Below are 70,224 nucleotides of genomic sequence, written 5' to 3' on the forward strand. Positions count from 1 at the left end.
TGGTACCCAGCACCCGGCACAGCACGCATCTAGGGCATTCAGTTCCTCCTGGGCTGGGTGCAGCAAGGCTGGGCGTGCTCTCTGCATTGGGAGGGCTGGCTGCTCCAGGCTTCTCCCTTTGGTATTGGGGAAGGGGCGGCCTCCTCTCGCTGGGAAACATGTTGCTACAGCACAGCCTCAAGGGCTGGGGGTGAGCTGTGGGGTGCGGAGGTGGAGGGGCCTGAGGAGCATGGATAGTCTGGGACCACTGGCCTGTGCCCCAGTGCTGCAGGGAAGGGAAAGGCTCTGTCATCACCTTGGTTCCTGTCACCCTCACTACAAAGCGAGGATGTGTATTTTTCTGTTGAGAAAACTGAGGATCAAAAAGGCAGTGGTCCTCGGAGCTTGGCTTGGCATTTACCAACCTGGGGGCGGGGGGTGGCACCAAGGCCTGAGGCCCGCATGCAGCCTGCGGAGCCAGGATGGAGCTGCAGGCAGCTGTTGGCAGACTCACAGCATCAGTATCTCCCAGCAACCATACATCTGCCTCTCGGTAAAGGCAGGAGGCTGGGGTTGTTTTTGGAGACCTTGAGTTGGAATTGTGATGATGGGCAGGGCTGAGGCCCCTCCCCAGGCATTAAATGAATAAGAGGCAGGCAGAATCTCTCCCTGCCCCTCCTGAAGAAGCTCCCCTCCTGGTGGAAGTCCTGCCTCTGTGGACCAGAGGAGTGTGCTCCCCCGAAGTGATGCTGCCGTCGGGGGCCGATTGCAGCCTCATCCCGGAATTACACCTTAAAGTTGTATTCAGTCAGGGCATCTATGTGAATGCTACAGGTGTTGGCCAGGGAGTGGGTTCTTCTCTGCCTGGGCTGCCCCTCAGAGGGCACTGAGATCATCCTCTGCCCTTCATGGACCCCAGTTTCCCCCTCCTGTAGAGGGACCCTGTTGGACTGAAGTCTCAGCAACCCCTGAATCTCCATTTGCTGATTCTGAGCCTCCTCCAGTCCTTGCCTCCTCAATTGCCATTTCGTTAAGTGATGCTGTCTTTGCATATGTGGGGAAGAGTGGCGTTCAGGAAGCTGGTGCTCCAGAGACCCTGCAAATGATTCCTAATTAGGTTAGTTCTCTAAACTTCATATTGGCTTATTGTTTTTAGACGAAGATTAAATGGAAGTGAGCTATTTTCCACTTCAGATGTCCCCATGAGACAGCCAGGCTAGACGCTGCCCCCTGTTGGCCTTCTGCACTAATTGCAGGCAAAGAAGCAACAGAGAGGACAAGCAGCCTTGCAGCTGCTTAATTTTTGCCGCTGCTGGACTTGAATACAGACCTGAAGTGGCAATAATAACGTCTTTGATGGATTCTAAAGGGGGTCAGGGACCCTTCTCCTTCCCTGCTGTGTAGAACCACAAAGCATGAGCCAGAAGGAGACTTGGGGCCCAAGCCCGCTCTTGCACTCTGCACTCCTCTGTCATTCATGTGTGATTGGACCCTAAAGAGTGCCTGGCCTGGCTTCCCATGTGGGCAAGGACAGGGCTGAGCTCCTTCTGGGATCTCTCTTGGGGCCAGAACAGGGCCGCCTGTTGACTGCATTACATCAGTAGTTGTCGGACAAATGACTAAGCAAATAAATGAGGTGACTTCATTCCTCCAGGCCTGAATTTGTAGTCTATGAAATGAGGATAGAAGAGGCAATGCTCCGGTGGGGATGAGACATTCCTGGCTGGGAGGACTATGTGAACAGCACAGGACCCTGAAGACAGCAGTATTGCCCGCCCCCCACCCCTGACCTCACCTGCTGGCCTGGCCTGCCAGGAGCCCTGGGTCATTGCTGTCAGATTTAGGTTGCATATTCGGTGGTGGGGAGGGGGGCGGCTGTGCATATAGGATTCCCCTTGAGATGGTCTGATTAGCATTTTTAGGTACAAGGAAGAGGCATTTTTTTTTTTTTTTTTTTTGAGATGGAGTCTTGCTCTGTCACCCAGGCTGGAGTGCAGTGGCACAGTCTCAGCTCACTGCAAGCTCCGCCTCCCACGTTCACGCCATTCTCTTGCCTCAGCCTCTCCGAGTAGCTGGGACTACAGGCACCCGCCACCACGCCCGGCTAATTTTTTGTATTTTTAGTAGAGACGGGGTCTCACTGTGGTCTCGATCTCCTGACCTCGTGATCCGCCCACCAGAAGAGGCATTTTTAAAGCTCACTTCAGTTCTTCTCCTTTGTAGGCCCAAAACTACACCGGAAACTTTAAGATATCATGTGAATCGTAGAAATGGTGTGGGTGTGGAGGTGCAGGGGAGTTTTTGTTTTGTTTTGTTTTTTTGAGACGGAGTCTTGCTCTGTCACCCAAGCTGGAATGCAATGGCGCCATCTCAGCTCACTGCACCCTCCGCCTCCCAGGTTCAAGTGATTCTCCTGCTTCAGCCTCCTAAGTAGCTGGGATTCCAGGCGCCTGCCACCACGCCCGGCTAATTTTTGTATTTTTAGTAGAGATGGGGTTTCACCATGTTGATCAGGCTGGTCTCGAACTCCTGACCTCGTGATCTACCCGCCTCGGCCTCCCAAAGTGCTGGGATTACAGGCACAGGGGAGTTTTAAGAGGGAAAATGCGCGTTTCCGAATCTCCGTGCAAGGAGGGTGTTGTTATTTCAAGTCAGTTCCACAAACTTCCTGGAGGTGGCGGCCTTGGGACAGGACGTTCATCCCAGCGCGGCTCTACTTTGCGTTTTTAAGCCTTCAGAATAAATTAACCTTAGATGAATACTTCCACTGTGCTAAAGAAGCGAGAGAATTCCAGCAAAATCTGGTTCATTGACAGACGGTTGGCCCGGACAATTCAGGTCCAAGGAGCTGTGCTGTTTTAGCACGTCCTCCCCTGGTCCTGAGAATGTAATGTAGGGTGATTTGGACACTAAGTGTTTGTGGGCAAATTTATTTGAGGTTATTTTAAAGCTGGTGTCTGTCCCCATCTTCATCTCGGTGCTGTGAGTCTGCCGGGGGCACCCTGGACTGAGAACCAGGCCCCACCTTGCAAATGTCCATGCACTGGTTGCCCCTCCCAGCCCCATCCAAATGATCCCTTTTAGGGTGCTCAGAATAGACTGGTGGGGACAAAATGAACTTCGTCAGTTGCTAAGAATCGTAAGCACAGGGCTTCACGCAGGCCGTGTGGAGCTGAGGGCAGTCACAGACCGCAGTGCAACAGACTCATTCCCCTAAAGGTGGTGCAGGTCTCCAGGCTTGTTGTAGGGGCTGCGTCTGTCTAGAGGCCTCTAATGGGGGTACCGGCTCGACTGGGGCCTGGCAGCCAGACTCCCACCCACCCACTCCTCAGGCCTGGGGCATTCAGAGAGCTGCTGCCACCCTGTCCTCTCTGGCAGCACGGGCTTTGGATCTTCTGTGGAGTTGGGTGATGAGTGTGTCAGATTTGATGGGAGCCCAGTCATCCATCCAGCTGTCACCCCCACTAAGGGGTCCCCCTTCCTGCCTGCCTCCTACCAATGTGAGCAGTTGTCCCCAAGGAGGGCTGTAGCCAGCCCCAAGTGGGCTTACCACCAAGAGGGGTCACAGTGAGAAGGGGCCAAGGGAGTCGAGATGTGGGAGATGTGATTATCCGCCACCCCAGATACCTCCACAGGGGCTCGGGCTAGGCCCCCAGCCTGCAGGGAGACTGAAGTTCAGGGTTAGACGACACTCAGACCACCTCCCTCCCATCCCTGGAGCCCACCCCTGTCGGCTTCTGAGAAACCCAGCCATGCTGCCACACTGTGGCTTCTCCGATGCACTGAAGATGGCGGGAGGACGTTGTCTTGTCAAAGGAAGGGATCTCAATGCACAGCTTGAGACCCCATTAGACACATCTCTTCCCAAGGCTCTCTGCTGGCCCTTGTCATGGAAGATCCCCACTCGCCTTCTGGTCCTTATAATTGGCCAGCCTGGTTCCAGCCGGCTTCAGCCTGAAGGGTGTGCACTAGCCTGGAACTTGCCTCTTCCTTACACCCAGCCAGCTCTCACGTTTTCTCAAACAGCTGGCCTCTGCACTCCTGAGATCCCTTTTCGGCATCTCAGAAGCACAGTCTTTCTGCACATCATTACAGGCTTAAGTCAGGGGGATAGTAGGAGCAAAAAGAAATGAGTAACCTTGTATAGTAGTGAGTTCCCTGTCAGGACAGGTATGTGAGCAGCAGCAAAATGATCCCTGTTAGGAGTTTTGTACACTGGGCCATTGCTTGGGATCCTCTCTTTGAACTAGTTTTCCAGGCTGACTCCTAGATGAGTCAACACTTCTGTTCTCTGGCTCAAAATCGCACTTTCTGCAGTCCCTGGGGTAGCCTCACCGAGGCCAAAGGAGCAAACAGCTGATATGCTACATAACTTTGGAGGGGCCCTAGCTCAAGCTACTGCACGGAGGCTAATGAGTATTTAGGGCTGAATACTGTCTGCTGCCATCCCTTTTTGCTTCTATAGCAAAATAGACTGGGTAATTGATAAAGAACAGAAATGTATTCCTCATCGTTTTGGAGGCTGGGAAATCCAAGATCAAGGTGCCAGCAAATCTGGTGTCTAAGGAGGACTTGCTCTCTGCTTCTAATATGGCATCTTATTGCAGCGTCCTCACACGGCAGAAGGACAAAAAAAGGTGAACTCGCCCCCTCAAGCCCTTTTATAAGGGCACTTCTTACCTCCCCAAGGCCCTGGCTCGCCATATCCTTGCACTAGGAATTAAGTTTCAACATGAATTTGGGAGGGACACAAACATTCAAACCACAGCACTATTTCCTGAAGACATCAGGTGCTAAACCTAGAACCTGTAAATGTTACCTTTTGCAGGAAAGGCTGTTTGATAATGAGATTAGGTAACGATTTTGAGATGAGCAGGGAGTATCCAGGTAGGCCCTAAATGCAATCACGTATATACTTATGAGTGGGAGGCAGGGAGGCCTGGCCACAGACACACAGGGGAGAAGGCCGCATGAAGGCACAGTTTGGAGCCATGTGGCCACATGCCAAGAAACGCCCAGAGCCACCAGGGGCTGGAAGGGGCAAAAAGGAGCCCCCCTGAGGGCCTCCCGTGGAGCGCGGCCCTGCTGACTCCTCATTTCAACCCGATATTACTGACTTCGGACTTGTGGCCTCCAGACTGGGAGAGAATACATTTCTGTTGTTTCATGCCACCAAAAGTTTGTGGAACTCTACGGGTACAGGTGGACTGAGGCCAGGTGTATGTGGATTGGTCTTTGGTGTTTCACAGACAAAACTCAGCGTCGTAGCTACCCCGGAGCCCAGACTGTGGCTACAGAGCCACCCAGCAGGACTTGCTGCCTGAGGTCTGGGGGCCTCCACTCTCCGCCTGAGGTCTGGGGGCCTCCACTCTCCGCCTGAGGTCTGGGGGCCTCCACTCTCCGTCTGAGGTCTGGGGGCCTCCACTCTCTGTCTGAGGTCTGGGGGCCTCCACTCTCCACCTGAGGTCTGGGGGCCTCCACTCTCTGCCTGAGGTCTCAGGGGCCTCCACTCTCTGCCTGAGGTCTGAGGGACCCTCCATCAGGAATGTTGGTGGGGAGGGTGCTTCTCCTCCACCCTGTCTACACACAGCCATAAGAGAGTTTGAGTGGGGCAGGGAGAGACAGTTTGATTCTTGCCTTGTCTCCTTCAAAATCCTTCTCCCACTTCAGTTATCAAACTTGTCCTGCAGACGCCAAAACAGATGAGCTCTGCAAGGCCCTGTAATGAGAAATGGTTCAGCGGGAGGGTGCCACAGCATGAAGAGGACTCCATTTCCAGTCTTCCCCAGGCCAAGCCTCTGCCTTCCAGCAGCTCTGGAGGAGCAAAGATTCCTGTAGATGATGATAGATGGGTGGGCGATGATGTGGCCTAAGTTCACCCTCCAGTCGGCAAATATTTCACCCATTCTGGGACCGGCTGGAAAGCTCACTGGTTTGGGACGACCAGCTCTTGGCAGTGAGGAGGTAACAGTCTCCACAGGCCACTGGCATGAGAGGGGGCTGGCTGCCTCTACCCACTCAAACGCCAGCACCTACTGTGCGCAGAGCCCTGAGCTGGGGTGCAGACAGATGTCATCTCTGTCCTCTGTCTGACGACAATCTCAGCAGCCAGCAGGGGGTGCGGCAGATGGTGTGGTGCTTAGAGGAGCCTGGGGGTTAGGGAGGAGGGGGTAGGCAGGAGGAGGAGTCCAGTTTGACTCTCAGCAGCGCCGTCCCGGCCCTCCCCGCCCTCCCACCTCCCCGCCTTCCCTGCCGCACCGGCTGCAGATGCAGGCTTCCCTTCCCATCCTGAGTTGCCCATCCACCGACACCGGGCTCCAGAAGGGTGGGTGCCAGTGATACATTCACTGCAACTCACCAGTCCCCTGACTTTGAGTAAAGACCAATTTACACCCCAGAGAGTAGCTACTACTTACACTCCTCAGTCTGGCAAAGCCTCAAGAAGGAGCTGTGCTACCTACAGGCAGAGGAGGGGGGAGAGGCGTCCTCTACCGTGCTGGTGGAAGGCCCTGGGGGGTCAGTCTTTTGGAAAAGCAATCTGGAAAATTGGAGTAACATCAGTGACTGCACACACCCAGCCCATTAGGCCCATCAGTAGTACACCCAGGTTTCTCTCCCGTAGAAATAGCCGCTCCAGCACCTAAGGAGGCAGCGGCAGTTTTCTTCGCAGGCCCACGTGGCTGCAGGGCTATCTGCCGTCACCAGCACTGGAGACAGAGTGAATCCTGTGAGTGGGGGGATGCAGAAATGTCCCCCCCCCACCCACCACCACGGAAATGAGTGCAGCCACTAAATGGGGAGTGGAGGCTGAATCAGAAGACAGAGACCGGTTTCCAGGGCCCACTGGGTGGGAAAGAAACAGGCAGAAGAACACGTGTCATGGATAGAACACAGAAAACAGTGAGTCCGAAACCCTACTGCTTGTACATTGCAGCCACACGTGCTTGCGTTGCTCTGCGGCTCTGCAGGATTCGCTGAGCATCGAGAGGAAGTGCGATGTGTAGACATCGGGCTGGCGATGCGGGATTTGGAGGGGGATGGGATGGGAGTGGGTGGGTTCCTGATGGGCCACACAGAGCCTGTGACCCCATGGGCGGGAGCGGGACCTGGTGTCCGTCTGGGTGGCATGGCAGGATGTGTGGCTGTGGGGGCATGTCAAGGGGGTAGGGCTGTGTGGGCGTCTATATGGACCTGTGGGGTGTGTGTGTGTGTGTGTGTGCATGTGTGTAGGGGGATGTGTGAGGGGTTTATGGGGTGAGGTGTGTATACAGGGGTGTGTGTCAGTGTAGATGGGGAACTGTGTGAGGAGTTTATGGGGAGAGGTGTGCATAAGGGGTCGTGTGGGTGTGGACAGGCGTGTGTTTTCATATGTGTGTGTTAAGGCAGGGGTGTGGGTCTGTGTGTATAGGTTTGTAGATTGTGTATGTGTGCATGGGCCTGTGTGGATGTGGGTGGGTGTGTGTGGGTGTGTTTATGTGTGGACGGGGGCGTGGGTGTGTGTGTGGGTGGGGCTGTGTTGGTGCAGGTGTGGATGGTGTGTGTTTATGTGACTGGGGGTGTGGAGGGATGGGTCTGTGGGTGTCGGTGAGTGTGGGGTGTGTGTGTGTGTTTAGGCCTTTGTCTGCCTAAAAAGACACCAGGAGAGACCATCCCAGAATGCTGACGGGGGTCTCAGAGCGGTGCGTTTACAGACGGCCTGTTATCTCTGCATCGTGGGGGATCTGTCCAGTTCTCTGTGTTGAGCCTGTATTTATATACTATAAAAAGCCATTTTTGTTGTGGAAAAAGAAGGTCGAGGTGAAGGCAGAGACACTGACGGCCCAAAGGGGCAGCCTGGGCACCGTGAGGCATGGGCCAGGTTCACACTCGTTGGGTTCAGGTGGGCTGCGCCAGCGACCTGTGCCCCACCTCGGCTTGTGGGGCCACGGGGGGTGCCCGAGTCCAGGTGCTGCATGAAGTGTGTATTTTGCTGGTGTGGGTACGTGTTCATTCCTTTATCAGATGAAGAAATTGAGGCTCAGAGAGGCCAAGTGGAGGCTCAGGGTGGCAGAGCAGACTTGGTGGGTCTGGTGGGCCTGGGCGCAGAGCCCACCCTTCCTGCCTCCTCCAGTGGGTAAGGGGACGACCCCGGGGCCTCCATGGCCATGCCCTGACTCTCCCTCAGTTTCACATCGGTGGGTCCATGGTATGTGAAACTACTGCTCTGCTCCGCCCCCACGCACCTGCACATGTGAACCTGGAGGGCCCTCCCAGTCTTTCAGGACCCCCACGCCTCATCCACATCCTCTACTCTCCTTCCACAGCTGGGCAGCCTCCTCGTACCCCAAGCTTCTGTCAGCTTCTACTAAAGGCCAGACACCCCTGACCACCTCCAAGTTATCTCTTTGGTGACTTTTTAGTGTTTCCATTCCATTTTGTTTTTCAAGAAGAGCAGCAGACATTTTAAAAAATTAATACTTGCGGCCGGGCGCGGTGGCTCATGCTTGTAATCCCAGCACTTTGGGAGGCCGAGGCGGGCGGATCACGAGGTCAGGAGATCGAGACTACGGTGAAACCCTGTCTCTACTAAAAATACAAAAAATTAGCCGGGCGTGGTGGTGGGCGCCTGTAGTCCCAGCTACTCAGAGAGGCTGAGGCAGGAGAACGGCGTGAACCCGGGAGGCAGAGCTTGCAGTGAGCTGAGATAGCGCCACTGCACTCCAGCCTGGGCGACAGAGCGAGACTCCGTCTCAAAAAAAAAAAAAAAAAAAAAAAAAAAAAAAATTAATACTTGCACTTGGTACAAAACTCAAACCTTGAAGTTCTGAACAGTGCGGAGAGGCAGAGGTCATCCCACCTCTGTTTCCAGCATCCGGTTCTGCTCTAGGGTGGTTCTCTCATCCCCGCCCACAGATAACCATGTCCGGGGGCTGCAGGAGCCGAGGAATGCCGGGTGCCTTAGAGCCACGGGACTGTGTTCTCTCATGGTTCTAGAAGCCAAAATCAAGCTGTGGGCAGAGCCAGGCTCTCTCTGAGGCTCTAGGGAAAGATGAGGCCCAGGCCTCTCTGCAGCCTCTGGTGGGTCCCTGGCTATGGCAGCACCGTCCCCACCTCCGCCTCCATCTTCCCACGGCATCTCCCTGGATGCATGCCTGTGTCCATGTTTTCTCTTGTTATAAGGACACCAGTCATATTGGATCAGAGCCCACCCATCTCCAGCATGACCTCATCTGAACTAATTACATCCGCAACCACCCTATTTCCAAATAAGATCACCTTCTGAGGTTCTGGGGGTTAGGGCTTCAACATGTGAATTTTAGGACACAATTCAACCCATGATAGATACACACATCATCAACCGTCAATGCATATGTCGGCACATGGTTCTTATGTTGATGTAGGTGCCAATGGATGTTAGCCCCCCACCCTTTACTCACTTCCTGTCCTCTACTTGTCTGATTACCTCAATGGGTCCTCGGGGCGGCCCCATAACAAGTGCACTCCATTCTTTCTCCCAGCTGCATAACACACCAGTGTGATGATGAACGCATGTGTGCATCACAGCTGCTGATCCGCGTGAAGGGTGTTTCCATTGTTTGAAATTACAAATCCTGCTGCAGGGAATAAGCTGGGGCGGGGGAGGGGGGTGAATGGGGGACATCATCAGGCCCCACAAGTCCTCGTGGGGTTTTGTGAGCATCTACGAGGAGCCCAGCACGGGGTCTACAGCCAGGCTCAGGTGGAAAGTGGCTGCCAAACCTGTTGAAGCTTCTGACTTCTGCCCGCCTCTGATGTGGGGGTAGGGGGCTTGTTCCCTGCCCACCTCCTGCAGCCCTCCCAAGACCCTCCTATGGAAAGGACTGCTAAGCCTGGAATTTCCCTCCAGACCTAACCAGGGATGCCTGTGCCAAACATTTCCCCAGCATGCCGAGCATGTGCTCCCCCGCTGCAAGGAAGTCCCATTGGGTCACGGCGTCCATTCCAAGACCAACAGGGCCGAGTGTCTAGACTGGTGGGGTTCCTGTGCTGGCCGGCTGTGGTTTCCAGAAACTTCCCTCTGGCTCCTTGGGAAAAGGCTCTCTGCACCGTGGCTGCCCCAGCCCTGTGTTCCAGCCTTGTTCCTCCAGCCCCAAGTCACTTCTAATCAAGGTCACGGGCAGCCTGAGACGGCTGCAGGTCCCCCATGATTTGGGGGAACTCAGAGCACATTTGTGCTCCATTGTGGAAACCAAAACCTACCCACCTCGAGGTGCTTTCGATATTAAAACCAGATATTCCCACACCCGGAGCCTTAAAGTGACCACAGATTCACGTATCTTCACGGAGGGAGAGGCTGGCTTCCAGCGGGCTGTGGCTGAGTGCAAGGCCGGTCCACCTCCAGTGCCTGATTTTGGCATCACACTTCTGAAAGTCATCACCAGAGCATTCATCCTCCAGGCGGTTTCCTGGGGACAGAGGTCCCGAGTTGGGTGTGCACTGTCACTGTCTCCCCCCAGCCACCACAGCCACTCCCACGGGGCCTCGTTATGTTGATTTCCAGAGGAAGAAGCGGTGCTCAGGACGGTGCATAGCGCTGTCTTCCTGCTGCTCCCATGGCAGAGCTGGGACCCAAACTCCCGAACTTCTGCCTTTGTATGGGGCTCTGAGAAGACAGGTTCTCCAAAGCCAGTCTACCTGCAGGTGTGCTGGGGCCTACCACACACTATGAAATCGGCGGGGGTGGGGGGACAATGGGGTCCTGGGTGAGGGGGGCAGGCGGTGTTCTCTGCCCAGTTCTTTTCATTGTTGCCTATGTTTGAAAGTTTTCAAAATGGAAAGAAAGTTAAGAGGGAAATCCTGCATTGAATAGAGGGCAAGGCAGCCCCGCTCGGTGGCCCTGGTGCAGGGCAGGTGCTGGGGCCAGGCCCCGGGGTTGGGGGAGGAGCAGCCCCATGGGCACAGCGTCCCCTCCCAGGGGTGGCTTTGTTGGAGCCGCTGTCCCTGCTGAGGGGCCAGACGTTGGCGCGTCTGCCTCCCAGGCTGGCTATGGGCAGGTGGAGGGGACCCTTCCCAGGGACTCCAGCGGTGGAGGCGGCTTCTCAGCTCGTCCGGGCAGTTTCAGGCTCCAGGGGAGTCTCCAGCCTGCAGGGAGCCAGGCTTGGGGGACGCGCACATGAGGCTGCATCCCGGGTGGGCCTTCCCTGGGAGAATGGCGCCCATGACTGCCGCAGCTCCCCAGGACAATGGGTGAACCCAGGCAGGGAGAGGGCTGAAGCCCGTCGCCGCAAGACCTGTGCAACCAGGAATGCGAGGCCAACATCTTTCCCCTCCGCCTCCTTCCATCCCTCCCCTCCGCCTCCTTCCATCCCTCCCCTCCGCCTCCTTCCATCCCTCCCCTCCGCCTCCTTCCATCCCTCCCCTCCGCCTCTCCATGCCTCCCCTCCCCTTCTCCCCATCCCTCCTGCACACTTCCCCTTCCCTTCCCTCTCTCCCTCCATCTTCCTCCCCTTCTTCCTACCTCCTTTTCTCCTTCTTCTTCCTCCTCTCTCCTTCCCCCTCCGCTTCTCCTCCCATTCCTTCTTCCCTTCCATCCCCTCTTCCTTCCTCCTCCCATCTCCTCCTCCTCAGGCCCAGTCCTTCCCTCTCTTTTCACCTCCTTCTCCCCCTTTCTTCTCCCTCTCCTCTTCCCTCTCCTCTCCCCTCTCTTCTCCTCTCCCCACTCCTCTCCTCTCTCCCCTCTGGTCCACCACCAGCCTTTGGGCGTGGTGCTTTATGAAAATTATCCTTCTCTTTCCAGTTTCTAAAGAGAGACTTTCACAAGGAAGGAATGGCTAGACCCCCAGAAGGCAGCCACAGTAGGTTTTGAACATTTTGATCTTTTTCAAAGCATTTGATCTCTTTCAGTGTATGCGGAAGGCTTGTATATGCGGTGATCTGCACTCCCCACATCCCAGCCCAGGTGTGGGCGTTCCTGCTGTTGCCCTCGACAGCGGGGTACACCAAGGTCCCTCAAGGGCAGTGACTTGCTCACACCTTAGTGGGCCGGCGGCTGAGCTGGAGTGAGGCGCCCTAGTTTCGATCCGCATCTCCACACCTGCAAGGATATTTCCTGCTGGCTGCGACGTGGGGATCAGACTAAGACAACGAGAATGTCTTGAGACTGTATTGCTCCCCAGGCCTGAGCGTGAGGGGCTAAAGGGAGAAAATAAGACACAGCCAGCTTCAACAGCCAACGGTTGCCTGGGGCCCCCTCCCTCCACACCCACCGACACTGGGTCTGGCCCCACAGACAGTGGAGATGGGCCTCCGCTTGCCCCTGCCTTCAAGGGGCGTTATTGCTCATCCCTGGACCATGTTGAGAACCTCCAGTTGCACCTCCTCATCTCCTGTCCACCCTGCATATGTATGGCATTCAGATGACTCTTCCTAGGGCCCAGCTTTAACCCTGTCCCCCCCCCCCAGCTCAACAACCTTCAGTGGCTCCCCATTGCTTCATAACCAGACCCCAATTCATCATTTTCCCTCCTTCCCAGCAGCTGTCTCATATAAACCCAACCCTCTAGCTTCCTAACATGCTCAGCTCTGCACCCTCTCAGCAAGCAGAGACCTATCACCCCAAATGCCAGGTTTCCCTTCATACCCGTCACAGCATCACATGTATAAAAGTCAGATGAGACTGAGTGCTGGCGAAGATGTGAGGAAGCAGAAATAGATACAGCTCTTGTGGAGGATGATTCTGAAGTGCTTCACGAAGGTGAGTCTGGATAGATCCATCGCCCCGGGATTTCCATTCTCGGGCATTCATCCCCAGAAAAACTCAGGCTCTTATAGGAAGACGCACCGGTCTGTTCATTCCAATGTTATTTGCAAAAGCGGAGAGTCGGAAGCAGCCTACAGATAGATCTCCCAACAGGGGAATAAGCTGCCCTGTGGCACCTGGGCTGAATGAATGACCGCAATGGTATTTCTCATTGTTCAATCTGACAACGTGACTTCCACATTCTTCCTACTGAGAGCTGGGTCCGTGTCCCTTCCCTTGAACCTTGATGGGAGCTGTGACTGCTCCAATCAATAAGTATAGCAGAGGGTTCTCTTCTCTTCTCTCTCTCTCTCTCTCTCTCCCTCGGTCTCTGGCCTCCTCCACTTGTCCTGGGAACCCATGCTGTGAGGAGGCCCAGGTCACATAGGGTGGCCCCAAGCAAGCGTCCGTGAGCGCACAGCCAGCATCAGCTTTTGGATAAATGATCAAATGGGCTTTGAGAAGAGTCCACCACCCCGGCCCCCGGCTTTGAGTCTTCCAGAGGAGACCCAGATTTCAGGAATTGGAGAGAAGCCATCCCTGACCCAGAGTGAGCATCCAATCCATGCCTGTTCCACACCACAAAGGTTTGAGGAAACACGTGATAGAAACGGAATCGTGGCACATGTGAGTGTTGGGCTGTGCGGAGACCATAAAGAGGAAATGAGCACTGCCGCATTGGCCGGCGTGCCACTGACCTCAAACATATACTTTCAAAAAGACAAGTAGTGGAGGTGTGAAATGTGACATTGTTTCTATAAATTAAGACACAAGAGCAGGTATGTGGGACGACACAGGTGAGGTCAGGACGGGTAAGACTGGGATGAGGGATGAAACAAGCAATAAAATAGGAGGAAACTTAAAATGGACATTCTTTAAAACTTCCACAAGAAAACAGTTGATTAACAGGAAACCAAACATGAGCCAGCCGCTGTGGTTTGCCTCCCCAGATCTATGCTCTGTGGATTATTCCCACTCACTCATCTGGCTGCTAGCCTCCAGCGAGGCACTGGGGACAACGGTGAGGAGAGCTTAGGCTCTGTCAGGCAGCTCCCTGTCCAGTTGAGAAGGGCACTGGGTTCCCTGGAGGGCGTTTGCTGGAAGTTCCAAGGTGGGTCAGGATACAAGGGAGAAGATGTACGGCAGGCGCAGGAGGGGAGGGAGGCCTGGGGACTAAAGTGGACAGGGAGGTGGTGGGCTTGGTGGCACACTACCTGCGTGGAAGGATGGCTGTGGGTTGGGGATGTGTGTGGGTGTGGGTGCCCTCACAGGGATGGGGAGACAGGAAGGTGACAACTCATTCACTTTGAGACGTTTTGCTTTTTCTGGATAGGGGAGTCCTTCGGTCCCAGAATTCGGACGCGTCCAACAGTGACCAGATATCTTGAACGGTGGTCTTGGGAGGGCCCGAAACCCCGACTGAAGGTGACGACTTTGCGGGGTCAGCCTCCAAGCGCGAGGAGCGCGCATCCCGACCTCCCCCTGCCCTGCCCGAGACTGTTCTTGGGCTGTGAACTGCGAGCCGCTCTGACCTGCGGCGCATCGAAATGCGCCAAGCCGCGAAGGTAGCGATTCCCGCTTGCGCCTCTGCCGGCAATTCTGTCTCCAAACTGGGCCTGTCTCCAAACTGGGCCTCGCCACTCACCTGGACGCAGGACTTCGCTCCTGGCTGGCTCCGCCACCAGCACCGAGCACAGAGGCAGTGGCCTGGGCGAGCACCAGTCCGGTCAGTTCGCGCGTCCCGGTCCGACCCTGCGCCTTAGCGTCAACGATCTGCCCAATTGCCCACACCCACGCCTCGCCGACCAGGCTTCGCCGCTGCAGTTGTCGCTGGAAAGTCTCTGGGACCCGGCGTGGGAGACTCAGAGTGTGGACGCGCCAGCCTCTGCCCGGCGCCCGCTCTCTCCGCAACCCCCAGACAGCGGGCGCCCAGAGGAAAAGGGTGCACGGTCCTCGCTTCGGATCCACCGCCCCTCTTCGCTCCCAGCCCAGGCCCCGCGCGGCACCGGGTGGAAGCGCCGCTCTCATGCGCGCCCCCCAGAGGCAGTGGGAAGACACCCGCGAGCGCTATGCGCTCAGGGCCACCACCCGCCTGGAGGTGCCCAGCCTCTACTCCCAACAACCTGGCACCGTCAGGGACGCGTATCGTCCGCAGTTATAGGATCAGAGACGCGAGGCGCCTCCTCCAGGGCCACACAGCCCTAGAGCGGAGGGAATTAGAACTCAGACTCGGAGAAAGACCACCAGGCCTGAGGGAGAGAAACGGAAACGCCACCAACCTGGGCAGGCGCGTGGCTGGACGGGGCAAGAGTGTCCAGGCGCCTCTCACAGACAGACCCAGGGGAGCCTGCGTGAACTGGACGGCTCCTCCCCACAGCCATTGTCTTTTTATCTGGCCCTGCTCTGGCCACAGTTTCCTTATCTGTCAAAAGGGCCCTAGTGTGGACCGTGTCTGCCCCAAGGCTAGCGCTCCAAACTAATCGAATCGGGCGCTCTGTCCCAATTTCCTTGGCCCAGCCCCCTCTGGCTGGAGTACCTCTGCTCCTTGGAGTCTCTCTGACCCTGGACATCCCAGGGAGCAGGGCTTGGGAGACCTCAGCTCCTCCCTAAAATCCCAACTCTCTCCACTTTGGCTTAGTGGCCTCATCAACAAAATGGAGGGAAGAGCCCCCACCTGTGTGGCTGCCTCCAGGCTACACAACCCGGGGAGTCCCTGTCATTGATTATTTTTGCCCCTCTTGGGCTAGGATGCCAGGGAAAAGGAGACGGGCTGAGCATCTTGTCCTAGACTCCCTGGAAGTGTCCTTCCACTCGAGATCGCGGCAGCCACTGAGCACTAGAGGTCCTTCCTGGCAGCCGCCAGAAAGCGCACCCAGGATACGCTCCCAAGAGGCGCACCATTTTGTCTCTGCGAACCCAGGCCGGGAGGGCCCAGCTGGCTAGGCCTCGGCCGCTCCTGGAGCCCCACCGCCCTGCCAACCAGCCGGACTCCGGGGCATCAGTGCGGGGCGGGCCGGGAACGAAGGAATTCCAGGCTTGCTGGAGCCACCTACCCTCTGGGGGAGTCTCTTCTCTCTTCTCCCATCAGTTTTCTCCGCTGAAAAATGGGGGCGATGCTCCCTCCACCGTGCTTATTTGGAAGAATTAAACAAAGCGGAAGCCCCAGGCCTGCGGTCACCTCCGGGAACGCGGGCGGTACTCGGGTGGACAGGGGCCCGGGGCTGGCCCTGGGAGGATGGATGTATCTCTCCGAAATAAGCCGCATCGGGTGAAGCCGGCTTAACCCGCGCGTCCGCGCAGCGACCTAATGTAGGTAAGTCTGAAGTTGACCCCGGAACGGAGACAGCTCCAGGGTGCGTTCTGTTCCCGAACTTCCCGCTGCAGAAATGAGAGGAACTCCCCACCCCTTTAGAGCGAAGAAAGGGAGGCACAACGAGGGATGGGGCCTGCCCCCAAAACCTCCGCCCAGGGCAGAGGCTGGGCCAGAAGCTCCCAACCCCTTCTAAGGCCCTGGCTTCCCCTGGAGCGGGCGGTGGGGGTGCTGGCGCGGTGAGGACCTGCGTAACATCGAGCAGGCTGCCAGCGGAGCCCTGTGGTTGCACTTCCTTACATACTGGTACTGAGCACGGGAACTGGAGAGTTCTACCGAACTACAGTTGGCATTGAAAGCATCTTTCCTTAAGTGCAAATATTAAGATATGCCACATTTCGCAGTCCTGTTTTGGCAGTGTTCCCATTTTTAAATTACACACAAGGTCTTTAATAAAAAAATGTGGCCCAGCCTCTTGCAGTTTCTTGGGAGCCCCGGGGTCTCCACGCCGCCCTCCACACACACACACACACACACACACACACACACACACACACACATACACACACACAGCCATTCAAACGCACACTCGTGCAAACACCACGCGCGCGCACACACAGTTACTCACGCTCGGTCCGACACCCTCCTCGCGGCGGGGTAATTACGGCTCTGGCCGGACGGTGATTGGCCAGCCCGTTCCTCATCGGGGCCCCACAGCCAATGGGTGGCCGCTCAGCCCAGGCCCCGCCCCCTCGGAGCGGGTGGCGCGGGACGGGGGAACGGATCACGCGGGATCGGACCCGGCGCGACCCCCCGCTTGCGCCCGGGGCCGCCCGCCCTCGGCTGCGCCGCTGCCCGCGCGCTCAGGTCTGGGCAGCGTCTCCCAGCAGCGGCCGCGCTCGGGGCCGGCGCAGCGTCCTCGGGGCTCAGCGGGCCGCCCTCCCGGCCCAGCCCGCGACCCCCCCCGCCCCTGCTGGCCCCTCCCCCTCCCCGCCCCCAGTGAGGCCGCCCCGGCGGCGACCAGGACGGCGACCTGAAAGGCGAGCCAGGCGGCTGCCCGATCGGCTGTCGGCGCGCACTCGCTCCCGGCCCAGCCCAGCCCGGCGCGGAGGCCGCCGCCTGCCCCGCGGGGCCCGACGCCAGCGCTCCGGGTAGCAGCTCCAGGGCCGGCCCGCGCGTGCGCCCGGGAGCCGCGCGCCACCATCCCCAGCGGGGACCGAGGAGCCCGGCCGAGCCCGAGAAGCTCGCGGCCGCGATGCCTGACGAGCTGACGGAGCCCGGGCGCGCCACGCCGGCCCGCGCCTCCTCCTTCCTCATCGAAAACCTGCTGGCTGCCGAGGCCAAGGGCGCAGGGCGCGCGACCCAGGGCGACGGCAGCCGGGAGGACGAGGAGGACGACGACGACGACCCCGAGGACGAGGACGCCGAGCAGGCGCGGCGGCGACGGCTACGGCGGCGGCGACAGTTGCTCGCGGTCACCGGGCCTGGCGGGGAGGCGCGGGCCCGGGCGCTGCTCGGGCCGGGCGCGCTGGGCCTCGGTCCTCGGCCGCCCCCCGGTCCCGGGCCGCCCTTCGCTCTGGGCTGCGGAGGGGCAGCGCGCTGGTACCCACGGGCGCACGGTGGCTACGGAGGCGGCCTCAGTCCTGACAGTGAGTGAGGGCGCGGGGAGGGGTGGGCCAGGCGGTGGGGCCCGACTTCCTCCCTGCGCATTTGCTGGGAGACTTCGGGCTCGTCGCCGCCCGTTCTGGGCCATCCTCTCCCTTCTGTGGAACCGCGTTTGGGCCGTGTGGGGCCCCCACGGAGCCCCTGGTTGGGCTGGTTTGGAGGCCCACCCTCTGGGGCAGGAGCTCCGCTAACGAGGTGGTTTTGCAGGCCATAGCTTCACCCATTGCCGGGCTCCTCAAATCCCAGGGAGGCTGGGGACAGGGGACAACAGGAGGCCAAAGAAAAGAGAAAGGAGAGTGAAAGAGGACAGGGAAAGATACAGGAGAAGGCGAAAGAGGCTGAGAAAGAAAATGGGAGGATGGAGGAAGAAAGGAATGTGCTGCGGGAGAGAGAATGGGGTGGGGGGAAGGGAAGATGCAGGAAAAAGAACCCCAAGAGTGATCCGAGAGAGAAAAGAGGAGGAAGAGATGGAGGGAAAAGGAGACAAAGTAGCGTCAGACGTGGAAAAATAAAAGGGGGCATTGAGCAGAGGGTGCAGTGTTGTGGGGGTGGGGCCGGGGAGGGGAGCCTTCTAACACAGCAGCTGTGCCCCCCCCAGAGTCCTGTTTCCTCTGTGCCTGCTGCAGACAGCCTGGGGCAGGGGCCTGGGCCTCCCTCTTGGTCCTTGAGGGGCAAGAAGGGAGCCTGGCAAGAAGGGAGCCTGTTCTGAGGCCCCGAGTCCAACCCCTCTCTCTTCTTTTTCCGCCCCTCCCCCTCCTTGCCTTTGTTCCCTGCTGAGGGCTTGAGACTGGGGCTGGGGGTTCTCAACTCCAGAACCCCTCTGCCCCCTTGCTTGGGTATCTGACCCCTTAGTTCTGATTCCCCTTCCCAGGTTTCCAGGGTCGCTGCCTCCCTTTTGGACGTGCCCTTTAGGAAGATCCCTGGGAGGAAGGCCAGGAAAGCCAGTCCAACCCCCCAAGCCCTGGCTTAGCCAGCCTCCACCCCCAACACAGCCTTTGGACCTTGAGGCCAGCTGAGGACGTGGTCCCTCTGCAGGCTCCTGCTCTGGGATCCATGCTGTCCTCTGTATGAATATCAGTGTGTGCTGGGGAGTAAGTGGCCTACGATGCCCACTCACTTGTTAGATAACCCTTTCCATGTCGTGGAGTGACCCCTTGCAAAAGACCCCACATCTCGGCACCCACACGTAGGAAGTCTAGGCCCCCACCCCCTACACGTAGACTTGAGCAGGGCCTCCGTGGTTTCCCAGAAATTGAGCAATTCTTTCTAGTGCCCTTCTGGGGGAGATTATGGAAAGAGTTTCTCAGGGTGAAATTTGTTCTCCGCTCATCCCTGGGGTGCATCCCCTCCTGCAGCCCAGGTGGCACCCCTGCACCCCTGCAGAGGCGGCTCCCCCTTATTTCGTGCCATGCGGGTTAGGGTCCCACTTCCTCACCAGAGCTGGCAAGTCAGCCTAGTGCCTTGTGGCAGCACATGGGCCTCTGTGAGTTTGGAGTATTGGGGAGAGGCAGGGACTCCCCAGATCTAGTAGCATGCACCACAACCTGCTGCCTGACTCCTCTGTGGGCGCTGTGAGGGCACACGCCATGGGGATTGGCCACGGGTGTGAGTGGGATGTGCACACTCCTTGGGCATGAGGCACAGAGCTGGAATCATGCACAGAAGCCCACCAGTGTGCGCACCCCTTGCATGAGCGTGCAAATGCTGCAAATACACTGCAGGCACACACCCAGCCGAGTGCACAGCCTTCCAGGGGCCCAGGGCCAGGCCAAACTCTGCCTCCACCTCTAACCTGTCAACCAGGGCCTGCCCTTTGCACGGGAGGCTCCAGACCAAGGCAGAAAAGCAGCGGGTCCGAGTTAGCCTCCGGAGCCCTGCAGTGGGAGGTGGCTGCCCTCTTCAATCTGGGCAAGTGCTTCTGGGTCCCGGCTGGCCTCTTTAACCTGACATCATCCCTTGCCAGCCTGTGGGCCTCTTCTTGTTTCTGGGAGATGAGTAGGGGAGCTTGGTACTTGGAACAGGAACTCAGACACCCCCTGTGAGCTTCTGTACCCCCAAACCCATGAGGCTGAACCTCCAGTCTTGAAGGTGTTTGGGGCAGGGCTCAGCTGCCGCATGTTGCTTGGCGTGGCATGTGCCCGTGTTCCCTTTGAGCATGATTGTGGCTGGTGTGGACTTGCCTTGTGGGCACTGGGTCAGGGCTACAGGAGTATGCGGTGTGGGGGTGACTCCCTCACCTGATGGGAGTTCTCTTTTGGGGATCCTTTGCATTGGTTTGTCCTCCTACTATGGAACGTTTCTGTGCAAGCGGGCAGAGGGTGCGGGAAGAGGCCTGCGAACTCTTCATTCCTCCGTCTGGGGAGCTTGGTGTGGGGCTGGGTGCCAGGTGGCAGGGGGTGTCCTGTGCTTGTTTTTCGATGTGTACATTTCTCGGAAGGACATCTTTCCTGTCGTCCCGGGGCTTCTGCGGGAGGTTTGTGTGTTTTTCTGGGCCCCTCCGTGGTGCAGCTGGGAGTGGGGAGTGCTCACTGGGGTCAGCCTGCTTTGCGCGTGTAGTATTTTTGTTTCTTTTCTTTGCTCTGCATCCCTTTGTTGTCCTCTGACATGGGTGTGCGTTTGTGTTTGTGTGTGTGTTGCGGGGTGTCGGTTTGGAGCTGCTCCCCGGTCTCTGGGCCGCCTCCCATGGTTCTGACAATGTGTGCATCCCCAGAGCTGCTGGGTGCCCAGCCCTGTGCTGGACGGTCTCCCTGCTTGTGGCTGTGAGCGACCTCAAGGTGGGGACGGCTGCCCTCAGTGATTGAGTCTGGTAATCAGTGCCCTAGAACCAACGGTGGTGCCCTCTCTCCCCTGCAGCCAGCGACCGGGACTCACCGGAGACGGGCGAGGAGATGGGCCGTGCTGAGGGCGCCTGGCCTCGAGGCCCCGGGCAGGGAGCGGTGCAGCGGGAGGCAGCGGAGCTGGCGGCGCGTGGCCCGGCGGCCGGCACGGAGGAGGCGTCAGAGCTGGCCGAGGTCCCTGCGGCGGCTGGGGAGACACGCGGCGGCGTTGGCGTGGGCGGCGGCCGAAAGAAGAAGACACGCACAGTCTTCTCCCGCAGCCAGGTCTTCCAGCTGGAATCCACCTTCGACCTGAAGCGCTACCTGAGCAGCGCCGAGCGCGCCGGCCTTGCCGCCTCCCTGCAGCTCACCGAGACGCAGGTTAAGATCTGGTTCCAGAACCGCCGCAACAAGTGGAAGCGGCAGCTGGCGGCCGAGCTGGAGGCGGCCAGCCTGTCCCCGCCGGGAGCGCAGCGCCTGGTCCGCGTGCCCGTGCTCTACCACGAAAGCCCCCCGGCCGCGGCCGCCGCCGGGCCCCCGGCCACCCTGCCCTTCCCGCTGGCGCCCGCCGCGCCCGCGCCGCCCCCACCGCTGCTGGGCTTCTCCGGGGCCCTCGCCTACCCGCTGGCCGCCTTCCCGGCCGCCGCCTCCGTGCCCTTTCTGCGGGCGCAGATGCCTGGCCTGGTGTGAGCCCCGCCCGCCGGGCCCTCTCCCCGCGACCCTGTGGACCTGTGTGGACGCGCGATCCAGCGGCAGGCGCAGGGCTCAGGGGGCGTTAGGGAAGGGATGGCCGCTCCTGCGGCCTCCTAGGCACCTCGGGAGCGCAGGCCGCGGCCGGGCGGGCCTCAGCTCCTGCGGGGAGCGCCTCTAGAATGTAATGGGACGCCCCACCCAGTTGCCAGGCTGGATCCCCACTCGAACAGGGGGGCCATACAGAGACTCTGGGCTGTGCAGCCCATGGCGCCACGGCCACCCCCGGCCTCAGCGAGGAGCGGTCGGCCACGGCCACCCGGGGCAGCTGCCCTCAGGCCAAGCCCAGTTCAACAAAGGAGAACTACGAACCGGCTGTCCAAGGCTGAGCGGTGACTGCCCCCACAGACTGCCCCCAACAGTAACGGTCCCTTTCCTGGGACCCAGACAGCAGGCCGGCCCGGAGGGCTGTGCTACCCCTCCCGCGGGTGCTGGTGGAGAAAGGACCCTGGACCTGTGAGTGCCGTCGTCCGTTCCAGGAGCAGGCAGGCGGGGCTCTCTGCAGACGTCGCAGCCTCCGGGTTGTTGTTTTTTTAAATGAATCTACTTATTTGCGTATGGAATAAAAAGGGACATTTTCTGGACAGTTTCACTGCTTTGTGATCACGAGGGCAGGGACAACTCAAGCTGCGGTGGGTGCCGTTCCTCCTGGGAGCACCTTTCAGTGCTGACTGGGGACACCTGGAGCCCAGGGCTGGGCCAGGTGCAGGTGGGCAGGGCAGACCCTAGTCGGAGGTGGTGAGCTCTGTGCGCCTCTTCTATGACACACTATAGGGAAGGGCCGGGAGCCGGGAGTAGGGAGGAGGAAGTGACGATGGTGTGTCCAAAGTTCTAGAGCCTTGACTGAAACCAAAAGGCAGGAGCAGGGGAAGGCAGAGGCCCACCGATGGCCGCTGGCATTTGTCACAGGGGTTCGGCTGTGTGGCGCCCCTTGTGCACAGCTGTTTCCTATCCGGTATGGAATTTTTCTTTGGGCCAAAACAAAGACGTGGCACTCAAAGTCAGGCCACTTTGCTCTTGCCTTGGGCTTTCCTCCCGGCCTGCAGTCTCTGGTCTCTGGTCAGCTGGAGGACTCCGGGGGTGGGCAAAGCTGTTCACAGCCGGTGATGATGGGCTCTGAAGGAGAGCTCGTTCCCCTGTTCTGGGCCACTGGGGCTACCCCACCTCCGTCAGCCCCAAGCTGGCTGCTTTTGGGTGGGGGAGGGACACTATTTGGTGTGTGTTTGAGCCTAGGAGAAATACATTGTTCGGGTTTGAAAAGTTCACTTCCATGGCAGAATTGAGCCCCTAAGAAAACCCGTCTCCCTCTCCTACTTCACTTGGGTGTAGACACTCCCGGGGTGAGATGGGCAGCAGCCGGGCCATACGCTGGGCCTGGGGCAGCCAAGGTAGTGCCAGACGGCCAAGGAGACGGTGCGGTGGGCCTGGGGGTCAGTGCATCTGTGTGTCTCTACCATCCAGCTCCTGACCCAGAATCATGTCCTCCAAGCCCCAGCCCATCAGTTGGTTCCTTACTGTGAGGCCAGGGTTCCGGCAAGCCCGGGGCCTCCTTCAGCCTCTGGGCCCGCAGGTCCACACCTCTGGGTTCCAGGCCCTTCGTCATGACGGCATGGGCATTTTGAGAGATTCTTAGAGGGGGTGGCCATCCTTGGCCTCGCAGCAGGCCCCCCCCAACCCAGTCCCCACCCTGCAGGCTTGTTGCTGCCTGGGCCCCCTCCAGCCCTTCCCAGGCTTGTGTCTGGGCTCCCTCGCTGCTTTGGGGCTGTGCCCCAACTGCTTTCCTGGCTAAACCAGGAAGTCTGTTCTCACTGGGTTTCATCTGGGAGGGACTCAGGTTAGGCCTCAATAAAACTAAATGAAAACTCCCGGTTGGCGGCCATGAGGGGCAAGGGGTGTCCCAGGAGGCTCCTCGTGGCCACTCAGGCAAAGTCCCAACCTCCCCCCGCCCCCGCCCCTCTCCCCACTGGGCCCTGTAGGCCTCCCGCCTCTGACTCAGGCTCCTGGGACCCTCGCCCTCTGGGCTTTTGTCGCTTTTGTGCTGGCCTCACCCAGTCACCGGACACATCACTGTGTGTCCAGGAAAGGGGCCAGGGCACAGCCGGCGACACCGTGGAGCCTACGAGCCCCACATAGGCCCAGCAAGCAGAAGCAGCAGCAGTAGCCTCTCCTTTTGAGGTCCAGGCACTGTGTGCCCGTGGCACTGCCTCGGCCTTCCCAACGGCAATGCTGCTCAGGACTGGCAAGGTCTTGGGCACTCGCACCACGAGGACGCCTGCCTCCTCGGCCCTATTAGAAGGGGGTCATTGAAGCTCAGGCTAAAGGAGTTATCGCTGTGATGCAACTGTTTTATTTGACTGCATCTGGCCGACGTGGGTGCCGTCCCAAGGTTGTGTGCTGACTGCAGGGCGGTTCAGTCAGCACTGGAGCTCTTCACAGGTGGCCTTAACCACTCCAGGAGTCACCTGACTCCGGGCCACCAGGAAGCTGGAAGGGTGAGGGCCCTATGGGTGCCAGTTTTAGATCATCCACTCTGGCTACTGGGGAACCATGGAACCGGTCACCAAACCTAGTCTTGGCAGCCAGTATCGGAGGGTGCAGGGTCTACACAGTTCAAATGCAGAGCAAATCTGGAGAGAGTGGATGTGTCTTTCGATAGAATTAGTTAAAAATTGGGCTGGAGAGTGTCTTACGGGCCTCGACTCAGGGCTCGCCCTGGTGGGAAGGAGGGAGTCAGGAGGGAGCCAGCGTGGGAGGAGGGGACCATTCCCGAGCTCAGGGAAGGGCTGGGGCCTGGAACACTGTTAAGAGAGAAAGCAGATCCCAAGCTGGTTTAGGCCAACTGGGCTCAGGGAAGCTGGCCCTGCCCTGTTATCCGTGGGGCTCTCGTGTCTTGGGGCTGGCACCCAAGGCAGAACAAACCAGAGAGAAGCAGTGTAGGACTTGGAGCCTAGGGAACCCTGGAGGGCACACGGGACCAGGCTGGAGGCAGGCAGGGGGTACGCCTGGCCCCTGAGTCCTGAGCTTCAGCGCCATCGATCGCGGGTGCACCTCGGGTGCGTTGGCTCCACTGCTGGCAGAAGATGAATGGCTTCGATCTGTCTCCACCACATGCGCCATGCGCCCTCCCCCATCGCGGGTTCCACCCACCACCTCACCCTCTCCGCACCTGAGTCCAGATTGCAGCTACCCTGAGCTGCTCAGGGCTTCCAGTTGCACAGCTCCTAGCACCACTGGGTGCAGCGGGCTCTGGACATCCTGGACACACGCCTTTGCTGGACCCAGTCTGACTTCCCCATGACCGTAATCATGCCCCTTTTCTCCTCCAGGACTCCCTTTCCCCACCGCACACCTATGGTGAGGATTAGGGTCTGTAATTTGTAAATGCTGGGCCTTCTGTGATATGAGTGAGGCTAACAGGACATCCCTCCCCAGCTCCCAGGGCCCATGCTGTGGTGGGACTGGTGGGTGACCCACCTTCTCTGGGCCTCTCAGTGCTCTGGGACTACAAAAGCTGAATCCCCACTGGAGCTGGCCTGAGAGGTGGGAAATCAGCTCCCCTCCCCATCCCGCCCCAGTGCTGGGCATCTGGGACCTCCAAAGGCGGAGTCCATACCCGGAGCACCAGGAAAGGCCACTACGGTGGTATTTGGGCATGGAGGATGCGCTGTCTGGGCTTAAGGGTCCTGTCCTCGGGAACTGACTATAGAGCAGAGATTCCCAGCCTAGGTCAAATTCCACAGGGATCGGAGCTGCTGGAATCCTGGAGGCCGACCTGGGCCTGCCCCATTTCCCCTAGGTGGTCCCACCGCCCTTGGCCACTCCAGGCCCTTGGCCAAGAGAGCAGGCAGCAACCAGGGCTCTGTCCTCCCTGCTTCCTCCAAAGCCAAAATGAGAGACAGGCAGGTATCCAGGCACTGCCCTTGGAGGTGTGGATTCCCCGCGCTCCACCCAGCTTGGCCTTTGCACTCCCGAACCCCCATGGGGCTCCTCTGCCCGCCGACTCCCATTCAAGCGGGAGCACCCTGAGAAGATCCCCCTCATCAGTGCAGGGGAGGGGTGCCCAGTGCCCTCACCCATCCGCGTGCAGGGAGGTTTCCCAGATCCTTGGCTCTGAGCCCACTCCGAAGGTAACCCAGCTGGGCGGAGACAGAAGGCGCTGGACTCTGGCTGGGTGAGCAGCACGAGGGAGGCGGGAGAGGCCGGGTGGGCTTCTCTTTCCCTTTCTGTCAGTGCCTCTCCCCCAAGAGTCTTTCGTGGCCTTTCGCCCCACCTTGCAACTTGTTGGAAAGGGAAACCGGGTTTCTGAGAGGGGCAGGAATTCTGGAGCATGGTGGCACTGAGGCTCCCCGGCGCCCTCCTCCACCCGCCTGAGGGAGGCCAGCGGGCTACTCCTTCACCGGTGCTGCTGCTGTTCCTTCCCACCTGTGCACTCATATGCTTAATACCCTTTGGCCACCCTGCCCTTCTGGTAGCCAGAATGGGCATGCCTATCCAGGGTCCCGCTGGGAAGTGGGGTCCCAGCCGCCGAAAATTCGTTCGCCGGGTCTCCTGGACCCGCCGATCCCCCCAGGTCCCCAAGGCGGATGACCCAATGAATGGCTGCCCTGGAGGGAAACGGAGAGGTGGACACCTCTTCATAGGTGGGCCGGAGAGGGGACAGCCCTGTCCTCACAGAGCTAAGCTCTGCGTGTCATGCATGGAAGGACACACAGGACCAGGCGCGGAGAGGGCTCCAAGAACAGCTAAGTGGTCGAGGAGCCAGCCTCACAGCCTGGGGAGCAAACGGCCCTCGCCAGGTTCTGGAGCTGAGTTTTTATTTTTTATTACAAAAGTAATAATGCTTTTTATTACCTGGACATTGCAGTAAAGTTCAAATGGAAATACGTCTGCACTTCCAACAACAAAAGCCAACTGCCTTTGAGTGTGGATTTACTGGGAATTGTGACTTAAGCCGTATTGTTATTTAAAAAAAATTATTATCAGTGAAAATGCATTTATGTATTCACCAGTGAAATTGTGTCTGTTTGCTTTATAATAAGGCAACAAAAATAAGTTAGTAAAAATAAAAGGAGGCCAATAGAGGGAACTAGATTGGTCAGGGGTTAAGAACTGTGGGATGGGGGTGGGTACAAGGGAATTCACTTGAAGGCTCCCTCGATTTTGTTTTATATTTGAAAACTTCCATAATAAAATGTTTCAAAAAGTGACTACCAAGAAACATTAGGGGTTTGTGCTCCCGAGCGGCTGAATCTCTGCCTGGGGCTGTTTTGGTTGCAGGTTTATTTACGCCCCATCGGGGTCTCACTTTGGTCCAGCTTGCACTCTTGCTTTTAATTTTTTTTCTGCTTAGCTAGAATGTTCGCATTTAAACCCATTAACGTGGTCTCTGTAGAATGATTTCAGTCTTAACCCTTCCTCTTTTCCACGCAGCTTTCCCGGCCTCCGTCCCTTCTCCACTGGTCGTGGTGCCCCCTCCGGGTTCCCCCACCCAGGGCACCTGGCGCCGGGGCATCGCCTCCGCTGGGGAGGCCTCAGACCGCGTCGAGGACGGATCAGGGAGGACGGACAAGGGCTGAAGGGTCCTTGGCGCCGCCTCCCGGCTCCCCGGCCCGAGTCACCCACGCGGACGCGGTTCCGACTTCGCTGCAGTGTTTGGAAGGTTGCGCGCAGCGGCCTCCTCTTCGTCCCGGGTGCGTGTCTCTGGTTTCCGGGCACTTCCTTGACGCACTCGGCGTGCTTGGTCTGCAGCGCCCGACCCACGCGAAAGGTGCGCCCCGCTTGGCAAGAGGTTGGGTGCCTTGATCCCGGGGCTCTGAGGGTCCAGACAGCCGCCAGGGAGCGGCGCAGAGGTCCCTGGCACGACGGCGCCCCAGGCCAGAGCTATGGGCTTCCTCGGGTTTCGCCAACCGCCCGGGAGGGCGCCTGGCTGACACTCCTGAAGCGCAGCCTCGGCCGTGCCCCCGGGGCTCCGCCTGCGCTGTTCCGCAGTCCCCTTCGCCTGTCTTCTTCTGACGCTCCTCTGCTCGTCCCTCTTCTCAGCGCTCGAAGATACTGCCCGCGCGTGCGTCTGCCCTGGTCACCGAGGCTCCCTCGTGATTCCCTATCCCCCCTTTCCCGGGCGTGATTCTCCCTACTTCTGACTAGCCCGAGTCGGGGTCGGGGAGGCAGGGCGTGTTTATTTCTTTGCGGAGAGGCTCCTCGGCATAGGCCGCGGGAAGCGCGGCCTCCGAGGCGCAGCGGCGCTCATTTCCGACCCGCCCCTCCCGGGCCCCGCGTCGCCCGGTCGGGCAGTGGGAAGTCGGTGCCGCGGCTTCTGGTCCGGGCCCTGCCTGCCCCGCTGGGTCCCTGGAGCCAGGTTCATCCCTGCCCGGCCTGCGCTTCCCAGCAGGTAGAGGAGGGCAGCGGCGCCCGGACCCGCGGGGCTGCCCGACCTAGATGGTGCGGAACCCCGGCAGTGGCGCCAGCTCCGCTGTGCCCGGGACCCCGCGGACGCCCGGGACCCCGCGGACGCGGCGCGACCCCTCCCCTTCCCAGTCTCCGGCTACCCAGGACCTTCCCGGCTCGCGGCCCTCCGGGGCGCCCCGCCCCCTCCCCGCGGTTCCGGCCCCGCCTCCGCCTCCGCCCCCGCCCTCGTCCCCGCCGTCGCCCTCGCACTCGCCCTCGCCCTAGCCCTAGCCCTGCCGGCCGGCGCCCGAGCCCCCGCCCGCCCCCGCCCGTCCCCGCCCGGCTCACCTGGCGTCTCTCTGGCGTCTGGAAGTCTGGCTCAGCCTTCGTCCCCGCCCCTCAGTTCTCACCTCGCCACTTCTCGCTCTCCTCCCCTACCCAGCCCCTTCCCCCTCGGGCTCTGCGCAGCGGAGCCGTCCGGTCTCCGCACCGCCACCCCGAGGAGGGCGGTGAGCTCAAGCTGCGGGCAGGGCATGGGGCTGCGGGGAAAGGAGGCGTCTGATCCGCCTGGGCCTCGTTAGGCTTCTGGAAGGAAGCGGTGTTAACCCGAAGGCTAGAGCGGAGCGAAGTTCGACGCGCGCAGGTGGAGACACGGGGGGCCGCCTTGCGTCTTAGCCCGGGGCGGGGGACGCGGGTCTCTCTGCCGCCTGGCCCCTTCGGGTCGAGCCCTTCCTCCCCACTCTTCGTCGGGAAGGTTTAGATTCCTGGACCGTGCGCGGTGCTTTCACTGGCCCGCTGTGTGGCTTTGGGAAAGTCATTTCATCTCTCTGAGCTCGTCTTGCCCATCTGCGGAGTGGTCATCGTAGCAGGGGTGAAGGCGGCGCGATGTAATGACTGGAGCGCGGGTGCGTGGCTTGCTGCTGTGTACACAGCCTTCCGTGTTCCCGCTCAGCACCCACCATGACCCGGAGCACCTCCGAGGCGCTCAACGCACGGGCCGGTCCCCTCAGCCTGTGCCCGGACCGCTGCAGTATATCGGTCCCAGCGGTCTTGGCCCCGGGTATAGGAAAGACCAGGGGGCGCACCCACTTCCATTCGGCGCGCAGTCATGCTCTCACTGGGGCACCGGGGCAGCCACGCCACGCGCACCCTGGGGTGTCCAGGCACCAGGGCTTTGCTGGCCCGCGCACTTGTGGGCAATGGCGCTCCACGAACTCGGCTGCGCCCCTGACGCAGTTCGCGCTGTCAGCACCGCCGTCAGCCTCGTCGGGGCTCTGCCGGTTCTAATGGGGACCCTAGCCCTCCACTCCCACCACGGGCAGTTGTGCCTCCTTGCTCCCAACCACACGGTTGGTAGCGGGAATTGGGTGTCCAGAGGTGGACACAGATCCGGGCCCAGAGCCGTGGGCCACTGCCCGCGCCTGCTCTGGAATGGCGAATGGCCCTTCCGCATCCCCTGGAAGCTTTCTTCGGGCCAGGAGCGGATCAGCGCTTTGCCCGCCTTGTTCCACGGTATTCCCACGATGACGAAGGGGCGGGGGGATGTCCCCATTCGGGTCCCAGTGCGACTCCACGTCACACAGGCCACGCACGTGTGTAGAGAAGGCAGAGACTCTGTCCACATTTCTCCAGCGGCGGCAATGACAGGGCGAGGAGGTGAGGATGCTGAGCCCAGCTCACCCTCTGGTCTGGGTGAGTGGGGGAGGGTGTCAGCTCCGGAGGTCTCGCACCCTCCGCACTTCCTCAATCCTCCTCTCCCTGTTCCAGCGGGCTCTCCACATGGGGGTCTCAGAGGCAGTACCCTTGTGCCCCCAGGCTGCACCTCAGAGGGCCCCATACTGTGGAGTGCCTTTTATGTTTTGGAATTTTCTAAGTCCCGCGGGCCTTTCCTGGGACTGGGGTGGAAGCTCTAAGCCAGCTCAGACCTGTAAGGCCCAGGTTCTAGGAGGGCTGTCACTCGGGACTGGAGAAATCGTGCTACCGGATGGTGCTGACATTCTGAGTTTGGGGTGACTAAAACTGTTTATATAGACAAGAGTCCCCCATATTTGCCTGAGGTTCCTCACATCCTGGGGGTGGCACTGTCAAGAGGTGTGGGTATGGGGGGTGCCAGCCTTGGAGCGAACCCGCCTCCCCAGCAGACCGTTAGCCTGCTGAAAGAGACCTTGGCCAACCCTATCTCACCTGTGCCCATTTTACAGATAAGCCCAATGTGGCCCCAGGAGAGGCAGAGGTGCGCTGCTCAGAAGCCAAATCCACCGGCCTCCTTCCTCCCCCCTCTGCTCTTGCACCCAGCAAGGGGTGGGTCCAGCCAGGAGGGCACACCCCACCACAAAGGGGTGCCCCAGGAACCAGAGGGGCTATTGCACCGCCCCCCCCCCACCGCGTGACGAAGAGAGGAGGGAATGGGAGGGCCCAGTGGAAAGCGAGTCTTTGAAGAAGCTCGCCCACCCCAGGGTCCCCTCGGGACCTCCCAGTGACGATGCTCCGAGAGTTTCATTCTGGACGGGGCCCAGCGGAGGAATGCACTCAGGACCGACTCCAGGACCTTCGTTTTTCGTTGCCTGGAGCTCAGCGTCCCTAGCGGGCCCGGGGCATTGGTGTATGTGTGCGTGAGTGTCACGGTGCCGACCTCTCCCGGCCGCCACAAGCGAGGCCCCGGCCGCCCGGGGCCCTGCGCTCAGGGGGCATTCCCCGCCTGACGGGGACTGCACAAGGTAGGGGCCAGGGCCTCTCCCTCCTGCATGGACCTAGGCCTCCTGCCGGACTCAAAGGAGCTCAAATAGGCTCCTGGGTTTTGGGGCCCTGGGAGTTCCTGGGGTCTTGCCGCGCCTGTTCCAGAAGCGCATCCCCAGCCGCGCCGGCCTGTTTTCTTCTGCGAAAATTCCGAGGCTGCTCCCTTCTGCCCCGTCACCCCTCGCTGTGTCTGTCTCGCTCTTTCTCTGCCGGTCGGCATCTCTTTCTGCTTCTCCGGACCTCTCTGCCTCGGCTTCTCACTCCCTCCCGCGGTCGCCTCTGCGCCCTTCCCAGAGCGCTCTCGGGGCTCCAGCTCCGCGCGCGTAACCGCAGAGTCAGCACATCCGGGCCTCGCTCATTTGATTTGGGTTTGTTTCTTAAATCGCGAAAATCCATTTCCCCCAAATGGACGGGGGCCTCGCCCGGCTTGGGGGCAGTCGGCCTGCTGCCCCATCCCCCACGCCGGTCCCCGAGGCCCGGCATTGATCCCCGTCTTACAGTACATCGCATTAGCCCTAATGGCTTAGCTGATGCTTCAACTTCTTTTTCGTTAAAAGCCACCCCTCGGCTTCACCCCTCCTCCGCCTCCTCTCCCCGAGCGCCCGAAACCCTGCTGTCAGGACGCACTGGTCCGTAGAGACGCGGCTCCTGGAACTGGGGCCCGGGGCTCGGCACGGCGCGTGTGGATGACCCTGGAGGAACGCACTTCTCTGGGCGGGGGCAAGGGCAAGGGGAGGAAGAGGGAGGGGCTGCGGCAGTTTGGGCTCCTCAAGGATCTCGAGTCCCCTGTCGCGTAAAATGCACGATTTAGACACAATCCAACCAGAAACGTCCAAAATTGTTTCTCAAACCCCCAGACTCAGACTCAGGGCAGAATGGCGGAACCATCCGGAAGCTGGGAGACCCCTGTGTGCTCGCAGAGAGGCTCCAGGCTTCTGGGCTGCGAGTTCCACAGGCAGGGGGGCGGGGGGCTGCGGGGGCCGAGGCCAGGGACGGGCTCTAGGTCAGCCGTCACTTCCGAGCGAAGCTGGGCCAGAACGCGCGCCCCACCGGGTGCGGAAACTCGGGATGAGACCTGGGAGGCCCGGCGCAGCAGGGAAGCCGCGGGGGAAGGAGGAAGGAGGAAGGGGAGGCAGCCCCAGACCCCGCCTCCTGCCTCCCACCTGGGGAGGGGGCCCCATGGGCAAAAAGAATGCCACTCCGGGCGAAGGCCGCCGCCGCCCGACCTTCCAGGACTGAGGCTCCAACTGGGCGAGGCTGCAGGGGAGGAAGTGGGGACGGCGTCCAACCCCATCTGCCCCCGACGCCTCTTCGGCGGCTGCATTGAGTTTAATGTCGCAAGGAGACTCTGTTCGTTATTTTAAAATTCAGAAAATACAAGCACCGAAAACAAAAGGCATCCCAAGTTCGACTACCTGGAGATGGCCAGAGTTTCGGTTTGTTATTGAGACGGTCCGCTGTGTCGCCCAGGCTGGAGTGCAGTGGCGCGATCGGGGTTCACTGCAGCCTCCATTTCCTGGGCTCCAGTGAGCCTCCCATCTCCGTCTCCGAGTAGCTGGGACTTCAGGCGCGGCCACCACGCCCGGCTAATTTTTATTTTTTGTGGAGAAGGGGTGGTCTCCACAGGCTCGTCGTGAACTCCTAAGCTCAAGTGGTCCGTCTGCCTCGGCCTCCCAAAGTGTTGGGATTACAGGCTTGAGCCACTGCGCCCGGCCAGAGTTTTTGATAAAGATTTTCCCTCATGATGTATGTATTTTTTAAACAGGCAATGCATCACCAAGGCACGAAATTCGAACGTTTAACCAGGTAGAAGATGGAAAGGCTGCCTCCCCTCCTTCTTCAAAATGGGAAGTGAATGTACTTAGGGAGAAAAGCACAAATTTAAGAGTGCAATCAGAGGAATTTTGATAAATGTACACACCTGTGTAGCCACCACCCGCATCCCCATTTTTTTAAGAAAGAAAAATGTCTACATAGACGCCTAAACGGCTTAAATTCAGAGAGACCCAGTGCCCCCTTCTTCCTCCCCTTCCCCTGCCCGGCCTCTTCTCCTCCTAGTCTTCATTTGTACCAGAGCTACTCAGCACACAATTTAAAATGTCCTCCACTTCTACAAAGAGCATAAACCACTACCAGAAGAGATTCCTCATCCCACGCCCACCAGAGGACACGGCTGTCAACCCCGCCAGCTCTTTCTGCTTCTACCTGTCTTTATATTTCTAAGGACGCTTCTGCCACGATTGCTTGAATTCATTTTTTCCGTTCTCTTTCTTTTTTAAAAGGAATCTATCAACTGCCTATGGCCTGTCTGGAAGGTGGGAAGTTCACTTGCTCACATGCCACTCAAAAGCACTCAGGGCCCTTCCCTCCCTCTCTCCCTTGGACTGAGCTGAGATGGGTCCAGCGCTCACAGCGGCTTCCCATGAACACCCTGCACAGCTAGGCGTGCACTATGAGCACACGTTTGTTCTACACCAGTGGCCTTTTCCCCCTTGGTTTTCTATGGTCCTGTCGTTCATCTGTCCCCAAGCTCCCTTCCAGCATGCTACTGTCCGCTGGAGGGCGTAGATCCCCAGGGACCCCACCACACTGAGTGGGGAGGTGGAGGGCAGGCTGGCCCCCTACAGGAACCTCCTATTTCCATCTCCCCCTGGATCCCGCTTTCAGAGACCGAGTCCAGAGGCTTCTGCAGGTCAGCAGGCAGAGTGGCTCTCACTCCCAGCCTCCCACACTATCCAGGCCCTTCCCGCCCCCACGTGCACCTCCTCAGCTGCTTGAGCCTTTCTGTGCGACTTCTGGGTCACATTTCACTCCTGGTTCACACCCGAGCACAGACTGGGAGTCTCCAAGGGTCCTGGCCACATCCCCAGGCTGCAGAGTGTCCTGGAGGGTGAAGCCTTGACCCTCACTGAATGAAGCCTTGCTAAGTGCCAGGTGAGAGAACCTTCTGGACCTCTGCCAGAACTCCTGCACCTGGTGGCTCACCCGGCAGCTGGCCATCTGTCCAGGGCACTCACCCCGACCCCCAGGGTCTGCTAGGAGACCGCCCCGCCCCCCGGCCCCTGGAAGTCTCGGGTCCACCCGTCATTGCCTCCCTTGCATTCCTTGAGGTCACGGCTGTTTCCTGTCTGACTTTCCTGTGAGACTGTGAGCTACTTGGGGACAAGATTCAGGCTCTGCCATCCCAACAAGCTGCTCAGGGCTGCCAGAGGTAGGCATCATCACTGATAAACGGGTGAATGAGACAGCAGCTTCATCCTCACCTCAGCCACACAGTGGAGGTCAGCCTTGCGTGGCCAGTTAGCCGTGGCTTGAATCCACGTCTGTAAAATGAATCTAACAGAATGGGTCTTCCTGGTCTGTGATGAGGCTGGAGCAGGAACCTGACAGGCTCGTCTGCATGGAGTCCATGGGGGAGAGGGACTCCAGGCACTGGGGGAAGCCCACAGTGGAGCATGGGCGTCGCTTCTATTCTTGGCTGAGGGATGGTTGCCTGCTGGTGTCTGCTGTGTGGTGACTCACTGTACTTAGCAGGACACGTGTGTTTCATGCATGAGAAAGATGTGAGGGAAGAAAGAAGTTGAGTGCTTCTCATGTGCTAGGATTCCCATTGTTCACTGAAATCGTTTTGCACACTTCTGTATTTACAGATTTATTTTAGGAAGTAGAATATATCCCTCCCTGTGATTATAGCTACAAAATGGTTTGAAGTGTGCTGGATGATGTTGGACTTACTACTGTTACTTTAGACTTCATGTTTTGAATGTTTTTCTTCATATTGTTCTTAGGAATTAGGGTTCTCCAGAGAGAATCAATAGAATAGTTAGATAGACAGACAGGGAGTGCATATGCAATTTAAAGAAATTGGCTCACATGATCATGTGGCCTGGGAAGCCCAAAATTTGTAGTGCAGGTGGCAGGCTGGGAGTTCAGGCAAGAGCTGATGTGGCAGTGTTGAGGACAGATTCCACAGGGAGCAGGCTGGCAGCCCAGGCAGAGTTTGTGTTGCAGCCTGGAAGGGAATTCCGGCTGCTTGGGGGAACCTCAGTGTTTGCGCTTCAGGCCTTCAATCCGTGTGAAGTTTAACACTCCTCCTTGACATAAACACACAGGAATGTCCCAGCAGTGATATCTTCACTGGCATTATGGCAAATGTGTACCTTGATGTGAGCAGCCTCTGTGAGCCTCAGGCTCTTCATCCCACTCAGGGTTCCCCCGGCACCAACCTGTATGGGGCCCGGGCCCTGTTAGGGGATTGAGCCCAGCCCTCAGCACAGCTGTTACCCTCCAGGGTGGCCAGCAGCCCCTGAGCACTTCCCTGGAGGTGTAGCAGGATCTGCCCACCCCCCACTGCCTGGTTGCAAGCTCCTGGAGGGCAGGGACATGTGCCCTTCACATCAGGCCTCCAGGACCCATTCGAGGCGGGGTAAGACAGGGAGAAGTGGTGGGTGGGGATGGACAGCTGTTTCTCCCACACCGTGCAGGGATGGGCAGGAAGGGATTTCAGGGCGGGGCCATGGGTCGGCTCAGGGCACACACTTCCTCTCAGGCTGGTTCAAGATATAAACGCAAAATCAAAAAGCTTTATAAAAAGATTAAAAATACTCACACATTTTTATCTGACCTCAGGGTGAGGAAAGGGGGATCCATTCTTCCCCCGCCCCCCTTTTTTTTGAGATGGAATTTTGCTCTTGTTGCCCAGGCTGGAGTGCAATGGTGTGATCTCGGCTCACTGCAACCTCCACCTCCCAGGTTCAAACAATTCTCCTGTCTCAGCCTCCCGAGTAGCTGAGATTACAGGCGCCCGCCACCACACCCAGCTGATTTCTGTATTTTTAGCAGAGACAGGGTTTCATCATATTGGTCAGGCTGGTCTTGAACTCTTGACCTCAGGTGATCCACCCGCCTTGGCCTCCCAAAGTGCTGGGATTACAGGTGTGAGCCACCATGCCCAGCCACATTCTCCCCTTTTGCCTTTTACTAATGGAACCCCTCTGAATTTCAGTTGGGCACTTAGCTAAAGACTACATTTCCCAGCTTCCCTTGCAGCTCAGCCTGGTCACATGATGTGGTTCTGACCAGTGAGCATGACCTGTGCAGTGGGCAACATCTGGATAGATCTTTGACTTATCAGGAAGTTGGGTGACCCTCGAACTCTCCTTCTTGGCTGCCTGGAACGGGGCTGTGATGGTCAGGTGACGACAATTTACTTAGAGTGAAGCAGAGCCTGGGATAGAAGGAGCCAGGTCCCTGGTGACCTGGGGCAGAGCTGTCCTACCCCCTGGACAATTTACCAGCTTCACTCATTTATTTGTTTGTGAGAAACAAACAAAACTTTCTGCCTTGTGTAAGCTACCATGACTTGGCTTCCATTTAAGAAATAGAGTCAATACCCTAATACAGGAGGCCTTTGTAAACTGGGCCAGTTGGAATCTGTGTTTGGCTGCTGACAGGGCAGTGACCACAGTGGGAGGTGGGTAGCCCAGGGCTAGTGTGGCCAGGAACCCAGGGACTCCTTCTGTCTTGCTTTTTCTTTTTTTTGACCATCCTTAGTGGATAGGTTTCATCCTCCAGGTCATGGAATGACTGCTGAAGCACCAGCCCTCGCATTCCTCTTTTATTCAGGAATAAGGGGAAAGGCAAGAGGCAAAGGTGGGCCTCCTCTCAGCTTTTAGAGATAGCCCAGAAGCCTATTTCACTGATTTCTGCTTTCATTTCTCTGGCTACCCCTATCTTCAAAGAGTTTTGTTGCTAAAGCAGAGGGGACAGTATTTATTGGGAGGCAACTTGGAAGCCCTGCACAGAGGGGAAAATTCACAAAAGAGAATGCTGTCAGTTTTGGCCACAAAGCACCAAAACCAGGACTTATAAAGCCCTTCAGCTGCACCAGTGCCCTGGTTCTTCCCCAGCCCCGGAGGCTGACCCTTCTGAGCTCAGACATAGGGGTGGGGTGCGTCCAGTCCCCCACACCCAGGCCCCGCGTGTGCAGCCTCCTGTGAGGCAGCATGGTGCAGAGCAGGGAGCCCGGGCATTGGAGTCAGGCTGACCTGGAGGAAGTCCCAGCCCCCTGCCCCCTGGCTGTGTGGCTTTGGGCAAGGCTTCCAACCTCTCTGATCCACCACTTCCTCATCTGTCCTAGGTGCTCAAAAAATGATAGCCAAGGTCGTTACAGCTGCTCCGTGACAAAGTGCAGTGGAGCAGATGCAGGGCGTGAGGGCCTGGGTTTCAGGCGGCTCCAGCAGGTTCGACGCCTCCCTGCAGCCGCGTTCACTGGATGTCTGCCTTGCTGGCTGAGCCCATCTGTTATTTTTGTTACAAATTGCCACTCAGTTGGCTTCACCCAAGGCCTGTTACCCAAAATAACATGAGTGACTGCCCAGTGAATGCAGGGTCAATACTCATTACGCTCTCCTTGCCCACAGTCCCTCGGAGCCAGGGCCGGGGCTTGGAGGAGTCAGGAGCGGTGGAGACCCTGGATTGCGCTCCCACCGCAGCGTCTGGGGATGAGAGGGGCTGCCTGCTGGGAACCAGCTTGAGCCCTTTGTGGTTTCCTGTTGGTGCCTCCTTGACACAGGGCACAGGTTCAAGGCCCTCCCGTCTCTGCCTGGAGCTGTCTCCAGCCTGCTGCCTGGCCTCGGGGCATGAGCGTTGGAACGTGTGTCCCCACAGTGCGCGGGCCTGGGCTGCTGGTGGGAATGATGGTTTTTCCAGGATGTCAGGGAGGCCCACCCCACTGGGAAGCAGGAGGGAGAGTCCTTGGACTTGGGGGTTGGACTTCAGGCTCCTGTTTTATGATGGAGAAATAGAGGCCCCGAGAGGCCCAGAGACTGGCCCACAGGCCCACGGCAGATTCGTGCCTGAGATGACCATGGGTCCCAGGCCTCCTCTTTCCCTTCCGGGGCATCCTGGCCTGAGGCCCGCGGAGCCTCTGGTGATCCGTGAGTGGGCCTCAGGGGGTGTTTTATCCAACTGATGTGTCTGTGCTTGTTCTACAGAGGGCCCTTGGATGGCATCAGAGCTTACACGGTGCCCCCACCGGTGATGAACCGTGAGACCTCCTAGGAGTACTGTGCCGGCCGCCTTCGCTTCTCAGCTGCCCCTCGGGGCGCATTGTATCCCCCCGGGAGCCATGGAGGGAAGCTGCAGGAATGCCCACTTCTGCGTCCTGTCCTGTCGAGGGCCTGGGTCTCTCCCAAGCTGGATCTAGGCCATCCCTGAGCACAGGCTGTGGGAAAGAAAGCCTGGGATGGGAGTGGGGGTCATTCGCAGGTCTTCTGTTCTGCCACGAAGACCCGAACCCTCTTCAGAGCCCAGCCTGTCCTTCCCGTGTTGTAAGGCCCTAAACCAAAGGGGGCCCTCAGGCTGGAGTCAGACACACGGGGTCTGGTCTCCCTGCTCAGTAATGACGGCTCCTTGGGCAGCTGGCTACGGTGCTCCAAGTCTCTGTTTTTGTGTTTGCAAATGGGAATGCCGTTCAGAATTCCAGAAGCCTGGAGAGTATCTGCCGGGGCCCCGCGCTCGGCACGGGGACCCAGAAATGGATTCCAGGCTCCCTGCCTTGGGGGAGCCCAGTCCGGCCATGGGGGCAGCCGTGTCTGGAGAGGCAGTGTACTCTCTGGGGCACCCAGCACACGTGGGCACCGTCCTGGAGACCAGGATTCCAGACAACGCTGGCGGCAACAGTCCCAGCCTCTCAGGAGCCTGGGTCCAGCAGGAGAGATGCCGGATCCAGACCAGGAGCGGAGACCGAGTCGCAGGGCTGGGTGAGTGGAGTGGTGACGCCCACCCGCGGGGAAGGGCAGGCGCTAACACTGGTGTTTCAGGGAGGCGGAAGGACAGATAGCCGGAAGAATATTCTGAACCGAAGGGATGGTGTGAACAAAGGTGAGAGGTGGGATGGGGTGTGGTGGAGGCGATCGTGGGCAAGTCATGTGTTGTGGGGTGAGATGCGGGTGCTGTGGGAGCCTGAGAGGCCTGGAGTCTGGGGAGCTGGCCAGGGAGGGCAGCAGAGGCCAGGCCTGGAGGAAGGCGCAGCCTGCCCCCTAGCCCGGAGCCTGGGCTTAATCCTGCAGCCCGAGGTCAGGGTAAGGGACAGTGCTTGGAGGGGCCACGATGGGCTTCAGCAGGGCCAGTGGAGACCGGGGCGGTGGGGATGGAAACAACGCCTCCAGGAACCCCACCGGAAGGGGTCGGGGCAGAGCTGACCACCCCAAGGTGGTGCCCAGGACTCCCGCACAGTGCAGAGGCTCCCCACAGGCAGGCGGGCACGGGCAGAGGTCGGCTCTGAGGGGCAAAGATGTGAGGGTCAAGTGAGTGCTAGGCTGAGCTTGGGGTTCCAGGAACCCCCACCTGCTTCCCAGCGGTCTGCAACCTGGGTGGGCCGCCCTTCCACTCCTTACCCAGCCCCAGCCAGCACCCTGTCTACCTTCACTCATTCAGTCAACAGACTCACCGTGTGCCCATTGGGTGCCAGGCTTGCCACGTGAGACCCTCTTCGGCACATGGGTGGGCTGAGGGGGGTTGTGGGGCTGTGGGAGAAGGAGGCCCAGAGAAACCAACACCCACAGGGCTTGGGACACACCCATGGCCACTTCCTTTGTCACCTGCCCACCTGTGTCCCCCCCCATCGGGCCCCCCTGACAGGAAGCAAGGGCAGAGAACCCTCATCTGAGGACTCCGGGCTGAGGGTGGAGTTAAGTGACAAATGGCGGACCACACCCGATGCCCGGAGGGGCTGTTCCAGCTCAGAGACCTCCTGTGAGGGTCCCCATTTCCTCCTGCCCCACCCAGCAAGGGCAGAGGCTTGGAAGAGAGAGAGAAAAATCCCTGGGGTTGCACCCACGTGGGCCTGATGATAGTTGAAGACCCCACGCTGGGGCCGGGGGGACCCCAGGAGAGCTGCCTTGCGTGTGTCTCCTTGAGTGTCCTGGGGCTGCCGGGACCAAGGGCCACAGGTGACGGGCTTCAGACGATTGAAATGTTTTATCTTGCAGTTCTGGGAACCATAAGTCTGAGCCCCAGGCGTCAGCCGGGCTGTGCCCCTCCAGAGGCGCTAGGGGAGAGCCCTTCCTGCCCCCTCCAGCTTCTGATGGCATCTGACAATCTGTGGCTCAAGGCCACACGGTGCCAGCTGAGTGCCCACCTTCTCCTTGGCTTCACACTGCCCTCCCTCTAGTGAGTCTGTGTCCAAAGTTCCCTTTGTCCTCACACACCCCTCAGCTTGGGGTAGGGCCCTGCCTGCATTTCAGCTTGCCTACCTCAGGAAGACCCTATTTCCAAATAAACTCTCGTTCTGGGGTGCTGCCGGTCAGGACCTCCCCATATACACTTTGGGAGGACACAGTTCAGCTCATGACAGCTGCCATGGTTGGACCCGTCTCACAACCTCATGAAAAGGCTTCATCCCGCACTTCATACCCCCGTTTCACAGAAAGGAAAATCGAGGCTCTGAGAAAAGACGTACATGATGGAGCAGCAGGCAGGGGGAGGAGGCCCACCCCCTTCAGCCAGGTCTCCACCCGCACGATGCTGCACTCTGTTCAGAGAGGAGGAATTGCTCCTGCTGTAACGTGAGCTGGACAGGAGACCCTCTGCTGGATACAGCCCACCTTTTCACAGAGGGAACATTTTTTTCTTTGTAGTTGGAAGGTGAGGCTTTGGGCACTGTGCACAGATGACCAAGTATCAGGGACTCCAGGCCCTTCCCTCAGGCAGCAGCCTGTGGTCTTCACCAACCAGGAAAAGCCCTTACGATGTCTGCTTGCTACTTGCCCTGGGGTAATCTTCTGACCCGGGTTGGGTGTCAGGCATGTTGGCATCTTGCTTGGTTCTAGTGGCCTGCAGATCTGTGTTCTTGCAAGGCATATCTGAAAAAAGGGGGACTGGGGAGCCTGGTTTAGGTTGGTCTAGAGCAGCTGGCACCTCCAAGCCTGCCTGGAGCAAGTGCCAAGTTATGGGCCCAGCTCCATCCACGTGCTGTGTGACCCAGGCAACTTCCTTGCCTTCTCTGGCCTCAGGTTTCCTATTTGTAAAACAAGGGGATTGAACTAGGGCATTCCAAGTACTCTGCCCAGATGAGTAAAAAACAATCACAAAATTTCCCCTAACTCTTTCCATTTTATCAAAATACCATAGGCTTTAAGGTGACGTTGTCCAATAGAAACTATGACTGCCAACCACGTATGTGATATAAATTTTCTAGTAGCTACATTAAAGAAGAAACAGGTGCAAATAAATGATAATTTCATCCAACATGTTCAAAATTATCATTTCAATATGCAATCGATATAAAAATATTGAGTTGCTTTACATGTTTCGGACTGTCTTTGGAGAGCCCAAAAGTATGCGTTTTTTACTTACAGCACATCTCAATTCAGATGCCGAAGTTTTATTGGAAATACTTGATCTGAATTTAGCTATCATAACATTTACAGTTGAAAAGGCAGATTCTCAGACCCAAGTTGTTCCAAACATACTTCAATGTTGTCCAATAACTGAATCGAGTGTCGAGTTTTAGATTCAAAATTCGGTTCGCTGAGCTCAGATGTCACCCTGGGACCTGGCGCTCCAGGGAGTCGGAGCCTGTTTCAGTTACCGTAAAGCCTGGAGTATAGGGGGCTCGTTGATTCCAGGTCAACTTAATCCACTGGCTCTCAGCTCAGGTCCTCTCCAGAGCCACTCCAGCCAACCCCGAGGTTCTTCCTATCCTTCCCATTCCCCTGTTTCTGAATCCTGTTTCTTTATTCTTGTGTCCAGAAAGCAGTTACAGAGTACCAACTGTATGCAGGATGTAATGAAGGAGGCAGTATAGTCAAGGCAGGCCTCATATGCTGGAAAGACCACAGCTCCAGTTTCAAATCTGGACACTGCCAGCTCCACGGGAGCCTGTTTCCACATCTGTGACCTGGGAGCCCTTGGTCCTGAGCAGAAGCATCTCTGTGGGGACAGAGGGGGGCGGTTTGCACGTGTCCAGTATCTGGCCGATGCTCCTTCAGGTCTGCCTGCTCTCAGGACAGGAGTTGTGCCCGGCCCAGCACCTTCCCAGGAGCAGGGCTCAGTGGCTTCCGTCTGTTGGCCGCATCCCATTATGGAAATAGCTCTTTGCAGATGTGGCTTCACCGTGAACAGCATTTCTCAAACCTCGTTCCCAGAAACATCTTGCTCCTCCTGGTGTGAACCAGGAATTCTTAAGTCAAAGACATTCTCGGGAAACATCAGATCAAACACTCAGTGGCTTTTTAAATTAAATTAAATTTTTTTTTTTAATTTTTAAAGACAGAGTCTTGCTATGTTGCTCAGGCTGGATTGGAGCTCCTGGGCTCAATCCTCCCCACTCAGCCTCCCGAGTAGCTGGGATTACAGGCATCCCTCCCCACGCCCAGCTCAATGGCTTTGTACTTTTATTTGCAGACTTTCTCAGAGCCCTTGATGTGGCAATGCAAATGGTCAGGGAATTCCCACTTTGCCAGTGTGTCAGCAGCCACTCAAAGAGCTGAGTCACTCATTTCCATGTCCCATGCCACTTTTGCACACAGGGAACCCCTAGCTGGCACCCTGCCCTCAGGGAGTGCCTGACAGTGGCCACTGATTAAAATATGGGCTAAAAAGAAGCACTAAAACAACAACATGCTGGAGATCGGGGAAGGGCCAATTATTTTCAATCAGAGGATCCAGGAAGACTGCCTGTAGGAGGAGACATTGGAACTGAGCATGAAGGATGAGCCTAGAGACCAGGGTAAGGGGTTCTGGGTACATGAAAGGGGCGTTCGCAAGCCCAGGAGGAGCTCTGTGTATGGTTCAATGCCTGGTGCGGTAAGGGGTGAGAGGTTTGGGGTATGGGGTGTTTGCAGGGGAGTGTGAGAGGTGGAAGAGGCAGGAGGCCTGCTCAGGTCTCATGGGCTTGCAGGTGGCACTTCACCCTATGGTCAGTGCCGCTCGCCCCAGGGCTGCTGCATTGGAGTCCCAGGGGAGTCTGTTACACGTGGGCTCCCGGCTTGGTCCTACTGCACCAGTTTCTGGGAGTGGGAACCCCCATGTTGACAAGTTCCCAGGGGAGTCCTAGGTCCCTGTAGTTTGGAGACCACTCTGTGAGCCAGGTTTGGGTTTTGAGCCATGTGGCTGGCAGTGGAGCATCCAGGATTAGCTGACGCCTTGTGCAGACATGACTAGTGCTCCCAATACCTGGTTTTCCTCCCCTGCAGGCACGCAGAAGATTGCACCTCAGCCTGTGCAGTGCGGACAGGGGCAGGTGACCAGCACTGATAAATACAAAGTGAACAGACGTGACGGTGGGAGACTCTGGATGGCGGAGGAGGCCGCAGGGACTGGATGGTGCAGCCACAACATAGTGGAGCCTTTGTCAGCCTGGATCCCTGAGTGACCACGTGGAGCAGTGTTCCCACAGGGGGCATTCAGTGTGAGCAAGAAATAAACCTTAGTGTGTGCACCCACCTGGATTGTGTTTGTCACTGTTGTGTAACTTAGCCTATTATGATGAATGCACATTCATTCCCTTTCAAATGGGAAGTTTAACCCAGGGGGCACACCGTTAAATGTTTGTGGACACAAATTTTGAGCACTTAAAATAGATCACATTCCCTTCCCTTTTCCCCTCTCTCTCCTTCCCCTCCCTCCCTCCTGGGTGGCAGCTAGCCTCTCTACCATCTTTGTGGAAATTAGGAAAAGGCTTGCCATCCAGGCTGATGCACTTTTGGGCTGTTCAGCTTGATGAGCAGTGAACAGAGAGTGAGCTGAATTTCAGCCTTGACCCGCTGCCTTGGCCAGGCACTTTTGAGCAGTGCACAACCCGTACAACAGTCTAGGGTGACCCAGTTATTCATCCATCCCCAAACTGGGTGTAGAGTGAGTACAAGGCCCTGAGTTGGGCTCTGCAGGTTCAGAGAGCATAGGATGCTCTGTGTGCCTCAAGGAGCTCACTTTGGGGGAAGCAGACAGGATGTAGAATAGCCCTCATTCTGGTCAGCATTGAGGGACGGGTCTCGGGGAACCTCTGACCAGGGGAGGCACAGAAGCTGTGGGAAGCTCCTCATCAGCACGGCGGGGGCAGCGCACACTGCGAGAGGCAGGCTGTTCAGTATCTGACGTGTGGAACCTTCAGCAGGCAGGTGGAAGGGGTGAGGCGAGGAGAATAATAACGATAAATCATAGCTAGAACCTTCTGGACTCTTCTTTGCTAAGAGGCGCTAAGTAGCATTTGCTGCTGCCTAGGGGTCGTTACTTTTGGATTCATCCAGGAGGACACTATGGGGTTGGAGTCTTGGCCTCAGAAGGCCCTTTCTCTCCACCCATCTCCCCACCTGCTGTGCCCATCTGTCCCTGGCATCATAAGGATGAACATCCAGCCCAGGGCGTGGGGCAGCTGGGAGCACCCTGCACAGCCAGTCCAGGCACAAGGCGGCAGGGACTCCTCAGCAGCGCAGACTCATCTCCACCCTCCGCATTTCCCAGTTGGGAAAAAATTCTTCCATTGATCCACCAACATTTATTGAGGGCTTCTTTTTTAATAACAGTTTTATTGAGATATAATTCACATACTGTAAAATTCACCCTTTTAATTGTACAATTCAGTGTTTTTTTAAGCATATTCATAGGATTGGGGTGTAACCACCACCCTAATTTTAAATTTTAGGATCTAATTTTAGAGCATTTTCTTTCTTTCTTTCTTTCTTTCTTTCTTTCTTTCTTTCTTCTTTCTTCTTTCTTTTTCTTTCTTTCTTTTTCTTTCTTTCTCTTTTTCTTTCTTTCTTCTTTCTTTCCTTTTCTCTCTTTGTTTTCTTTTCTTCTTTCTTTCTTTCTTTCTTTCTTTCTTTCTTTCTTTCTTCTCTCTCTCTCTCTCTCTCCTTCCTTCCTTCCTTCCTTCCTTCCTTCCTTCCTTCCTTCCTTCCTTCCTTCCTTCCTTCCTTTTTTCTCTCTCTCTCTTATCACTCGCCCTGTCACCCAGGCTGGAATGCAATGTTGCAATCTAGGCTTACCGCAACCTCCACCTCCCTGATTCCAGCGATTCTCCTGCCTCAGCCTCCCAAGTAGCTGGAATTACAGGCGTCTGCTGGCGGCCCAGCTAATTTTTTATTTGTTTGTTTTTTAGTAGACACAGGGTTTCACCATGTTGGCCAGGCTGGTCTCAAACTCCTGACCTCAAGTGATCAGCCCACCTTGGCCTCCCAAAGTGCTGGGATTACAGGCGTAAGCCACTGCACCCGGCCTCTTTTGTCTTCTTTTTTGAGGCAGGGTCTTGCTGTATCACCAGATGGAGTGCAGTGATGTGATCTCAGCTCACTGCAGCCTTGACCTCCTGGGCTCAAGCAATTCTCCCGAGTAACTGGGACTGCCTCCTGAGTAACAGGGACTACAGGCACACATCACTATGCTCAGCTAATTTTGTTTATTTTTTAGAGATGGGGGTCTCACTGTGTTGTCCGGGCTGGTCTTGAATTCCTGGACTCAAGAGATCCTCCCACCTCAGCCTCCCAAACTGGAGGGATTACAGGCATGAGCCACTGCACTGGGCTTAGAACACTTTCATTACCCCTCAAAGAAACCCCATACCCCTTAGCAGTCACCCACCTTTTCTCCCTACACCCAGCCCTGGCAACCACTAATCTACTTATATCTCTATGGATTTGCCTATTTTGGACATTTATGTAAATGGAATCATGTTTGTGGCCTTTTGTGTCTGGCTTCTATCACTTTGCGTAATGTTTTCAAGGTATGTAACAGGATTTCATTCTTTTTTATGGCCAAATAATATTTTGCTGTATGGATTGACCTCTTTGTCCATTCATCAGTGGATGGACATTTGGGTTATTTCCACTTTTTTGGCTATTATGAATGATGCTGCCATGTACATGCATGCACATCTTTCTAAGCTGACGATGTTCTCAGTGCCCTTGGGCAGATACCTAGGAGCAGAATTGCTGGCTCATGTCATAACGCTCTGTTTTTGAGGAGCTGCCTGACGATTTTCCCAAGTGGCTGCACCATTCTACTTTCAGCAATGTGTGAGGGTTCCCATTCCTCCACATCTTCACCAGTGTTTGTTATTATCTGCCTTTTTTTATTCCAGCTGTGATAGTGGGTGTGAAGTCGTATCTAATTGTGGTTTGATTTGCATTTCCCTAATGACTAATGATACTGAGTATCTTTCCATCTATTTATCTGCCATTTTTATATACTTTTTAGAGACATGTCTATGTGAATCCTTGGGCTATTTTTAAATTGAGTTATTTGTCTTTTTATTGTTGGGTTGTCAGAGTTCTTTATATATTGTGGATACAGGTTCTGAATGATATATATGTTTTGCAAATATTTTCTCCCATTCTTTGTGTCATCTTTTTACTTTTTGGATGGAGTTCTTGGAAGTAAAAAGCTTTACACTAATTTACATTAATTTTCAGATAATTAATAACAATGGTGACTGTCCCATGCCAGAGTAGGGTATGTATTGGCCCATTTAAGCTGCACATCAACCCATGAAGTCAGGACTCCCATCATCCCCGGCCATAGTTGAGGAAACAGAGGAATGGAGAGATCAATTAGGAGGCTCCAGACAGTGAACCTAATACAGACAGAGGCAGGACCTGGACCTGGCATCTGGTTCTGAGCTCTGGCTCTTCACCACCACTGGGGATCTGCATTGAAGCCTTCACCATTCAGAGGAGACAGGAAGGTGGGCTTGTAGTTGTACCAAGAAGCATTATTGCCTCTTGCAAGCATCGGCGATCTTCAAGGGAGGGATAGTTCTCTTCCAGGAGTGGGCATCAGAGGATGGGCTCCCAGGCTCTTGGCAAACAACAACGTTGCTGGGCCTCACTACATCCTGGCTGCTCATGTGTGGCTCTCATTCCCTCATTAAAGAGGCCATTTGCCCCCACGACCATCATCTCTACCACATCATCATCACCATCATCATCACCACCACCATCATTACCACCACTATCAACACCACCACCATCACCACAATAATCAGCATCACCATCATCACCATCATCACCATCACCAGCACATCACTATCACCACCATTATCATCATCACCACCATTATCACCATCATCACCATCAGTCAACATCACCATCACCACCATCATCACCATGATCACCACCATAATCATCACCATCATCACCACCATAATCATCACCATCATCACCACCATAATCATCACCATCATCACCACCATAATCACAGTCATCACCACCATTATCACCATCACCATCATCACCATCATCACCATAATCACCACCATAATTGCCATCACCAGCACATCACCATCATCACCACCATTATCACCATCATCACCACCATTATCACCATCATCACCATCAGTCAACATCACCATCACCACCATCATCACCACCATAATCACCATCATCACCACCATAATCATCACCATCATCACCATAATCACCATCACCACCAGAATCATCACCATCATCACCACCATAATCACCATCATCACCATTATCACCATCACCATCGTCACCATCATAGTCACCAACACCATCATCATCACCATCATCACCATAATCACCACCATAATTGCCATCACCAGCACATCACCATCATCACCACCATTATCACCATCACTGTCATCACCACCATAATCACCATCATCACCACCATAATCATTATCACCATCATCACCACCATAATCACCATCATCACCGCTGTTATCACCACTACCATCATCACCATCATAGTCACCACCACCATTATCACCACCATAATCACCATCACCACCACCACCACCACCATCACTATCATCATCATTAACATATCACCATCACCACTGTCATCACCATCACCACTGTCACCACCAACATCACCACCACCATCAACATCACCATCATCACCACCACAACATCACTGTCATCACCATAATCACCATCACCATAATCACCATCACCACCACTAACACCATCATCATCACCACCATCACCATTATCATCATCATCACCATCACCATTATCACTACCATCACCATCACCGTCATCACTGTCATCATCATCATTATTTCCATCGTCATCACCACCACTGTCATCACCATCACCACCATCACAATCATCACTGTGGTGGCATTGAGAAGGTGTACTGAGCCCCTCACTTGGGGCCCGGCCCAGAGCTCTGTGCTTTACAACTGTCACTTAATTTAGTCATCCCAGCTGCCCTACAAACTGGGCCTGAGGCTCAAAAAGGAACAGTCACTTACCCCCCACCCCCATAGCGCCCGTTGAACCTGACCTTTGCCCTTAACCAAGTCCTGCCCATCCATCTTACAGATAGGTGAATGGAGGACCTGGTATTAGGGACTGAGGGAAGGTGAGGGGGGGCGGGTACTGGAGTAAAATCCAGGCCAAAGTGGAGGGCTGGCCAAGCAGTCCCCAGACTGTGGCCTCCAGGAAGAGATGCTTCAGCAAGCCCTGAGAGAGGGAGGCTAGAGGCTGGGCTCCCAGGCGCGAAGCCATTCTGGACAAGGGCAAGGATTGGGGGACCACGGCCAACCCTATCAATTAGTGCAATTAGGCGGCAGGACGGAGGCCTAGGCGCTAATTGCCTGGTGACCAGCCGAGGTGCTCAATAATGGATTAGCTGAGTGCTGTGGCCACAGCAGAGGTGGCCTTCACCTTCTGGGGTCAAGGCCAAGTGCTCCAGGGATGCCTCCTCTCCTGGGCGCAGCCCAGACCTCTGCAGCTGTGCACCACCCCTCCCTTGCCTCTGCCCTTTCTCTAGGACTGAGAAAAGCCAACCCAGGTGGGCAAACACTGTGGTCACAAGCGTCCTGAGGTCCCTCATCCAGGCCCTGGTGGGGAGGCCTCTCCCTCTGCTGAGACCCCTCCTCTCACATGTGGGCTGTCTGGGGATTTCAGCCACCTCTCTCGAGGAAGCACTGGGTCAAGCAGGACCTGGGGCGAGGACACCCTCTCCCGGCATCTTGGTCCCCCCTCTGTAGATGGGGGGCCACTTGCCTACCTTGCCTCCCTGCTGGGATAAGAGGGGTCCATGTTCCTGAAAGCTCCTTGCAAGAGCTGCCACCTGGGGTGGCTCAGCCCCGCTGATGGAATTGGATGGTGCAGTCCCAGCCACCCAGAATGGTTCCTGTCTCTTCACCCTTCCTCAGGTACCTGACTGGGCCAGGTGGAAGACAAAGGGGTGGGGCTGGTCTCTAGGGACCTGGAAGCTGGGCCAGGCATGAGACTTTCTCCTGAGGGCAAGGGGGAGCCACTGAAGGGCTCTGAGCAGGGTGCCTTGGGCCCCTTTTGCATTGTAGAACAGTCCCTGGTGGGGGCTGTGAAAAGGGGCTGCAAAGGGGATGGGGCAAGAGCCAGGGTGGAAGGGCCTGTCCCGAGCCAAGCTGGGTGTGGGGAGGAGGTACGGATGTGCTGGACCTTGGGTGACAGTAGATGAGCCCCTGGGACTGGCTTGAGGGAAGAGGCTCTCTTCACTCTTCACCCGCCCTTAAGTTTCAGCTGTTGGCCCCCTCCTCCAGGAATCGTCCTGCTCTGCCCCTAGGGCCTCATAACGTCACCTTCTCTGTCCCCACCCTCATCACTCTCTGACCCCGTCTCCTGCTCTGGGCCGCAGGCCTCAGGTTTCACACCCCCTACCCACCCCGGGCAGGCTCGACTCCTCTCTCTGTCTCCCTGGGTACAGAGGAGGCTCCCACCCAACCCTGGCAGGGTGGACCTTCCCAAGGTGCCCGTGTCTCAGGTGATCCTCCCACCCCAGCCTCCTGAGTAGCTGGGACTACAGGTGCACACCACCACGCCTGGCTAATTTTTGTATTTTGTTTTTTGTAAAGACAAGATCTCACCATGTTGCCCAGGCTGGTCTCAAACTCCTGGGCTCAAGTGATCCGCCTCCCTAGGCCTCCCAAAGAGCTGAGACTACAGGTATGTGCCACCATGCCCAGCCTTGGTGTCGTTTTAATTTGCAATTCCTTGATGACATATGACGCAGACCATCTTTCCGTACGCTCATTACCTTCTGGGCATCATCTTTGGTGCCTGTTAAGATCTTTGGCCCCCTTTTCACTTGGGTTGTTGGTTTTTTATCGTTGAGTTCTATATGTTCTTTGTACTCATTCTCTTAACGGTATCTTCTGCAGAGACTAAGTTCTTAATTTTAATGAAGTCTAATTTGTCAAGTTTTTCTTTCATCAGTTATGCTTTTGGTGCATCAAAAGTCGTCGCCAAATCCAAGGTCACTTAGATTTCCCCTCTGTTACCTTCTAGGAGTGTTTTAGTTTGTCTATGGCCCAATTTGAGTTAACTTTTGTGGAAGGTGTAGGTTGGGGTCTGGGTTCAGTTTTCTTGCGTGGCTGTCCATGCACAGGATTTTGCACAGCTGCTTCCTGGTGACTCTCCCTTGCAGGAGCCTCTGCTCTGGGGTCAGCGGGTGGGATCCCAGCTCCGGGCCTGAGGTGCTGTCCTGGGAATCCTGGCACTCATATCCTGAGTCTGTGGGAGAGGAGCCTCATTCCCACAGGGGATGTGAGGGAACCAAGACCAGAGAGGCCAGGCAGCTCATCCCAGGAGGGCCCAAGTTGGTCCCTGAACCTCTGGATTCTGGCTCATGAAATGTGATGGCTCCACGCCTGGGTGACCAGGGCTTGCACCTCATTGGAGGAGCGATGTGGGAACTCCTGGGCTGTGCTGAGCTCAGGCAGGCTCCGGTGGGAGGGGGCTGTGTTGACCAATGTGAGCAGGGTGGTTGTGCTCTTGGGGGCCATGGTGGAGCAGTCAGGGAGGGCTCTCTGGAGGAGGTGAAACCAAAACCCGGCCTGGAACTGAATGGAGAGTCTGGATCAACCATGCAGAGTGGACTGGGGAACCCACCCCTTCCCCTCTCTCCACACCCAACTCCCAGGTCCTGCATGTTCCAGCCCCAACACCCTTCCAGAGCACCCGTATCATCTCCCAGCCCCGCCCCTACCCGGTCTCCATGCCTCATCCTCCCTATGCCTGTCTGGCCCCACATTTATCCTCCACACAGCAGCCAGCGAGGCCACGAGCTCCGAGGTTTCACATGGATCTGGCTGGGCTGCTCCCTGACCACCCTGGCACCTGCAGCCTTACGCCTCGGTGGGTCATAAGGCCTTACCTGACCTGCGCCTGTCCCAAAAGCAGGGACTGAGACAGGGGCTGCATGCAAGGAATTGGTTTAGGAGGTGCAGGGCCCCCAGCAGGGGAGGGGGAGGCGAGGCAGGGAAGGGAGGGGTCAGCCAGGGGGCCACCCCATCCCTCCAGGCACTCCTCCTGAGTGATCCCGCAGTGGGGCGGGGTGCTGGCTGAAGGCCGCTGGGAGGGGGTGTTCATTTCCTTAGCACCCCCTCAGACAAAGAGATGTGGACAATGTGGAGGGGAAATTAGCCAGGAGCTGCAGGGCAGGGCCGGACAGTGTGGGTGATGGGGGTGCTGCTTTATAGGGGTCAGGGCAGTAACGCATAGAGGCGCTAAGCAGGGCAGGCTGCCACCAACGACCACGGGTAGACGATGTCGTGGAGGATGCCCCCTATGGCTGCGTGTCCCTCAGGCTGCTGCACGGCCCGGGGTCTTCTTCGCTAGTCCCCCTCGCCAGCATCCCCCTGGCCTTCCCCGTCCTGCATGAGGAGCAGGCCTGGCTGTGAGATTGGAGGGCATACAGGGCCGTCGTGGACGTGGTAGCGGCTCTAGTGTTCAGGTCCTCAGAGTCTTATGAAATGCCACAAACCAGCATGCCTGTAACCCTCCAGTGCCCGGGATCCTGCTGGGCCCCTGTGATAACGCCGATTCAGGGCCTGGGCTAGGGCCTGAAACTCTGCATTCTAACAAGCTCCCAGGTGCTATCCGGCAGCTGGCCTAGTGACCACACTCTGAGAAGCCAGGTGTGAGCTCCAGACAGCCACGCACACATTCTGAAATGTCACCCAGAAACCTCTGGAAGCAGCTTTGAGAAAAAAAGGACTGGTTTCTCTTTCTGGCTCCAGAACTGATTGGCTGTGTGACGCTGGGACAGTCATGGCCCTCTCTGCTCTGGAGTGTCTTCAGAGATAAAACAAAGCCTGGGACCAAGCCATAGCAATTCTATAATCTGAGTGCCACCTTCTGTTTATGGAGCGCCTCAGGTGTCAAACAGCATCGATTCATGATCACAAATCTAGAAAACATCATCCCCATTTCACAGGAGAGAAAACTGAGGCTCAGACAGTGTCCCGGCGGGGAAGTTACCGCCCACCTTTTCGGTGGCAGAGACCAGCTTTGAACTCGAGTCGGCTAGCTGCAAAGCCCTTGTTTTTTCTCCATCAAGCTACCTCCTGTTTCACTTGGAGAGTAAAATAAAACTTTCTCACAATGAGAGATGAGACGTGAAAAGGGTTTGAATTTCTCAATCCAGAGAACAATCATTGCTTAGGCAAAGGCATTTGTGGTCGTTTTGATTTCCTCCAAAATAGTTTTTGCAAGTTGATGAGAAATCGTTTTGTTCTCTGTAGTCTAAGGAAGTGAGTCCGTAAACAATAAAATCGGCATTCTCATAATTAGCTCTTAAACTGTTCCTCCGTATGAAAGTTCCCCCAGTCCAAGCTCCACGTTGCTTCTTGCACATTCTTACTATACAAATCTGAACAATTTTTGACAAGATTTTTGAGTTTTGTCAGATGTGAATTGTTAAGATTTAATTGAAAAAATGAACAGAACACAGCCACTATTTCAAAGGGAGTGACCCAGAACCAATTAGAATTTAGTAACAATTGACCATTCACCACTGAAATCCATGTTGAGAATCAGATTAAAGCCACTTTAATTCCGCCCCCCCCTTGTTCCTGAACTCAAAATATCATTAGTGGGAGATTTCCCTGAATTTTTTTCCAATCAATTTTCCTGGTTTTAAAGGTGAAGTTCAACTGGGGGGACTGTGCTGAGGAGGGTGCCGGCTGGCGATCTCCAGGGCTGAGATGATACACAATATAGGTTACCATCTTGAAAAAACAGGTCAGGCCGAGCAACATTCCTCGTCAAATTGCTGTTGACAGCCCAAACAGGAGATGGAAGAGGGCCACAAAAAGGCCCTTTCATCTGAAGACAACACAGCGTATAATTGGTCATTCTTTCCTTGTCTGGCCTCTCCTTCTCAGCTGGGGGAAATTTCCCAAACAAAGCCAGGCCTTCCTAAGGCAACTTCTTAATCCTTTCTGACAGATGCGCCCGGGGAAGTGTCGGCTGAGAGGACAGGGCAGGGCGCTGGCTGGGCCTGCGTGGGCACGGTGCCTGGTGCATAGTAGGCACATAGTAGGTGCTTCTGGCGACGGAGTCGGTGAATGGTCGGCATCAGGAGCTGTGGCATCTAGCTCGTTAGCTCTGTCCGCGGCACGAGGGCAATGGCAGAGCAGACGTGTGTGAAGCGGCTTTTCCTGATCCGTCCCAGACCTCCGCTGCATGACCCCAAACCACCCCACTAGCGGGAGCTGAGGCCACATTCTAACAGATGAGAGAGCCAGAGCTTCACATAGGTTCCAGCATCTTCCAGTCCAGCCTCATTTGTGCAATCCACGACCACTCCCCGGGCTTTTCCGGCTCATCTCCGAAGGCCTCCTTGTCTGGCTCCAGGTCCTGGTCTGCTTCTCTGCCCAGCTCCTGACAGTCACCACTGTCTGCTGAGCACACACCAGGTGCCAGGTGCTGCGGGGGCTTTGCGTCATGGTCCTCCGGGAACCCTACAGGGAAACGGAGGTTTGGGGAGGCTGCGTGGCCTTGGACTAGACCTCCTTCCCACCCCCCAGTGCTCACAATCCCACTGCCCATTTCCCAACGCTGGGTCCTGGAGCTTCTAGAAGCAGGGCACTGGCCCAGGCCTTTCTGTGTCTGGTCCCAGGGAGTGGAAGAGCTCAAACCCAGAACCGGGCACATCCTGGACTTGATTTTTGCAGGACAAGATGAGTCACAGACACCAATGTCCAGGCCGGACTGTGCCGCAGCTGTTACCTCATTATTACTTTAATGTCACCTTGAGGAGTGCCCTGGAATCCGCTGCCTCCAACGCAGCCTTCCCATTAGCCATGTCGTCATATGCAATCCCAAACTGGTTTTGGTACATTTATTTGCATTTCCAGAAGTCGAGTAAGACCCCAAAGTGTTTTCTGAGTATCAAAGTCCAAACACAAACAGAAACAAGCAAACAAAAACACCCCACAGGCGTTTAGAATAGGAAGTCCGGGGCGATCTTCAGGGGACCCCTGAGTATTCAAATCTCAGGCGTTTAGAATAGGAAGTCCGGGGCGATCTAGGGGACCCCTGAGTATTCAAATCTCAGGTGTTTGGTGTCTTAGTTTGGGTCCCCAGAAGCAGACATGGAGACGAGGACTTATTTGGGAGGTGATTCCAGGAAATACAGGTGGGGAATGGGGAAAGGAATTAGTGAGTGGCTTAGAGTCAGAGGGGCTTCCGCAGCGAGTACCTGGAGCTTCATCCTGTCGGGAAGATGTTGGGCGCCGTGTAGAACAGGGGCCCGAGAGTTGCCCCCAGTGGTGTGGGAGCTGCGGTGTTTATCTGGCTCCTACCTGCTTCCGGGTGGACGGGCCATTCATTCCCTGGGCACTTCTGGCTGCCTGCCCTGCACACGGCAGAGAAGGGCCTACCCAGGCCACACAGGCCCCAGACTGAAGGGTGCAGCTCCAGCCTGTGGGCAGTTGGGGTCACAGCAGCTGCTGCAGCAGGGATGGCCTGTCTCCTGAGCATGGTTGCAGCAGCCCATTCAGCCTTCGGTTCAGAGGAGTTGGCAGACCTGGGTCTGTCACACATGGCTGTGTGGCCTTGGATGAATCACTTGACTTTTCTGAGCCTTTCCTCACCTGTATGATGGGAATAACAGCGCTCGCCTATTAGGTTCATTATGAGGCTTCAGTGAGAACCCCAAGGGTGTGGCATCTAGTCCCAGAAGGGCCAGTACGAAGAGCCGCCCCACAGCTGTGGATGCAGTTGGGTCAGGTTCAGAAGTGCATGGGGCTATTGTCCCCACTGAGGGGGCAGTTCACTGACTCTTCTGGGTACCTTGAAGTTGCTCAGAAATTAAGGGTAATTAGATAGTGCCTGAGGTGGTCCCAGGACACAGTGCGAGGTCACGGCAGAAACTGGGCTGTGACACCTGCAAGAGAGGGAATCTGACCCTGAGAACACTGTCTCTGGGAAGAGGGGCTGGTGTGCCCTGCATGGTCCTGAGGTCAGCACTGGGGACTGCAAGGGGAAGCACCTCTTTCACTTGCATTTCAGGAAGGATGAAGCTGATGGTAGAAAGAGCAGGCCATTCAGTGAAGTAGTGAGCTCTCCATCCCTGGAGGTGTGTGAAAGGCTGGATGTTGTGTTCATTTTTCTTGGTCATGTGGGGAGCTCCTGGCCCTGGATGGCAGCAGTGGTGGTGGATGGGGGTGGCTGGATAGGATGCCTTTTAAGATCTTTCCCACCCCAGAGACTCTAGAATTCCATGTGTCTATTAGGGGCCGAGCGCTGGAAACGTGCTCCTGATTTGATGCATTGCATCCGTGACTCCTTGAGGCACCCTAGGTGGAGTTCAGCAGCTCAGGCCTGGTCTGAATTAGTGAGAGAGACGTTGAAGGGGAGAGCCTGGCTGCAGCCTGAATGATCTGCTGAGTGGTGGCCTGGAGCCTTGATGGAAAAGGAGCCGCTAGTTCACGGAGTCCTCAGGGCCTCAGACTGGTATGAAAAGCAGAGGGGAGACTGCCCTGATGGGGGTGGGGAAAAGCTTGGGGGTCCTGGGAGTGTCTAGCCGGCAGCTCATGCTTTGGGAAGTGCCCTGGGCAGAAGCCTGCATGCGGGAGGAGTCTCTGAGGAAAAGGAACCGCATTCACACCCAGCCAGGGGCCACCTGCACACCTCGGCCCATCTGAGCTCTTGGGCCCGGGGCTGGGAGTTCAAGTCCTGCTTCCTCCTTTATGTCATCCTGAAAGCTCCCCGAGCCTCTGGTGTTCCTCTGTGGCGAGGTGACGTGCCCCTTTCCCGGGGAGGTAGGTTGGCAACTGTGCCTGGGGATGGGATGCTTCAGGAGACATAGTCAAAACCACACACTGCCCGGGGCTGCTTCTGCTTCTCTGGCTTGTCCTGGGAGCTCGGGACCCTCGGGCTGGGAGTCCCTGCTGGGGGGTCTCATGGTGTGGTCTTGTCCCGTCACCCCTTCTATTGCCTGGTTGATATTACAAATGCTGCCTCCTGTGCAGTGCACAAAAGGAAACCATAGGGACAGGTTGCCAAGGAAATCAGAACCACTCTGCACCTGCTCCAGGCTGCTCACCCAGCCACGGCGGACCCCGAGGTGAACAAGGCAGCTTTGGCCCCTGCAGGCTCCTGGCTGTGGGTTCCGGAGGGCTTCATTCATTCATTCATTCACTTGCCTCCTCTGGGCTGGGCTTTGTGTTAGGCACAATAATTGATCCCAGTCGATACGATTGGTAATCCTTAGGCATGCAGTAGTTGATGAGGCCTCACGATCTGAGTTTCCTGGATCTTTATCTAATTCCTGATCATCTACAGAGTGGATAACCTACTGCTGGGGCCTGCTCGGGTTTTAAAACCCAACAATGCACTATGCACATCTTCACAGCTCACTCGCCATGGCCCCATGCGATTAATTTGAGACAGCAGAGGCGACCGCACCGTCCTAGAGGGGCTACAAGAGGCAGAGCCTCAAGGACCAAGGCACTGAGGCCATTCCCCTTCTCTCCTCCCCTGTATAGAACTCAGATGAAGGAGCCAACATGCTCATTACAGAAAGTCACCCGTCCCAGCTAGAGGGTGGTCTGGGGCAGCCCCTCACACCAAGCTGACACTTGCAGACACCTGGTCAATCAAACCGTGAGATTCACATCACATGGGCTGGAATTTGGTCTCCACCACTCGCTTGTCTCATCAAGTTATTAAGCCCTCTGGGCCTCAGTGTATCCATCTGTAAGGTGGAGGTAAGAGCTTTCCCACCTGGGGTTTTTGTGAGGTTTAAATGAGGTAATTGTGCTTCTAGAGGAGTAACCTGCAGGACTATTGATGGAATTTAATTTGAGCTGTGGAAACCCAGGACACTGAGGCTGACAGAGGCAGGGCTTGGAACCCAGGTCACCGGGCTTCCAGACTTTGCCGCATGGCCCTTGAAAACCCACACACTGGGAAGCAGTTTGCAGGACGGGGACCTTGGTGGATTCTGCCTTCACCAGAGGTGCTCCCGTCTTCCTGGAGGACCCGGCTCGCTTAGGGCTCCTTAGGGCTAGGCGAGAGGAGTGGGGCCAGAAGAAAGGCTTGAAACCGTATCCTCCCCCGGCGTGGGGTCAGCGGATCAGACCCCCACATTTTCCCCACCATCAACATCCCCGCTAGGATTTTCTTGAAGTTAAGTTTCACATCATGTGGCTGAACATTTGGAACTTTTTAAGCAGAAATTGTAGAAAAAATGAAAAGTATTTTAGTCTCAGAACACAATACCTTCCTGGCTGGGAGCCACATGAGAAATTTAGCAACAGGCTCGACGCCGGAGAAGAATGCGTCATAATTGTCCATCTGGATTAATCTGGCGTTCTTTAGCTTAACCTCACGTCAGGCTGAGTGGCTAATCAGGGCTTGGAAGACATTGTCTTTTGTAACTGTACCGAGGCTCCGGTTTCACACATCAGCTAATTCTTCTATCACATTTCCTTAATTGTAAGCTCGGTTTAATGGAGCCCTGGACAGGACTGAGCCATAAGGGACATGCTCATGCCCCCGCTAGGGGATGCCAGGAATGTGCGGCTGAAACATCACAGCTCATCACCTGTGGCTTAGTGGGCAATGCTCAAAAAACACTACAAGGCCTCTGGAAAAACTCAATTAGTGGCGGGCCAGGGGCAGGGCATGGGTGGCATCATGCTCAGGGTTACTGTGTGGGAGAGTCCTGGCCTCCAAACACCCAAGGCAGTGCAGCGGCATCCTCCTTCGACTCGCTGCAAGAGGGGCAGCCGGAGTTCCATTCCACAGACGCTGAAACTGAGAGGCAGAGGCAGGGTGGATGGGGTCTCCTGTCCCGCTCTGGGGCCCTGGGGTGTGTAGACCTTCCCTGGCCTGTGCCTTGCCTGCCAGATGGGTGGGTGGTGTGTCCCCACCTGCCTGGCAGGGGCGACAGGAGGAGGAAAGGACCTCTAAAAAGGCCACGCCCACTGGATGCAGGCCTGGGTGAGGGAGGGTTGGGCAGAGCTGGTGGGAGCCCCTCCTTCTCTGTGACAGCCTCCCTCCCACCCAGGCCCGTGGGTGTTTGCTTCCCCATTTTCCTTTCCTGTGCCCTTTCTCTTGTCCCAGATCCCCACCCTTCCAGCCCCCAGTTCCCGCTCCGGTGAGCCCATCAGCCTTGTGATGGGGGTGGTCGCTGTTCTACCCTGATCCTCAGTTCTCAGGGACTCCGGCTCATGGGGAGGGGCAGGCAGAGACAGGAAAAGGGGATGATTTTAAGGTGGCAGGTGGGGGCGGGGTTGGCGTCCCTTTCTTAGGTGACTCTGAATTTACCCTGGAAGCAGAGGAAAGTTCTGGGCCCAGCAAGGGATGCCCCTGTGGTGTGGCTTGGTGCCTCCTCTCCTGTGATGTGAGGGATTTCGCCCAGGGTACACCGAGGCCCTGCCAGTTCGTGCACCCTCTACACCCTGGGAGCTGAGCTCCATCCAGCCCTCAGCAGCCTCGGTCCAGAAGTGTCAGACCAGAGGCCGGAGCAGCTTCCTGAGCTGCAAATCTCTGCGGGGTCCAGAGAGAGCAGTCGCCATGCCTGGCCTTCTCTGTTCAGTGGCCGAGGCCACTGGGCCTGTGTGGAGGTTGTCAGAGCCAAGCCAGGCTCTGGGTCGATCTCTGTTTCACCAGCTTTCGCTGGGTCCTCTTAGAAGAAGCCTTTAGTCCATCCCCACCTGGGGCCATGGAAATGGATTGGACACTGTCCTGCCGTCAGAGAGCACATGGCTCAGGGGAGCTGTTCGTCCTCAATCAGAGGTTGTCTTGTTGCCCGTTACAGCACAAAGGTAGGATGCCCACTCTGCTTGGTGCCTCTAGGAAGGCTTCCTGGAGGTGGTGTCACTTCAGAGATTCATAAAGTTTAAAGTGAAAATTGCTAGATGCACAGGGTCCTGGGGGCAGTGAAAACAGAGGAACAGGAAGGAGTAGCTGGTGTGGCCCTCAGGGACCTGGGGGGCTCAGCCTCAGGCCCCCCTGCAGCAGAGGATGTGGTCAGGAGTCCACAAGGGCCTTGACTTTCTGGTTCAGGAGACAACTTTGTCCAGAGGCAATGGTGAACCTGTGGGGTTTTGCTTGCAGGGAAGGAGCTGATCATGCCCTGTTGGTAAGCTCTCCGTCAGCGGGAGAGGGAGAACCGGGGGGTGAGTCTGGGACAGGTGACCACCAAGAGGTCCTTGAGGATCCAGGTAGGCTGGGGTGTTAGTCCTGCCAGGCAGTGGCAGTAGATTTCGGGGAGTGGACAGATGGGAAAGGTGGTTCTGGAGGGCTTGGTTCCTGGTGGGACATTGGATGGGGGTAGGGGAACCTGGGCGGGCATCGAGGCTGACTTCCTAGTCCCTGGTCTAGGGGTTCAGACAGATTTGGTGTGGAAGCTGCAGGGATAAGAAAAAGGCATCATCAAAAACACTGCAGTCCCCCATATTAACCTCCAAGACCCTGGCAGAGTCTTTGAAGATGAGAACGCCCGCTGCTCTGGGGCCAGCCTGGCCTTCTGCAGCACATCAGCTCCTTGGCTGACTCTGAAAAGCCCTTTGGACATTTGGGACCAAAGACTTTGCACCCCAGAGTGCCCCTGACACCCCTGCATACCTCCCACATCTCCCTTGAGTCCAGGGAGGGCTCTGCAGGAAAGTCAGATCTGAATCTGGGCCAGATGTGCGCCGGTGCCCAGCAGAGCCACTGCAGGGAATGATTAATGAATGCTGTGTCCTCAAAGCTCCGGAGATAAATCCCCACTTGTGTTTAATTCTAGGAAGCTCATCTCTGCAGACCAACTGGTCAAAGGTGACAGGTGGCTCCCTGTGGGCTCCTCTTGACCGTGGCTACCAAGCTTGGGTTTCCCTCCCAGTGCCACTGATGTTCTTCTGGCCAGCCTGGGTGCCAGCTGGCACCGGCTCTCTGTCCCCTTCTCAAACTCCTCCCTGTGCCCCACGTGCCAGGTTCTGGGGAACTGGAATGAGAGGGAGACAGGCAGACACTTGCTGGCCCTCCTGGACCACACACATGCATTTTAAATGGCTTCCAACGTCAGTCACTTTGGAAAGAGTTGTGATGAATCTCTTTCTGCTTCAGTGGGGACGCCCAGACTCCCCTCCTTGGGTCACACCTCACTGAGTTATTCTTTTTTCCTAATTTTCCCCCAGAATTCTGTACTTTCTCCATCACCTTGTTCAAATAGGGCTCCTCTCCATGGTCATCCCTGACTACCAGGCTGGGGCATGGAAGATTGGTGGCAAAAGTGGCCCAAGTCCTCCACCCTTCTCTGTAGCTGCAGCTTAGCCAGGTGAGTGTTCAGGGTGGTGTTAGTGCCCAGCACTGTGCCTCAGAGACCCATGACTTGCTTTGGTCAACAGAACATGGCATTAGTCACAGTGTGGCCACTGCAAGCCAGGGCCTAAAGAGACGGCATAGATCTTCATGAAGTCTCGGGACCAATATTTCCCTTCACAGTGTGCATTTTTTGGCATTGTGTTTAGAAATTCCTTCCTACTCTGAGGTCATAAAAATATTATTTTATATTTTTTCCTAAATGTTTTATAGTTCTTTTCACATTTATGTCTTTAATCCATCTGGAATTGATTTTTCTGTACAGGGAGGTAGGGATTTAACTTCCTCTTTTTCCTTGTGGAAAACCCACTGTCCCAGCACCACGAGGTGCTGGTCTGTCCTATTGGTGCCGATTTGTGCTGCTGTTTCCATCGAAAGTGGAATTCCCACACTCCTACATGTTGTTTCCGTGCTTCCTGGTTGGCTCCCTTTGTCTTTCTGTCTTTTCATGACCCACTCACACACTTTCCTAATTACTGTAATTTTAAGTTCGTTGGCTTTATTTTTAAGAACAGTTTTAGGTTCACAGCACAATTCAGCAGAAAATATGTACAGGGATTTCCCATTTCCCCCCTATTCTGACACATGCATAGCTCTCCTCTGTACCAACATCCCCACCAGGGTGGGACACTCCTCACAACTGGTGAGTCTCCACAGACACACCATTAGCACTCAAAGTGCGGAGTTCGCAGGAGAGTTCACTACGGGTGTTGTGGGTTCTATGGGTTTACACGAAGGTACAAGGACAGGTATCTCCAGTTTACTGTCATACAGCATAGTGTTCCTGCCTGAAGCTCCTCTGTACTTCACCTGTTCATCTTTCCCTCTCCCCGAATCCCTGGAAGCCACTGATTTTTTTTTTTGTCCTCTCCATAGTTTTGCCTTTTTCAGAATGCCACATGGTTGGAGTCATATAATATGTACTTTTTTGTTCAGATGGGCATCTTTCACGTAGTAATGCACATTTAAGTTTCCTCCATGTCTGTTCATGGCTTGACAGCTCCTATCTTTTTAGTGCTGAATAACATTTCATTGCCTAGGAGTTCTATGATGTATTTATCCAATCAGTTACTGAAGGATATCTTAGTTTTTTTTTTCCAGTTTTTGGCAATTATGAGTAATGCTGCTCTAAATGTTCATAAGTAGGTTTTTGTATGGATATAAGTTTTCAACTCCCTTGGGTAAATAAATACCAAAGAGAATAACTGCTGGATCTTTTGGTAAGAGTATATTTAGTGTTGTAAGAAACCACCAAGCTGTCTTCCAAAGCAGGCATGCCATTTGGCATTCCCACCACCCAAGAATGGGAGTTCCTGTTTCTCCACATCCTTGCCAGCATTTGATGATGTCAGTAATCTGGATTTGGGTCATTCTACTAGGTGTATAATGGTGTCTCATTGTTGTTTTAATTTGCAATTTCTTAATGACATATGATGTGGTTAATCTTTTTATGCTTATTTGCCATCTGTGTATCTTCTTTGGTAATATATCTGTTAAGATCTTTGGCCCGCTTTTTAGTTGGGTTTGTTTTCTTATTGTTAAGTTTTTGAGAGTTCTTTGTACATTTTGGATAATAGTCCTTTATCATGTATGTCTTTTGTAAATATTTTCTCCTAGTCTATGGCTTGCCTTTTCCTTCTCTTGACAGTGGCTTCATAAAGCAGAAATATTTTAATTTTAATGAAGCCCAGCTTATCCATTCTTTCCTGGATCCTGCCTTTGGTATTGTATTTAAAAAGTCATTACCAAACTCAAGATTGTTTAGATTTTCCCCTATGTTATCTTTTAGGGTTTTATAGTCTTGAGTATTATATTTAGGTCTATGATTCATTTTGAGTTACATTTTTGTGAACTGTATAAGATCTGTGTCTAGGTTCATTTCTTTTTCTTTTTGCATGTGGATATTGCCATTCTGGCATCATTTGTTGAAAAGACTATCTTTGCCCCATTCTATTGCCAATCCTTCTTTGTCAAAAATCAATTGAATATATGGGTCTATTTCAGGGCCCTTTATTCTGTTATGTCGATCTATTTGTCTTCTCTTTTGCCAATACCACCCTATAGTTTTCTTTATGGTAAGTCTTGAAGTCAAGTAGTGTTGATCTTCTAACTTCGTTCTTCAATATTGTGTTGGCTATTCTGAGTTTTCTGCCTCTCCATATAAACTTTAGAGTTAGTTTGTTGATACTCATAAAATAGCTTGCTGGAATTTTGATTGGGATTGCATTGATATAGATCAAGTGAGGAAGAATGGACATCTTGATAATATTAAGTCTTTTTATCTCTGAATGTGGAATATATCTTCATTTATTTAGTTTTTCTTTGATTTTTTGATCAGAGTTTTGTAGTTTTCTTTTTATAGATCTTATACATATCTTGTTAAATGTATGCTTAAGCATTTCATTTTGAGGGGGTACTAATGTGAATGGTATTGTGTTTATCATGTTTTAAATTTTGAATTCCACTTGTTCACTGCTGCTGTATAGAAAAGTGACTGAATTTTGTATAAGAACCTTGTATCCCACAATCTTGCTATAATTACTTATTGGTTCTAGGAGTATTTTTTGTAGATTCTTTTGGATTTTTTACATAAACAATGATGTCAACTGTGAACAAAGACAGTTTTATTGCTTCCTTCCCACTCTGTATATGTTTTATTTCCTCTTCTTGTCTTACTGCATTAGCCAGGACTTCCAATATGATGTTGAAAAGCAGTGGTGAGAGAGGACGTCCTTGCCTTGTTCCTGATCTTAGTGGGAAAGTTTTGAATGTCTCACCATGAAGTATGATGTTAATTATAAGATTTTTGTAGACATTCTTTATCAAGTTGAGAAAGTTCCTCTCTATTCCTAAGTTTACCGAGAGTTTTTATCATGAATGCATGTTGGAGTTTGTCAAATGCTTTTTCTGCGTCTATTGATATAATCATGTGATTTTTCTTCTTTAGCCTATTGATGTAATGTATTATATGAATTGATTTTTGAAAGTTGAACCAGCCTCAAATACCTGGGATAAATCCTGTGGTGTATAATTCTTTTTTATACATTGTTGATTTCTATTTGCTAATATCTTGTTAATTTTTGCATTTATGTTTGTGACATGTATTGTTCTGTAGTTTTCTTTTCTTGTAATGTCATTGTTTTTTGTTTTATTTTATTTTGAGGCAGAGTCTTGCTTTATTGCCCAGGCTGGAGTGCAGTAGCACTCACTGCAACCTCTGCCTTCCAGGCTCAGGTGATCCTCTCATCTCAGCCTCCCGAGTATCTATCTGGGACTACAGGCTCATGCCACCATGACAGGGTCTCACTGCATTGCCCAAGCTGGTCTTGAACTCCTGGGCTCAAGCAATCCGGCTACCTCAACCCCCCAAAGTGCTAGGATTACAAGCATGAGCCACTGTGCCCAGCCTCTTATAGTGTTTTTGTCTGGTTTTGGTATTAGGGAAATGCTGGCTTCAGAGAATGAGATGGGGAGTGTTTTCTTTGCTTTTATCTTCTAACAGAGATTGTGAAGAATTAGTATAATTTATTTCTTAAATGTTTGGTAAAATTTACTAATGAACCCATCTGGGCTTTCTCTTTTGGAAAGTTATTAAGTATTAATTCAATTTATGTAATAGATACAAGCCTGTTCAAATTGCCTATTTGTTCTTGCATGAGCTTTGGCAGATTGTGCCTTTCAAGGAATTGGCTCATTTCATCTAGATTATCAAATTTGTGAGCATACAGTTATTCATAGTATTTCCGTATCATCCTTTTCATGTCCATGAGATCTGTAGTGATATCCTCTCTTTCATTTCTGATATTAGCAATTGTTGTCCTCTTTTTTTCTTAGCCTGGCTAGAGGCTTATTGATTTGTTGATATTTCAAAGAACAAACTTCTGGTTTCATTGATTTTTCTCTATTGATCTTCTGTTTTCAATTTCATTGATTTCTGCTCCAATTTTTATTATTTCTTCCTATTTTGGAATTAATTTGCTCTTCTTTTTCTAGTTTCATAAGGTAGAAGCTTAGATTATTGACTTTAGATCTTTTGTTATTTTCTAATATATGGATTCAAAGCTATAAATTTCCCTCTGAGCACTGCTTTTCTTTCATCCAACAAATTTTTATAAGTTGTATTTCATTTTCATTTAGTTGGAAATATTTTTAAATTTCTCTTGAGATTCATTCTTTGACCCATGTGTAATTTAGAAGTGTTTTGTTTAATCTTTAAGTAATTTAAAATTTTCTAGGCATCTTTTCATTATTGATTTCTGATTTAATTTCACTGTGGTCTGAGAGCAGGTATTGTGGGATTTCTATGCTTTCACTTTGTTAAGGTATGTTTGATGCCCCAGAATGTGATCTGTCTCGGCAGTTGTTCCATGAGAGCTTGAGAAGAATGTGTAATTTGCTGTTGGATGAGGTAGTCTATAAATGTTAATTATATCCAGTTGATTGATAGTGCTGTTGAGTTCAACTTTGTCCTTACTGATTTTCTGCTTGCTGGATCTATCCATTTCTGATAGAGGTGTGTTAAGGTCTCCAACTATGATAGCAGACTTAATCTGTTTCACCGGGCAGATCTATCAGTTATTGCCTCAATGTAGTTTGATGCTTTCTTATTGGGTGCATAAATGTTAAGGATGGTTATGTCTTCTTGGTGAATTGAATTTTTTATCATTATGTAATGACCCTCTTTATTCCTTATAACTTTCCTTTTTCTGAAGTCTTCCCAAATTAATTTTAAAGTAATCCTTTATATATTTTTATGTTCTAAAATTGATATTATTCTGGTCATTTTTTCTTCCATTATTATTTTATGTTAGCTTTCCATGTCCTATGAGGAAAATTTTGTTAGATTTTTTATTCAAAAATTGAGAGTACACTGACTCTAAAGGCTAATTTAGGAAAAATTGATGTGTTTCTGATATTGAGTCTTCCTATCCATGAATATGGTATATTTCATAATTTTTCCCAGTAAATATATCACACAGTTCTAAATATTAAAGTCTTGGTTGCCTTTATGATTGGGAATCTTTTCTGTATTTTATTATTGATTATTAGTGGCATATATAAATTCTATTGCTTTTGTATCCAGCTAACTTACTAGTTATTAATTATACCTGTATTATATTTATACTACTTATACCAGTTTGTCCATAGATTATTTTAGATTTCCTATGTGGACAATCATAGTATTTTTCAATGTTTGCATCTTCGAATTTTTCCTTGTCCTACTGCATTGTCTAAGTCTACAAGTACAATGTTGAACATAATCATGAGTAATACATCCTTGTCTTGATCCTGACTTCAGTGGGAATACTTTTAAACTTTAATAATTAAGTATAATGTTTACTCTATGTTTTAGATAGACCCTTTTTATCAGGTGTAGCAGAGCCTGCAAATGGACCCCTCTTACCTCTTCTCCCTTATATATTTTTTTTATTTTAGTAATAGATCTCCTTTGGGTTGTAGACAGACATGTGTCTACCTAGATGAAAAGTACATTTCCACTTACCTTATAGCCTGGTGTGTCCACATGACCAGGTTCTCATTAACAGGCATGGGAGAAGTGATGTGTGCAAATTATATATCACATTTCCTCTTTGTCTTTCTGTGGAAATGATAATAGTGAATGCACTTTGACTCTGTGGATGAGGACAACATTCTAGAATGTGTAAAACATCATGATTGGGGCACCTGTGTCTCCAGTGCCTCTGTCTCCCACCTCCCCTGCACTGTTACACGTCACAGACACAAACTTCACTCTCATCCCAGCCACCCGGCTTTGGTGTCCCTTTGTTCACAAACTCCACTCCCATCCCAGCCACACTGTTTTGGTGTCCCTTTGTTTAGCAGCTTAGCATCTGTCTACCTTGTCTAAATGTATCAAAATAAGAAAACTCCATGCTATTCATAGTTTGCTAAGAATTTGAAAAACTCAATCTTGAGTAAATGCTGAATTCTATTGAATGCTTTTTTAGTTTTTATTAAGATGATAAAGTTGGATTCTCTCATCCTCTCCTCTCTTAATATGTCATTGTTTATTCCTAATTTTATTTTTTTTTTTAGATGGAGCCTTGCTCTGTCACCCATGCTGGAATGCAGGGGTGCCATCCCTGCTCACTGCAATCTTCGCCTCCTGGTTTCAAACGATTCTTATGCCTCAGCCTCCTGTGTAGCTGGGACTACAGGTGCATGCCACCACACCTGGCTAATTTTTTTTTTTTTTTTTGAGACAGGATCTCACTGTATAGCCCATAGCCCCGGCTGGAGTATAGTGACATGATCTCGGCCCACTGCAACCTCTGCCTCCTGGGTTCAAGCAATTCTCTGCCTCAGCTCCCAAGTAGCTGAGATTACAGGTGCCCACTACCATACCTGGCTAATTTTTTGTATTTTTAGTAGAGACAGGGTTTCACCGTCTTGGCCAGGTTGGTCTTGAACTCCTGACCTCGTGATCCACCCACCTTGGCCTCCCAAAGTGCTGGGATTACAGGCATGAGCCACCGCGCCCAGCCTAATTTTTATATATTTTTAGTAGAGACGGGGTTTCACCATGTTGGCCAGGCTGGTCTCGAACTCCAGATCTCAAGTGATCCACCCACCTTGGCCTCCCAAAGTGCTGGGATTACAGGCGTGAGCCACTGCATCTGGCCTATTCCTAAATTTTTGAAATGAGTACTCTCCTTGACTTTCGGAGGTAAACTAAAATGAGCTGTCATTATTTTAGTATGCAGCAAGATTTGATTTGCCAGACTTTCCCCTAAGATTTTCAAAATCTATGTTTAGAGTTGAAATTAGCGTAATATTTTCTTTTCATAAATGGTCATTTAACTTTAGTCATTAGCCTATACTATTCTCTTAAAGTGAATTGATAAGTTTCCCATTTTTTCCCCTTATTCTCTGCAATAGTGTGCACATATTAGCGATCATTTGTTTCTTGAAGATTTGATCGCTCTTGCTGTAATACTACCTGGGCTTGGTGACTTTCGTTTGTTTTCTTTGGGTATATAAATGTTTGCTAATCAATTCTATTTTCTCACTGGTTATTGCTTTGTTTGTGTCTTCTATTTCAACTTGAGTTAATGTTGGTAATTAATTTTTCTTCAGGAAAAATGTTCATTACACTGAAATTTAAAATATATTGGCATAAAGTTGATTGCAGTATCCTTTAACAATTCTTCTAAATCTCTTCTGCTTCCTTCTTCATTCCTAATGTGATTTGTTTGATAGCACTCTTTTCTTAATTAGTCTTACTGGAAATTTTTCTATTTTATTTTCTCTGAGGGCAGAATTTTGCTTTTGTTGATAATTTCTATTTTTCTTCATTTTTTATTTAATCCATTTCTTCTCATATCTTTACTTCTTTTCTTCTATGTTCTTTAGAATTATTGTCAGTTTTCTATTTTTAGTTAAGATTGTACCTTATTTATTTGTAAGTTTTATTTTTATAATAAATGCATAGTTTACAAATATACCTCTAAAAACTAATTTGCTACAACCAAGAAAACTGCTATATAATGCCTCCCACCCTTTTTTTTACATTCAGGACTAAATCATTTGTAATTTCCATTGCAATCTTCTCTTTAACCCACAGTTTATTTAGGAGCATGTATCAATCTTCTAAACTTATATGGACGTGCATTTTAATCTTTTTTTTTTTTTAATGTTACCTTCTAAATGAATCACATTGTGGTCGGACAATATACTGCATATGAAAATCATTCTTTGAAATTTGTTGCAGTTTAATTTTTGACCTGTATGTTGTCAAGTTTTGTAAGTGGATTTCCTGTGTTTGAAAGAGAGCTCAGACTCTCCTGCAGAAGGAAGTACCGTCATATCATCGTATCATCGTGGAGACTGCTTTTCACCAGGCTCAGTGCTGGGCAGTGCTTTTTTATACCCTTATAAGTGGGTCCAAACGATCCTGGGAGGGCAGCAGGGCAGATAATAGCCCCATTTTATAGGTGAGGGATTCAGGGTAGAGAGGGAGAGTCATGAGCCTGAGTTCCACGGCTCCCTGGCGATGAGTCCCCGTGGAGGAGCACAGCTCCTTCCTTCTGTTGTTGTGGGGCACCTTGATGGTGCCAACTGGAACAGTGTTGAACACCATGGAACAGCATGGGAGGGTGTGTGGGTTCTGCTTGCCATGAGCACTGGGTCCTGGTGCTGATGCAGGCCAGCAGTTACGGTGCCATGTCTGCTGCCACACATTCTCACATCTGCAACCCCAGACCCTCATTGCGCCCCTCTGGCCTCCCTCACTTAGCTAAAGCTGGGCCCCCGCCGGAAGTGCCTTCTCCAGCCCACGTCATTTCGGTCCGCCCCGTCCAGGCTTCCCTCTGAGGTCCTCCCCGGCCTTTACACTTCCTGCTGTCTGTCAAGTGGCCTGTCACCACTCCCACATGGGCCGCGCTTTCTGGCCTCCGGGTCTTTGCTCAAGGTGGAACAGCCTCCCCTGGGGTTTCTGCAAAGCCAGCGTGACTTTGCGCAGCACTCCGTGGAGCCGGAGCCCCCCGGACTTCCCTCAATTTAAGGCATTATCCGGCCACGCCTTTGCCTGCCTGCTGCAATCACAGGGGGTGTTTCTAACACATTCGACGCCCTTCTCCTTGTGTCATCCCCTCGGCGCCTCCCACCGCCTTGCTCACTTCCAGCCTCCCTCCTTTTGGCAGCCCATGCTCCAGTTACGCAAAAGAGTTCCATCTCTCTGCCCTCTTTGCCCAAAAATCTCTACCAGTGCTGTTTCCTGTCTAGCCACCTCTTCTTCAGTGATTTCTGGCTGGTGCTACCCATCTTTCAAGACCCGGCTCCATATCCTCTCCTCCAGGCAGCCTTCCTTGGTCTCCACACTGGGTTACGGACCATCTACCATTCCGCCGCACCTGGGGCCTCCTTCTGTCAGGGCTTGGATGGTGCCGTGTGGTTGTTGCCATTTTACTTGGCAGCAGGGCTGGCACCTGGTTTAAACCTCTGAACCTGGCTGTCTGTCCTGGCTGTGCCCCACAGGTGGGTCTCGGCATAGGCTGACTGCTGGACAGTTGTCCTCTGAGCTGCTGGCAAGTGTTTGGGTTGGGGGCGGGAGTGGCATCACTGTCTCCTGTGTGTCCTTGCAGTGACCCCTGGATGGAGAGCCCAGCCTGCTGACCAAGGTCAACGCCCTTTCCAACGGCCCTTCATTAGCGAGTGGACATCTCGCTGAGTCAGCGGGGACCTCTTCACCGTCCTGTTCAGGGTCACTAGGTCCCTGGAGAATGTGGCCGAGGGCGGCTGGCCGACAACAGGGGCCATTGTCCTCGCCTGCTGCGGATGGAGTTGGCCCAGGCCCATCTGGACAGGGCAAGGGGCGTGACCTCAGTGTGCCCGAGAGGTCCCATTGAGCCCCCCCAGGTGCAGCCCGGCTGGTGAAGGGGGAGCACAGATGGCGTTGTCCTGAGAGAGGCAGGCCCTCTGGGAACATGTTTTAGGGTCCAAGGGGGCAGCTCCAACTCCTCCACCCTCCTCACCACCCCCTGCCCCCTACGAGGGACTCTTCCGCAGCTTCCCCAAGGCGAAGGGTCAGTCGAGTGCCCGGCGATGGGGACCTCTCCCTTCCATACAGTTCCCTCATCTCCAGCACTTGTTATCCTAGCTTGCTGGCCAGAGCGCAGCCTTCAGGGATGGGCCCCCCAGTGACTGCACCCCCACCCATCCCTCTTCTCAGCTCCACCCCACTGCTCCTCAAGAAGAGGGCCCTCACCCCCTCACCTGCCCTCTGCTGGCCATGGAAACAGCCAGGGATGCTGGTGCCAGCAGGGCATCCATGGAGCATGGAGGCCACGAGCTCATCTTCACAGGAGCTCGCTCACTGGCCATATCCCCGGGATCGGGGGCCTTCCATAGGCCTCGAAAGAGGCAGAAGTCCCAAAGCTCAGAAGCACTCTGCCTGGGATCACCGGGACACAAGGCTGCAGCCAGCAGAGAAAAGGTGAGCCGTGCATAGCGCCACCTCCCCGGGGCTGGCCAGAGCGGGCGGCTTCGCAACGTCCAAGACTCCCTTTGGGGCTGAGGCCCCTTCTCTGTTGGAACTTCCACCTCAGCCCGTTTTCGGTTTCGGCGCTCTTGTGCTGATACTGCGGTTGCTATTGTTTTTACTTCATAGGCTTATTGTATTTTAAGAAGTGAAACGTTACAGCTCAGCTGAGGTCCCCTACTCCCTTCCCCTTCCCCTGAGGTCACCCCCATTCTACAACATGTGTTCAGACGTTTCAGCTGCATGTGTATCTGGTGTGGGCAGCAGGT

General features: G+C 54.5%; 1 protein-coding gene across 2 annotated transcripts; it reads left to right on the forward strand.

Moving 5' to 3' along the window:
- The first annotated feature begins 17,031 nt into the window (after positions 1-17,031).
- Positions 17,032-42,846, forward strand: HMX1 (H6 family homeobox 1). Of its 2 annotated transcripts, none has more exons than XM_055245884.2 (2): positions 17,032-17,695; positions 42,598-42,846. In XM_055245884.2, exons 1-2 carry the CDS (start codon positions 17,302-17,304, stop codon positions 42,774-42,776), a joined length of 573 nt encoding a protein of 190 aa, XP_055101859.1. In that variant the 5' UTR covers positions 17,032-17,301; the 3' UTR covers positions 42,777-42,846. The 2 variants fall into 2 exon arrangements, with proteins under 2 accessions (XP_055101859.1, XP_055101858.1); XM_055245883.2 differs by lacking the exon at positions 42,598-42,846 and adding an exon at positions 20,565-21,866.
- Positions 42,847-70,224: the final 27,378 nt, after the last annotated feature.

This window comes from Symphalangus syndactylus, chromosome 16 (genome assembly GCF_028878055.3).
Source record: "Symphalangus syndactylus isolate Jambi chromosome 16, NHGRI_mSymSyn1-v2.1_pri, whole genome shotgun sequence".
NCBI lineage: Eukaryota > Metazoa > Chordata > Mammalia > Primates > Hylobatidae > Symphalangus > Symphalangus syndactylus.

What these genes read in the sequence shown, in the direction of transcription:
- HMX1 (XM_055245883.2), top strand. Translation starts at nt 17,302, where the DNA reads ATGCCTGACGAGCTGACGGAGCCCGGGCGCGCCACGCCGGCCCGCGCC. An exon ending in AGGCGGCCTCAGTCCTGACA is followed by an intron (nt 17,696 to 20,564) that starts GTGAGTGAGGGC and finishes TCTCCCCTGCAG; the next exon opens with CCAGCGACCGGGACTCACCG.